Source organism: Corythoichthys intestinalis, chromosome 14, assembly GCF_030265065.1.
Source record: "Corythoichthys intestinalis isolate RoL2023-P3 chromosome 14, ASM3026506v1, whole genome shotgun sequence".
Taxonomy (NCBI): Eukaryota; Metazoa; Chordata; class Actinopteri; order Syngnathiformes; family Syngnathidae; genus Corythoichthys; species Corythoichthys intestinalis.
Window position 1 is genome coordinate 31,879,377 of NC_080408.1, and position 72,089 is coordinate 31,951,465.

Genomic DNA, 72,089 nt, shown 5'->3' on the forward strand with positions numbered 1-72,089 from the left:
CAAGCCACCGGTCGTCGGCCGAGTGGCATTCTCTGTGGACAAGGAGCATTAAAACGTGTGCCATGATCCCGGTATTTGACATAATACAAAACAATGATGTTTACTCACTTCCTCGTAAGTCCAATGGTCCCACAGTTGTCGCACACTTGTTTTGGCTGATCTTAGGGTGAACGGGAACTTTTTTTAAACCAAAAAAGGCTCACACGCCTCTCGCTAGTGCAGCTACAAAACCCTGCAGCTGTTTGGCTGGCGTGATGTGAAAAATAAACAAATTAATCCACAAAATCAGCTGAATCCGCAGTCCATCTGCATGGTATAAAGCAATGCTGTATTTTGAGATGCTGACCCGGGTGACGTCACATTCGCATTCGTCTTAAACCCAAGACTGGAGCTGGAAGTCACTCATTTTCATGGCGTGGAATTCAAAAATTTATCAAATAAAACGATCACTTCCACATACATCCAAGCGGCCCATTTCATTCAGGAGCATAAAATACCGAGTGAAATATGAAATAAACAGGATTTTTTGTGTCATACGCACTTTAAGTGTACTCCTATATTACTGAGTATATTTGTACACAACAATAATTATGGATTTGGGGGGGTCTCAGAGCAGGTAGAAGATGTTAAAGTTTGCCCTGTTTGCCTTGGCCCTGTTTACCAAGTGAAGAGTCAAAGTTCGTAGGTAATCTACTCGGATGCCTTTGCTGTGTTGTCCGCTTCCATTCGGATAAACAAAGATTTCACTACACAACTTTCAACCGAATCCTCTATGTCAGGGGTCCCCAAACTAGGGCCCGCCTCCACATTTGGTCCGGCCCCCTGAACAATACCAGAGAGCTTTTTTTTTTTTTTCCCTCAATAGTGTATTTATTTCCTGGCCTTTTTCTGTGAAGAACTCAGAGAAAGTTATTTGGTTATTATCTATTTAATTAATAGTGTTATTATTATTTATTATTATTATTATTATATTATATTATTATTTTTCTTTAATTTACTTTTGTTCCGTGAAGAATCCAGAAAGGATTATTTGATTGTGGCTTTCTGAAGAACAATAAATGTTTACATTTAGGCACTCCTGCAATCATCACACTTTTTCTGTTACAAACTGAGCCCGGCCCCTCATCAGAGAAGGGAAAAGTTATGTGACCCTCACAGGAAAACGTTTGGGGACCCCTGCTCTATGTCATCCTATTCCTATTAACTCATTGGCTGCCAATGACCACGACAGACAGAAATGATCATGTTTCAGTTCTATTAACGGCGATAGACGTCCAATCATTTTCAACCAGGAAGACCTGGCCTTGAGATGACATTTCGGCTTAAAATCACCAATACTGAGCAACTTGACCTCTTTCCATTCAATGCCATTTCCATTTTCATGAGCAATGGTTACTGTGATCCTTCTCATCATATGATGCGTGCCAAAAAATACGCAAATGCAAATGCGCAATAGTCTCGCCTCAAAATAGCTTAGTTTGAAGTGGGGCGGACAAAATTGACGTCAGTGGCAGCCAATGCAGGAGTGGACAACATCCCTATTTTTCTGCACTTTTGATTTCAATAGAAAATAAATTTAATCTGGTCACATTTTTTATTTTGGGTTCATAAATTGGAATAAAATGGTCTCAAAAAGCTTAGAAAGTCGTTGTCTTCTTTGCTATCAGCTGCTATCAGCATGATCACTTCTTTATCAAAATAACGAGACCAACGCATTCATGCGCCCTTTCCAGGCAGAAAGCATTCGATAGCTGGCAGGCTGTTATTTACATGTACCGAACTCGTCCTTACTGCTCTGTTGGGCCACATTTCAAGTGTTGTGTCCAGAGCAAAGGCCAAAATGCTCTAGGGTAACTGTGAGTCCCACTTATTTACCAAAGGTCTAATTATTTACCCAGCCAGACGCAGATAAGGACACCTCTGCTTGCAACACATGACATAACAGCTGGAAGAAAACATATCAAGAGTGTGTTAAATTGCACCAATAAAATCTTACTTTTCGCAATTAGTTGATTCAAAATACAGCAATGATTTTCAACTTGCCTTTGCTCAGTGAGTTTTCTTTGCCTGACATGAAAAGAGAAGTGAATTTAAACCTAACTAACAGGTTTGAATCTGGATAATATTTATAAAAAGTTTTTATTGTTTGTGTTTTAAGGCGGACGTGGACGTATAACTGAAGAGTTGTTTTGAAAGCGCTGATAATCAGTGTGCACGCATGTAGAAATGTGGGTGTGCGTGTGTTTGTGGGCTTTACATCTGCTGATTGGCTGAGCAGAGAGGAGCCTCCTCTTCACCAAAGCCAATGTCACTCAAGTAAGCGATGGACCAGATCAGATAGAAAAAAAAGTCAACACATGGCTAATCTGAACCAGTTCCAAGCTGTTTGTGAAAAGCCGTGCTTTACATTTCCGAGTGGCTCAAAATCTAAAACCGGCCTGGCTACATTAAAGAATATTAAAGACCTAATTTGAACAAAAACTGGCCTGTGTGTGTTAATGAGTATCACCGTTAAATGAGAAAACCCATTCTACGTAGAACTTATTGACTCTGTTTATAATACTTAACCATTGTTGTGATGGTTTACACATACTTTGGGCTACAAAGGTCTTTGGATACCACTAACTGTAATGTTTTACACTGCTGGCCAAAAGTATTGGCACCCCTGCAATTCTGTCAGATAATGCTCAATTTCGCCCAGAAAATGATTGCAATTACAAATGCTTTGGTAGTAATATCTACATTTATTTTTATTGCAATGAAAAAACACAAAAGAGAATGAAAAAAAAATCATGATCATTATACACAAAACTCCAAAAATGTGCCGGACAAAAGTATTGGCACGCTTTGAAAAATCATGTGATGCTTCTCTAATTTGTGTAATTAACATGACCTGTTACTTACCTGTGGCACACATAACAGGTGGTGACAATAACTAAATCACACTTGCAGCCAGTTAAAATGGATTAAAGTTGAGTCAACCTCTGCCCTGTGTCCTTGTGTGTATCACATTGAGCATGGGGAAAAGAAAGAAGACCAAAGAACTGTCTGAAGACTTGAGAAGCAAAATTGTGAGGAAGCATGGGCAATCTCAAGGCTACAAGTCCATCCCCAAAGACCTGAATGTTCCTGTGTCTACCGTGCGCAGTGTCATCCATAAGTGTAAAGCCAATGGCACTGTGGCTAAACTCCCTAGATGTTGACAAAAAAGAAAAATTGACAAGAGATTTCAAAGATGGTGGATAATTCATTCTTTATGAATATAATTAACATGAATAATACTTTTCAAATTAAATTAATTAACCAAAATAAACCATACCAACATATTCTAATTTATTGAAACACTTGTACTCTTGTACATTTCAATCATTGACATGAACCGAGGTTGCATATATCGCAACAATATTGTTGTTTTGATTATATTTTAGCAGCAGAGCTTTTAAACTAACATAACACACGCACACATACTTTATGTACAGTATATGCTGTATACACATCAAGCGTAAAAATTAGGGTTGTTCCGATCATGTTTTTTTGCTCACGATCCGATCCCGATCGTTTTTGTTTGAATATCTGCCGATCCCGATATTTCCCGATCCGATTGCTTTTTTTTGCTCCCGATTCAATTCCAATCATTCCCGATAATTTTTCCCAATCATATACATTTTGGCAATGCATTAAGAAAAAAATGAATAAAACTCGGACGAATATATACATTCAACATACAGTACATAAGTACTGTATTTGTTTATTATGACAATAAATCCTCAAGATGGCATTTACATTATTAACATTCTTTCTGTGAGAGGGATCCACGGATAGAAAGACTTGTGACTTTGTATATTGTGACTAAATATTGCCATCTAGTGTATTTGTTGAGCTTTCAGTAAATGATACTGTAGTCATGCACAAATGCATGATGGGAAGTGGAACCATGACTGTGTGTATTGCTACCAATTGATATATCTTCTCTGCGTTGGGAAATAACATAGGGTGTTAATAAAAAGATCAATTGCTACCTTGCTTCCCCACATTGCTTCCCATGATATTTCTAATCGTAAGGAGAGGGATTGTAAGGTTTTAGCCAATTAAAAAAAGGCTCCAAAGGCTGCCAAAATTGACTCTACTCATTTTACGCTGCCTTTTATCTCTCTATATAGGGAAAACGGCGCCATTACAGATTGAGCACGACAATGCGTGAGTGGGTCATGCAGCGCATGCATTAATTGCGTTAAATATTTTAACATGATACTTTTTTTTGTTTTTTAAATTACTTACCTCCGTTATTAGGATAAATTTGATAACCCTACCTTAAGCCTAAACTAAAGACTCTGGAAGAGTGAAACATATTATGTCTATAACGTTAAATACAATTAGAAAACGATTTACTTAAATATATTATATACATATATATATTATAAAAAGGCATGTCGATATTTTTTTGCCGATATTTTTTTTTTTTTTTTTTTTTTGCTCTAGTAAAAATGAATTTTACAGTAGGCCTATACATAATTTCACATAAATTAGAGTATAAGATGTTGGTTTTTGTCATGTTTTGTATGTTTGTAAGAAAATACAAGTGATTTTTTTCACAAAATAAGGTTAACTAATGGTGATTTAATATGTTTACACTCTGAGGTGCAATAAATACCGATGTAATACCGGTCTTAGATCCAATGACGCACACTGCCCCGTGCCCAATAGGTCAAAGACCTGTTTTCTTTCATACCTTCGGTCAAAACGCACACGGTTGTCAGTGCTCAGCTTCAGTCTCAGCCTGGTGTTCGAAGGCGGCGCACAAGACAGCTAGTCATGATGCAGCGGACTTTGTTCAGCCGGAGGAGTGGGCTCCTGGCCCGGCAGGCGGCCGCCGTGGCCCTCGAAGGCCCCCCCGCGCAGTGTCTGGACCGCCGCGCCGCGTCGTCCGTCACCATCCCCCCACCAGCATGCATGCTGCGGCCCCTGGAGGCGCCTCTGCGCTACCTGTTCGGACCCGGACCCTCCAACGTCCCCCCGCGCGTGCTCGCTGTCGGGGCCAAGCCAATAATTGGTCACCTGCACCCAGAAATGTATGAGGTAAGTCACTTGTTGTTTGGTACTTTTTTAGTTTAGAAAGAGCAGGTTCTTTTTGCATTTAAATTTGCCTATATATACTAAACTCTCATGCTCTAACAGTACAGTAAACAACAGTACAAGAGGCAAGTTTTCATCAAAAACCTGTAATATGTTTCATTCCCAGAATTAATTTTAAGCCACTTCAATATTATGCACATTTTGAACATTAACTTTGCTTATATATTGGAGGAAAATTGTGAAGAAAATTAAATTAAATTGAATTCTACTACATTAAAGCACAAAAATGCTGACCTAAATGCTGAATGCAACAGAACTGTGTCGAACAAACTTTCCCTACTTTAAAAATGTACAACTTTAACATTGTGTAATTTGAAAACGTTCACATAATTGCAAATTGTATAGTGCATTAAAGAGCAAAAAAGTACTGTATTGGATCGAATAATTCAATTACAATGCATTGCAATGAACCATTAAATGTTGTGTTATAAATTTTAAAGAAACATTACTTAAACATGCAATGAAAATGCATTGTTCTGTACTTAAAAATAAAATACAAAGGAACATTAGTTTTAATAGGGTGCAAAAAAATAAATGTATATATATTGTTCTGTTTTTTTTTTTAGTTTAACAATGTTGGACTATGGCTTGATTCTAGGATATTTAATTATAAATTGTTAAATGAAAGTCAATAGGACAACAACAACAAAAATGTGACTTGACTAATAAAAATAAATATAGGCAAGTAGTTAGAATACGTTGTCTATTGATTTTGTGTGGGTGTTCTATTTTTGCATGAAAAAGTGCCCAATGTCTAATTGGCCCAGGAAAATGATTGCTGAATATCAAAGAACTTTTTCATGTCATTATACTGTTTCTAATTTAGACTTGCAGTTTAAAATTGTAAAAATAAATAAATAAATAAATAAATAAATAAATAAATAAATAAATAAAACATTTGAGATTAATAATATTTTGTGAAATTAAATTATCGTATTTAATCAAAATTTCTGAGAAAGTCTTAAATATGTTTTTCCCCTCTGTTGTTGCTGGTGAAATTGACACTTTACCAAAAAAAAAGCAAAAAATAAAAACAATAGTGGCTTACTGCCTTGGTAAGCATGCTCAATGACTACTGAACTACTTAATGTAATTGTGAGTAAAAAAACAAAAAAAAAAAAAAAAAGATAAGAAAAAAAACAGTAAAAACTGAAATGAAATGAAAATTTGTTTAAAATCAAAGAAAATGTTCAATGTTTTGCATTAATGTTCGAGTGTGCATGTGTTCATTTCACATGTTTATGTTTTTGTCTTAGATTATGAACGATATCAAGAAGGGGATCCAGTACGCCTTTCAGACAGAGAACAACATGACAATATCCATGAGTGGCTCGGGCCACGCTGCGATGGAGTGCGCGGTCTTCAACACGGTGGAGCCTGGGGAGAGTGTCCTGGTAGCCATCAATGGAATCTGGGGGGAACGTGTTGCTGAAATTGCAGAGAGAATGGGTACGTGTTTTGATGCAGACAAATATGGATGTGATGCTCAGTGTTTGGCTTACGCACTCATTTGCGTTTTTACTTCATAGGTGCTAATGTACATAAACTTGTGAAAACACCTGGGAATTACTTCAGCAATCAAGAGATTGAAAAGGTATGAAAAATCCATGCGATGGGGGAAAATTCACATACAGTAGATCATAGGTTTAACTTATGTGGCAGGGGGAGCAAAACATGTTGATGACCCCAAAAGGCAGTGTCAGCAATAATATTAACTTACACGATAAATGCTCACAGCATCAAAACTGTGTGTGGGGGGGGGGTTTGAGCGCGTGCGTTGTTATCTTACCTAGTACCTAGTGGAGAAGAATGTGGTACGGCCCGGTAGTGGCTTTGTTGTACAATTAACGTCTTTAGTGGGGCAAATTGAAAACTCTCCTCACCATTTTCGCGGTGCTCTCCAGCGTTTCATGGTCCACATCTTCAATCCTTGGTTCTTGCTCAGTAGTTATTGTCACTTTTGAAAGCTTAGGTTTGAAAAAATTATGTATATCCATCTTGCGTCTTCTGTTCTCAGGTGGTTTTGGCTCAGCAAAGCAAATGACCGTCTAAGGTGCTAGTCACATGATCTGTTCGAAAAATAATTTTGACCCATTATAAATGTTTTTTGTTGATTTCACAAATTTTTGTTGTTTGTTTTATTGCTTTACAAATTTTATAGACAACATTTTACCGGCAGAGTCTTAATTTTAAACTGAGACGTAGGAAAGTCAAATAAGTGCAATTACACTTTTTGGCCACTGGGGAGTATGCCCCCCCCCGGGCCCCCTTTAATCTCTGCGTATGCAGTAGATAGATGTTATGAAAAAAAGCAGAGAAAAGAGCACACACTAGGAGGTGGCTGCTAACGACTACAACACATACTCCACGAATACTAGAATACTAAACGGAACCATTGCCTGGTTTTACATAAAAGGCCTAAATTTACCCAACAGCGAGCCTGAGCAAATATAAAAAAATGTGAATTACAGAAATAGTGCATTGCTGCCATTTACTGGTGACTTTGTCCCACTAACTTGGCTTCAAATGTGAAACTCGCAGTACGGCAGCATCAGACATTACCGCACCCCTCACCTTAAAACAGCATTCAAGACAGAAAAAAATATTTTTGGACGTGAACTTTCAGATTCTAAAAGACATAAATCGATCTCTGCCACAGAATCTGTTAAGCAGGAAATAAAAACAAAAAAAAACAAAAGATAAACAGCTTTTGCCACATTATAGTCTTTAATTCAATGCACATTGTGCTGCTCCTTCCAGTGTATGGATCGACTAAACACATTTTAAGTCGTTGTATTACCATATACTTCTCTTTAAGTGTGACAGTAACCTTAAGAAATAAACATCTTAAATCCCTTTTTTGGGAAAAAAATGCTCAATATTTCAAGCTTAAATAGAGCTCTTATCTTTAATTTTTGCTCACAAAAAATGACCTGAGAGAAAAAAATTGAAAGTGGAGTCGCTCATATCTCAACCACTATATTGTACAAAAAAATAAATAAATAAAATTATTGAACGAGATGCAACGCATGTTTGCAGGCGGTGGAGAAACACAAGCCGGTTCTGTTCTTTCTCACACATGGAGAGTCATCTGCCGGGCTGTGTCACCCAATCGACGGCATCGGAGACATCTGCAGAAAGTGCGCCTACAAGTGCAGCTGTACATTCAGCAACTCTGCTTCTTACTTTATCCGTGTTATCGTTTTAGACATGGCTGTCTCTTCCTGGTGGATACTGTTGCATCACTGGGGGCTGCACCCATTTTTATGGATCAGCAAAGTAAGATAAATATTAACAAAAGAAGAGAAACAGTGCCAAAATGCGTTCTTGTTTTTCATAAAAATCTCTCTCCTTGTTATGTTGGCAGACATTGACATCCTGTACACGGGTTCTCAGAAGGCGTTGAACGCACCACCTGGCACGGCTCCCATCTCTTTTAATGACAGAGCATGGTAAAAAAAAAAAACATATGCCAAATATACTGTACATTATTTATTATATGAATAAATTTTTGTCTGTTTTCAATGCTGCACAGCCACAAGATGTTTAACAGGAAAACGAAACCAGTCTCGTACCTCTTCGACATGACACACTTGTCCAACTACTGGGGCTGTGACGGCAAACCAGCCAGAATGTAAGACCACCACAGAGTCATACCAGTCTATTCATTGATTTAACAGGCAAATGCAGATCCACTAGCTGAACTGAAATACATTTTCAAATGAAACATAAAGGCATTACTATGTTTTTTTTAAAGGTACCACCATACTGGACCAGTATCGGGTTTCTTCGCCTTGAGAGAGAGTTTGGCCATTCTGGCTGAAAGGGTAAAATATTTTTGTAATTGACGTGTGATATACAGTACGCTCATGTATAATACGTACCCCCAAAATCGCAGTTTTGCAGCCAAATTTCCTCGTATAACACATAACCCAAAATTGTTTCATGCCCAAATATTGAAGTATTTGGTAATGATACATTGATTGTCTTGAAACCCAAACTCAGTTTGAAACCCTAAACCTGGCAAATTTGGGTTATGTCAAAAGAACAGTACAAAGTCATAAACCATCATTGTAATTATAGATGAAAATCATTGCAACCCCCAAATCTGGCTCGAAATATGTTTTTTTTAGCCTATAACTTCTTTTTAAATACTAAATGGATTCCTAAATCTTTGTTTTAACACAAAACTTGACATTAACACAAATGAGAAACCCAACTCTATCCCACAAACACCAAGCCAGTCTTATAATTCAAATTTTAAAAGTGATCACCAGTATTAAAAACTAAACCTGACTACGAACTATAGATTTGAAATCATGACTGTATCAATATTGAATTTTAAATTGAGCTTTAATTAAAGATGCCGATCGATCGGGTCCGATCACGTCATTTTCAAAGTATAGGAATCAGCAAAAAAATATCGGACATGCCTTTTTTTAATATATATATATATATATATAAATATATATATTTTCTAATTAAATCGTTTTCTAATTACATTTAACGTTACAGACAAAATGTCGTACACTAATCCAGAGTCTTTAGTTTTGGCTTAAAGTAGGGCTATCAAATTTATCGCGTTAAAGGCGTTAATTAATTTTTTAAAATTAATCACGTTAAAATATTTAACGCAATTAACGCATGCGCTGCACGACCCATTCACGCATTGTCGCGTTAAATCTATAATGGCGTTGTTTTACCTCTAGATAGAGCTAAAAGGCAGTGTTAAATGAGTAGAGTGAATTTTGGCAGTCTTTGGAGCCAATTTTTAAATGGCTAAAGCCTTACAATCCCTCTCTCAACAATTAGAAATATCGTGGGAAGCAATGTGGGGAAGAACGGTAGTAGTTGATCTTTTTCTTAACACCCTATGTTATTTCCCAACGCAGAGAAGATGTATCAATTGGTGCCATTGCACTTCCCATCATGCATTTGGGCAGAACAGTTAAATGGCTACGGTATCATTTACTGAAAGCTCAACAAATACACTAGATGGCAATATTTAGTCACAATAAACAAAGTCACATTCATCCTTTAAGAATTACAAGTCTTTCTATCCGTGGATCCCTCTCCACGGATTAAAGAATGTTAATAATGTAAATGCCATCTTGAGGATTTATTGTCATAACAAACAAATACAGTACTTATGTACTGTATGTTGAATGTATATATTCGTCCGAGTTTTATTCATTTTTTTCTTAATGCATTGCCAAAATGTATGTGATCGGGAAAAATTATCGGGAATGATTGGAATTAAATCGGGAGCAAAAAAAAAGCAATCGGATCGGGCAATATCAGGATCGGCAGATACGCAAACTAAAACGATCGGGATCGGATCGGGAGCAAAAAAACATGATCGGAACAACCCTAGTTTTAATCTCTAATTAGATACCCAATTAAAGCAACACTAGGTAGCTTTTGAATGAATGAATGAATTTATTGTCATTGTCATCATCACGATGGCAGACAAAGGAAAACGGGAAAAAGCAAATGCTTATCGATACCCGTCCCCCTTTCAACCTTTATTAAATATTTTCATAACATCTGTGATAATCTGTCGACTGACAATTAGTGTAATGAAACCTCACTTTCGCGCGAATTCTGCAAAGGTGGCAGAGCAACAAAAGAGAGAAAACCTTTTGTCTGAGGAGGGTAAAAAAGTGCTTCTGTCACTCGCTGGCACTCACTTACTATTCATCCTTCACCAGAGGTGTGTAGTAACGCGTTACATGAACTCCGTTATATTTAGTTGAGTAACTATTTGAGAAAAAAGTAGTTCTAAGATTAGTTTTACTAAGCTATACTTTTTACTTTTACTTGAGTAGATTTGTGAAGAAAAACGCTACTCTTACTCCCCTAGTTTGGGCTACAAAAGAGTTGTTATATTTTTCCTATTTTTTTTTTATTATTAGATTGTTTTTTTTTGTTTGTTTGTTTGTTTTTTTTGCTAGCGATGCTAATAGTAGAGACATGCCTGATGTATTACCGGGGTAGCTCTACCGATTTCACCAATGAAACGTCGCAACAAAATTCACATGACTCCATTATAACAATCAGACACATGCTTGTCATTCTATCTTCACGGCAGCCTGTTCAATAATGTGGTGTCTTTAAAGCACCGTAAAAAATGAAGTATTTGATATAGAGCGCTGCCCTCATTATGACTCGAAAGTGCAGATTTTAACCTCTCTCCCAGTTTTTATTTGGCACCGACTGACCACCTTTTAATTTCAAAATAGTAATTATGAAGGAACGCTTCACTATTCAAACCAGGAACTATCGCTCCACCAGAGGGCAGTTATGCTCTTTGGACCAATAATGCTTCATTTATTTATTGTATTTCTTTGACTTATTGTGGTTATGTAATGGGTTATTGTATAGTATAACTGTAACAATAGTCCATATACAGTGGGGCAAATAAGTATTTAGTCAACCACCAATTGTGCATGTTCTCCTACTTGAAAAGATTATAGAGGCCTGTAATTGTCAACATGGGTAAACCTCAACCATGAGAGACAGAACGTGGGAATAAAAAAACAGAAAATCACATTGCTTGATTTTTAAAGAATTTATTTCCAAATTAGAGTGGAAAATAAGTATTTGGCCACCTACAAGCAAGCAAGATTTCTGGCTGTCAAAGAGGTCTAACTTCTTCTAATGAGGTCTAATGAGGCTCCACTTGTTACCTGTATTAATGGCACCTGTTTTAACTCATTATCGGTATAAAAGACACCATCCACACCCTCAGTCAGTCACACTCCAAACTCCACTATGGCCAAGACCACAGAGCTGTCGAAGGACACCAGAGACAAAATTGTAGACCCGCACCAGGCTGGGAAGACTGAATCTGCAATAGGTAAAACGCTTGGTGTAAAGAAATTAACTGTTGGAGCAATTATTAGAAAATGGAAGACATACAAGACCACTGATAATATCCCTCGATCTGGGGCTCCATGCAAGATCTCACCCAGTGGTGTCAAAATCATAACAAGAACGGTGAGCAAAAATCCCACAACCACACGGGGGGACCTAGTGAATGACCTACAGAGAGCTGGGACCACAGTAACAAAGGTTACTATCAGTAACACAATGCGCCGCCAGGGACTCAAATCCTGCACTGCCAGACGTGTCCCCCTGCTGAAGAAAGTACACGTCCAGGCCCGTCTGCGGTTTGCTAGAGAGCATTTGGATGATCCAGAAGAGGACTGGGAGAATGTGTTATGGTCAGATGAAACCAAAATAGAACTTTTTGGTAGAAACACAGGTTCTCGTGTTTGGAGGAGAAAGAATACCAAATTGCATCCGAAGAACACCATACCCACTGTGAAGCATGGGGGTGGAAACATCATGCTTTGGGGCTGTTTTTCTGCAAAGGGACCAGGACGACTGGTCTGTGTAAACGAAAGAATGAATGGGGCCATGTATCGAGAGATTTTAAGTGAAAATCTTCTTCCATCAGCAAGGGCATTGAAGATGAGACGAGGCTGGGTCTTTCAGCATGACAATGATCCCAAACACACAGCCAGGGCAACGAAGGATTGGCTTCGTAAGAAGCATTTCAAGGTCCTGGAGTGGCCTAGCCAGTCTCCAGATCTCAACCCCATAGAAAATCTGTAGAGGGAGTTGAAAGCCCGTGTTGCCCAACGACAGCCCCAAAACATCACTGCTCTAGAGGAGATCTGCATGGACGAATGGGCCAAAATACTAGCAACAATGTGTGAAAAGCTTGTGAAGAGTTACAGAAAACGTTTGGCCTCCGTTTTTGCTAACAAAGGGTACATAACAAAGTATTGAGATGAACTTTTGGTATTGACCAAATACTTATTTTTATTGATTGATTATTTTACGACAATTTGTGGGTGTGCGCTGGTCCTCATGGGAAACGCAGTCTTCCTTAAGGCAAAACACTACCGCTTTTGTCCACCGGCGTCGCTAAAATCGGCCAAAACTGAAAAATTACCAAGTGTTTCTTTAAACCAGGCGGATAAATTTTGACCACAAGAAATGGAAATTCATTTGAAATAGTAACTAAATTAAGGTTGACTGGCATCCTGTCATGAATTTTGTTGACCTTCCAGTTATATGGGTATCAACATTTTGTAAAATGCTAAAATGAATAAATATATTGATTGTTCTTTCTCGCACTCTAGGGTCTGGAGGAGTCCTGGAGGAAACACAAAGAGGTTGCAGCCTACCTATATAAAGGACTTGAAGACTTAGGTCTCAAACTCTTCATTTCAGACAAGGGGAGTCAGAGAAAACGAGTTATTGAGATGACAAAGTAGTAGAGTTTTACACTTAATGTGGATTTTATGAAATGCCATGCAGGATTTGCGGCTTCCGTCCGTTACCACCATCGCCATCCCTGAGGGCTACGACTGGAGGGAGTTACTGGTGTATATCATGAAGAATCACCAGATGGAGATGACCGGGGGCCTGGGCCCATCCATAGGCATGGTGAGTAACTCCTGATGGCATGTTGTGAATTTGGTACCTGAACAAAACCAGCAGACAGTGGAAGTTTTAGGGTTGGGGACACAGGAGCACTGGCCCCACCTCTAATGTCAATGGCCCCTGAAGTGCCCCCGTTCCCATTTTAGCAAGAAGCATGGCAATCGGCGAATCCTTCTTTTCTAAATAAAATGTTGTTTCTAGAGTAGTTAAATATTAATGCTGCTTTTCGTGTTTACATTGGCTTCTCAAAAAAGTAATTAAAATTATTGCTCCATGTATTATATCCTTATTTGCACACAGTATGATTATATACGAATTATTACAAACTTTACTAACAAGCAGTGAGTAATCACTCATGGAACTTTTGTATATAAGAAACACTTTAATGTTCCAACATCATTAATAGTACTGATCTTGTTTGTTTCCGTCAGGTGATGCGAATCGGCCTCATGGGCTACAACTGTGAGACGACTAATGCCGACATGGCACTGAGTGCTTTGGCAGACGCGCTGAAAAACTGTAAAAAGAGCAAGGCTTAAAAAGGAGCACGATGACCACGGACGAAAGGAAAAACATGGATCGATAATGTGTAATCTGTTCATTTGATTGCAAAGGGCTCGCAAAAACATTGACTTTTTGTGTTGAGAAGACATTTTGAAATGAAAGCGGAATAGACACCACATGGTCTATGTGAAATGCACTGGTAGCTGTCAATAAATGTGGATTGTTTTATGAATTCACGGTCTGACTGTGTACTTAACTCAAACAAATGGTCATCAGTTTCATCATACTTTTTACTCAAGCTTCCCTTAAACCTCTTATCTCCTGCACTCTTACGTTGTCTTCCGTTATCATAATGGCAAGCGACAGTACCTCAACCAATGAGATGAGTGGGATTTCGTATTCTCATTGTTGCGTCAGCTTATTGGTCAAAAAGCAGGAGAGGCAGGCGAATGACTTTCCCTGCATTTTCTTGTAAAGCACCAGTGGTGGAATGTAACAAAATAAAAGTACTTTGTTATTGTACTTAAGTACATTTTTGTGTATCTGTACTTGAGTACAAATATGTAAGTGGTACATTTTACTTTTACTTCACTACATTTTAAAGCAGGTATTTGTACTTTTTACCCGACTACTTTTGAAATTGTCGCCTGCATTACATGTTACTTTTGTTCGTTTTCTTTTTTTCTCATGGTGAATTGATTGTTTCGTTTTCATGCCCCCGGCGCAATTGGTAAACCCTGTGCAACTATACCGCAACTGAACACTAGAGGCAGCAATTCCAGTACAAGCAAGATTAGGCAGGTGAAGAAGATAGTGACCAATACAAACCACCACACTCTTGTACAGTAGGTGGCGGTAAGCACCTGATAGTTGCTTGAAATCCGCCATTAAACTAAGTTTTGGAGTTTTTGAGCTTGTTAAACTTCGCTTTATAGTTCACTCAATTTTATTGCTTGTTTTTTCCATTCTGCAGTTTCAAATAAAACTGAGCAGTTAATTAATTTTCTGGTTCATTCTTTGAATATTGACTCAAATTTCTGTGTATATGTATGTGTGTGGATACATACGGTGTATATTATCATATAGACATACGTACATTTTTGCATCGGGAGAAAATACATTTACTCTTTACTTGTAAATTTTAAAGCAGGTACTTTTGTACCTTTACGTTAGTATTTTTTTTTCTTATATACATGTACTTTTACTTATGCATTTTTTTGCACCTGTATCTGTACACACACACACACACACACAAAAGGAAAAAAAAAAAAAAGGGTTCTTCATCCACCACTGTAAAGCACCATATCAGTATTCGTTCGTTTTTCAAATAAGACACTACTTTTGAGTTTCATGATCATATGGGACAGCGTGTCCCTTGAAAGCTCAATAGAGGACGCCTACTATTGTTTCTGAATACGGGACAATTCCAATTTTCAAGAGACAGTTGGCAACCCTGGCTGCATGCTTTCAGAAATTGTGTGTCAAATTGTGAACGTAATTTTTGTTGTTGTTCACCCAGGCTTAATATATATTTATGTATTTTAATGTTGCATCTGCCATTGGTTTATGCAGTTACTTACAGTATGTTGCATGATTAGTTCTGTATTGTTCTATAATTGCTACAAAGCCGTGGTATTTTTAAGATCCAACAGTAAATTTCAGGAGAACATGACAATATAAAGTCTTCAAAAAGTTCTGTATGGCAAAAAAACATAAATACTTGGAAATATGTTGAAAAAATATCGTAACATGAGTCTACTACGTTTGAACTACATTTCCCAGAATGCCATTAGACATTAGCTGTGTGACGTCAGAGCTCAGTCGCTCTTAAAATTGCTGTTGGGAATCTTTCACGCTAAACTGAGTCCGATTTATACAGAAAATGGCTTGTCCTGTGCATGAATCAGGTAGGACGTCTTACACAATTCAATGTCTATCAGTTAAGGCCTCTGTCCGCGTTTGCGCCATTTCATACAAGCAAGCATTTCAAGTGGCGGCGGTCCTCATGACGCAATTCAAGTTACTCTCACCCACTTGAGTGATTCGGTAGCAAATTATAAACGTATTCGGGTTCGTCTTTCAGGACGAAATTTGTTTTTTAGACATTAAAATTGGCACCAATGTAGCCGTCACCTCTTCTTTGAGGTCAGTTGCTCAGTGTAACCTGCCTGTCACATGACTTCTTCTTTTCTCCGAAGCAGTAGTCACACGACTTGGCGGCGTCACCTGCTGGAGAACAGGAACATTGCATTCGTTTGCTTTAGCGTTCGTCTTATTCGTATTCATAAATTGAGAAATTTTGTTGATTAAAAATAGAATACTGCACCTATATCTTAAATGTTTAAATGTTTTATGTCTTTGTATTCTATTTTTTACTTATTGTATTTGTCTTATTACCTGACATTATGTGCGCCAACTTATTTAATAAAAGAGGAATAAGGAAAATTTAATAACATCTACATGTAATAATTCATTCCCATTGTCTAACCTGTTGTGAAATGTTTGCTGCATTGATTTTAAACTAGTGCAGATGAACCCCATCATTGCACCCCTTGAGTGGCTTCTGGGTACCTGGCGGTCAGAAGAACCCGGGAATGGCTGCTTTCCCACCATCCAACCTTTCCGCTACTCTGAGACACTTCAGTTCAGTCACGTCGGGCAGCCTGTCGTCAACTTCTCGTCCGTTTTCCCACTCTTACAGATTTAGGAAGGAGAATGGCCCGCCAGTGACCCTGTTCTTCTGTTTGGTCGTTTCTAGGTTCAACGCCTTCCACTTGGACTCCAAAAAGCCTCTGCACAGAGAGTGCGGTTTCATGCGAATGCAGCCGGGGACCAACAAAGTGGCTTTTATTTCGGCCCAGAATACAGGTGTGCCACTTTATTTTGTTTGACAATCAACTTCAACTGAGATTGGCAACAATTTTGTCTGCGATCCGGGGAAGGTCTGGTGGAGATCGAAGAGGGTGAGCTCAGTGGCCAGCAGCTTAACCTGCGTAGTCACACCATCGCCAGAATCTCCTTTGCTAAGGAGCCTCACGTTAAGGAGGTGCTGCACCTGTGCATTTTCATCATTTGTGGTGTTGACACAGCCAACAGAATCGAGATTTTTTTTTTTTTCCCCTTGTAGATTTCACGAACGTTTCAGCTCCATACAGACGGGAGACTGGAGCAGAGGGTTTCCATGGCAACAGACAGCCAGCCGCTCACAGAGCACTTGCGCATAGTTTACGTCCGGTCATCTTGAAGTTAAAAAGGTCAAGATTCACCCAGAAACCTGTTAGTGGTTTATTTTTAGCCCACATGGTTTGTTACATCATAATTGAAGCAATATCTCATCATTTGGGGTCTATAGAGGTTTTTTGTGGCAGTACACAACTTCAGTTGCACTATTGAATGTACAGTCTTTTGCGTATGAATACTACTTCATTTACTCTTTTGCTTGATGTTACTTTTCCACAAAAAGTTTCTCAGTTTTTGTCAGAACAATATGAGATAAACTGCTGATTAGAAGAGAACAGAAAGATCCAAGAAAAAAAAAAAAAGAAAAAAACGTTCGTTGGTCTTCTTCTTCCATTCCGTGCATTTATCGTCACAGAATGCAATATATTGTGTCTTCACAGATCACTCCAGGATTTTAAGTTGCCCAAACAGTAATTTGTACATATGCTCTCAAGATTTTGAGAAACTTGATAAAACAGTCACATTTTCTTTTGATCATTTACATTTTTTCCTCTTGACAATGTATTTGCAAGATTTTGTCCTTTATTGCAGAAGAAAATGCATTCTCACACAAATATTAACATTTCGAAAGAGCAAAAAACCCACGAAGCATGTCACGCAATCACTCTAAAGTGATTCTTTTGCACCTGGTTTTCCTTTATACTGCAATGGCTTTAATCGTTCCAAAAATAAAATCATAAATAATCTATGTACACATTAAAAAATAAAGAAAAACACAGTGAAAATGTTAATGTGTAAAGTCCTCTTTGGCCCTGAATTTGCAACATGACACAAAAAGCTTACATTTGACGGAAGCAGGGAGGCTTCATTTTGCAGTTCTCTCTTCCTGGGGGGGGGGGGGGGGGGGGGGGGGGGGGGGGATTCAACTGCACCACGCGACAAAACGCGCTCATTCCGTTACATTGAGACAAGACTCTGGATGGAGCCCGGTCCCGTGTGACAGAAGACGCTGAGCAAACATTTGTCGATGGCCGCCCAGTTGCAGTCCGTTCTCAGGCCAGTGAGCCAGAGCAATGAGTGGGGCCCTATGGCGGTCTGTTGGGCCACTCACCCTTCCTTCATGATGTACACGTACATAGATATGAGGAAGTAGCGCAGGGAATCCAGGGCAGAAGACAGCCAGGAGTGTTCAGGGCAGATCTCTCTCTTCACTACACAATTGGTCAGTTCCACCTGCGGGATGAGGACCGCAGAGAACTTGAGTAAAACTAATCTTTTCTAAAAATTAAAAACTTATTGCCAGCCATTATGGTGAACTGCCAGTTTAATAAAAAAAAGAAGTGTGCCCTTACCCATCCTCCGCGCCTCTTGAGCCACTGGACGAGGGAGTTGCGCACAAACTGCCCCAGACTGTCCACAATAACATTAACAGTGGCGGCGTGTCCTTGCCTAACACAGTCGACTGCCAGGGCGCCGGCCACCGCATACATGGATACCACCTTACCCCACGTTATGCCTGTGCACACAAAAAAAAAAAAAAAAAAAAGAACTGAATGGTATCGTCGCAAACAATGGCTTAGCTCCATGATGACAATTTTGTGTTACTTTACCCTATTGTATAACCCCTAGCAAAAAGTATGGAATCAACAGTCTCTGACGAGCACTCACTCAGACATTTTATTATGTAGAACAAACTCAGATAAAAAGCTTGAAAAAACAATGAATTAGTTCAAAAGTGCAACTCTTTAGCATTCAGAAACACTAAAAGAAATGAATAAAACATTTTCGTGGTCAGTAAATGTTACTTTTATAGAGCAAGTGCAGGAAAATATAGAATCACTCCATTCTGAGGAAAAATACATGGAATCATGAGAGAAAGAAATAATCAAAACACATCTCTAGTATTTAGTTGCACCACCTCTGGCTTTAATGACAGCTTGCAGTCTCTGAGGCATAGACTTGATGAGTGACAAACCGTATTCTTCATCAATTCGGAGCCAACTCTCTTTGATTGCAGTTGCCAGATCATTCTTGCAGGTTGGAGCCTTGCTGTGGACCATTTTTTTCTATTTCCACCACAGGTTTTCAATAGGGTTGAGATCTGGGCTATTTGCAGGCCATGACATTGACTGGATGAGTCTTTCTCCAAAGAATGCTGTAACAGTTTTAACTCTGTGGCATGATGTATTGTCATCTTGGAAAATTATTTCATTTTCCCCAAACATATTTTCAATTGAAGGGATAACAGAGCTGTCTAAAATTTCAATATAAACTTGTGCATTTATTGAAGATTTAACCACAGCCATCTCCCCAGTGCCTTTGCCTGACCTGCAGCACGATATTATCAAGGACTGAGAGAATTTTGATGTTTTCTTCAGGCAGTCATCTTTGTAAATCTCACTGGAACAGCACCAAACAAAAGTTCCAGCATCATCACCTTGTCCAATGCAGATTCTTGACTCATCACTGAAAATAACCTTCATCCAGTCATTCACAGCCCATGATTGCCTCTCCTTAGCCCATTGCAGTCTTGTTATTTACTGTTTAAGTGTCAGTAGCCACGTTTACATGCTGACTTTTATTCATACCGATTCAAATCATTCCGAATGGAAATTTCACATCAGCTGTTTACATGTCACTTCATCTATTCCGATCCAGCGTTTACATGTGTTTGCCTTTATTCCGAAAGGACGTTTGACAACTGCCGTCTGACATGCGCAGATTAATCAAAACAAAGTGTCACGTTGCAAAACATGGAGATCGATCGTCAGATCAGCTGCTGTTTTAACTTTTCGAGTGGAAACAAAACTTCAGAATGATACGCCGTTCATTTAAAAAGTTGTGTGGGTGCGCTGTGCGTGTGCTTGGAAGCCATGTTGCAAGTGACGTTACTTACGTCACCAAGTCAGTACGGACCATGTGCAGAAAGAACGCAACCAGACACCATTCCGCTTCCCTGTTTACATGATATAATTTTACTTCTAATCGGTTTGGGAAAAGGAATATTCCACCCCTGTGAATCGGAATGAAATTCCATTTGGTTTGGGCCTGTTCATTCCGAATGAGGTGTTTATATGGAACACATTTGTTCGGTTTGAACAAATATTCCGATTGTAATTGGAATATTTGGCTCCATGTAAACGTGGCAAATGAGGGTTTCATTTTACCTTTCCTGTATGAAAATCCCATTTCCTTTAGGCAATTTTGCACATTTCTGTCAGATACCTTGACTCCAGCTTCCTCCTATTCATTTGTCTTGTTGTACATCTTCTGTTTTCAAGACATATGGCCATTAGTTGTTTGTCATGACGTTTGGATGTCTTCCTCAGTCTACCAGTATGCTTAACTTAAACAACCTTGCCATGCTGTTTGTACTTGGTCCAGCTGACTGTGAACAGCCCACATTTTTGGCAACCATATGTGTAGCGTTACCTTCTTCAAGAAGTTTGATAATCTTCTCCTTGGTCTCAAGAGACATCTCTCTTGTTGGAGCCATGATTCTTGTGAATCCACTTGGTCCAGCAGCCCTCTATGGTATGATAACTACACTGATTTTAACTGCTGACTAATGAGCAGATCTAATCTGAGGTAGGGGCCCAATTAAGGAAAGGAAATTGACAGTGTGTGTCTGTATTTTCTACTCAAAATGGAGTGATTTCATATTTTTTCATCAGAATTGAGTTATTCTATATTTCCCTGCACCTGCTCTATAACATTTACTGACAACCACAATGTTTTTATCCATTTCTTTTAGTTTTTCTGAATGCCAAGGAGTTGCACTTTTGAACTAATTATTTTTTTCAAGCTTTTTATCAAAGTTTGTTCTTCATGATAAAATGTCCGAGTGCTCGTCCGAGACTGGTGATTCCATACTTTTTTCTTAGGGGTTGTATTGTATTATTTTAGCTATGTTGATGCAAATGTAAGGATACTTTCAAAAAGCACGGGACTTTCAACTTTACCTCCTCAGACTATGCTCATAAGACAAAACAACTGTATCCATTGAAACACTTTAAACAGTGGGGCTCTGAAATCAGACGAAGTTACTCTGTGACCAGGACTTTAGCTCCAATCAACTTTGTGCTGCTTTGACTTACTAGTAGGCATGTGCCGGTGTGAGATTCTGACGGTATGATGACCTTAAGCCAAAATTTCACAGTATTGCAATTACAGCTCTAAATGTGTTACTTTGAGAAATCTGGTTTAAAACAAATATTTTTTTCTATTGAGCGGGAGCCACGGCCACAGCTCAAAATTATTACCACCAGAACAAAAATAATTGAATTATTTTCCATAAAAACCACGTGTGTATGACTCTTATCATGTTTACATTATACACTGTCTTTATCAACACAGTTTCCAGAGGAAAAAAAAAACATGTTTTACCACCGCTAGACACACTAAACATGCTGGAGTTAACTCTCGTAGCTGGTGGGAAACGTTCAAGACTGTGTTTACTAACCTTTAATTTTGTATAAGTGCGAAATCAAATTGGAGGCATTGCCTCCTCGGCAGCCACCCTCTGCAAACATGTTTTACATATTGTTTGGCCCTCCTCTAGTCCGCTGCCCTCTAACTTTTCAGTAACCTTACCGAAGTATTCCCATACTGGCAATTTATTCCCATACCGGAGATTTAGTTTTCTTCGATGGGGGAAAAAGTTGAGTTTCACTTCCTCCCGCCATCGTGTAGCACAGCTGACACACTGACACTGAGCAACACCCAGTGTGGGAGGGTTGAGCCTTGCAGCTTAAGTGAGGGATTTCTCCCTGCATTTTTGCGACACAAAAAATAGCTAATACCTTAGGGACAGTATGACGTAAAATTTTTCCGGTTTTGACCGTACGTTTTCATACCACGGTATATTTTGAAACCGGTAATTGGCACATGTCTACTTACAAGTTGAATTCCATCTGACAAGTTTGTGGCCCAAAACACTTACCGTATTTTTCGGACTATGAGTCGCAGTTTTTTTTTTTTTTTTTTCCTCTCCATAGTTTGGCAGAGGGTGCATCTTATTCTCTGGAGCGACTTATGTGTGATTATTTACGGTCGGGTCGCGACGACTTCTCTCTCGCCAACTTTTTTAAAATAAATATATATTCATATATTTATGCTAAAACGATGTATGGATGTTAAATAAAATATATAAATTGGATAAAACCGAGAATTCGTTACAAAAGACAGGCTTTAATGTGTTATTATGCATATATGCACCTCATCGTCACAAACGTGATCACACAAAATGCAACCACGCATCGCATCCTCGCATTTCCTCCTTCTCACAAATAAAACATAAAATTTTAGGGTTTTTTTCGGGCTCATGCCTACAAATAAAACATTAAATTTCGGGGGTTTTCGGGCTCAGGCAAGCAAATCAAGTTAATTGATCAGGCTCGGGCAGCGTCGGGCTTTAATAACCGCGGGCTGGTCGGGTAGGGCTGGATTTTTTAAGGCCCGGTCTAACTTCTAGCGTCATGTAATGTCAGCATACCGTACACCTATTCAGCCTGTTGTTCTCGATTGTATTTTAAATTGCCTTTCAAGATGACATGTCTGTTCTTGGTGCTGGATTCTATCAAATAAATTTCCCCCCAAAAATGCGACTTATACTCCAGTGCGACTTGTGTATGCTTTTTTTCCTTTTCATTGCGCATTTTTTGGGCTGGTGCGACTTAAGTGCGACGTATAGTCCGAAAAATACGGTACATCTCAAATAGAATTGTTTCATTAAGGGAAGACTAACAGTTAATGCTTTGAGATATGGTTTTAATGTGCTCTGTTGTTATGCTCATAGTTCAGAACACTATCTTAAATCATCTTTCCCAACTGCATCACACTTTTACCAGTGGCATCTTGAGATACAATTACTTTTTGCATCACGCTCAAAACAATTTAATCTCAAATCATCCATGACACAATTATAAGACAGAAGTGCTTTGATGCTCCTGCACTATGATCAAAGCACAAAACGCTCCCATCTCAAAATATCATTGCCTCGTGAATTATAAATTACAGCCAGTGGCTGTTCTAGGATCTTTCTGAGTTCTAGGATTTTTCTGAAACGGGGGCCAAGAAGAGGCCACATGTAACCCTCAGGGGCCAAGTGTCCCTGCTATCTTTGTTCAGTGTTTTTGTCACTACGGCAATATTCAAATTATCGTGCATGTGGCTGTAAAAACATCTTTGCCTGACACTGTCAAGCAGACATGAAGCGTGTAACAATTTGTATTTAATCATAATGTTTGCAAGTAAGGATACAATACATGGAACAATAATTTTAATCACTTTTTTGAAAATCCATTTTAAACACAAAAAGCAGCATTCATATTTAACATACTCTAGGATAGGCCTGAGCGATATTGGAAAAAAAACTATCATTGTGATTTTTCGGAGGTTTCATGCCCGTCTCTCACATCAGAAAAGAAGGATTCACTGATAGCCATGCTTCGTGCTAAAATGGGAACAGGAGCACTTCAGGCACTATTCAAATTGGAGGTGGGGCCAGTGCCCCCGTGGCCCCACCCCTTAAACCGCCACTGATTTCAGCCTAACCTTAAACTCAGAGTTAAATTTGATCTAAGACCATGTTCATCGACTATCCAAGCTCCCTTTTGTAAAATCGGGGGGGGGGGGGGGGGGGGGGGTGTCACATATTTTACTTCATAAAAACCTATCAAACATAGAAGAATTGCTGCGTCTTAGTTGTCCCTGTCATCTGCAACTTGGCCACTGGAGGGCGGAGGAATACAGTACAGTCAAGTGGAAACAATTGAACAAGAGTTTTACAATTAATGTAAATCCCTCAGTAAACTGCAATAATGTCATTTACTCTAAAATGCTTTAGTAAGCTTTACATATTTATAATTTTAAAGATTTTGTTAATCAAGTATTCAAAGGCTAATGGGTCAAACCCAAAGCATGCCTTTCTTGTTGAATCAAACACTGGCCCACATTGGACTTTGGTTCTTGCAATAATACAGAATGATGTGTCAACACATTGATAAGAGTTTGTTAGCCACCAGAGTCGAGTGTACAACTATAATGACATTAACCTCCTTCTGGGTGTGCTTGCATCATCATCCTTCTCATCTCCTGATGCTGACCCACAACGTCTATCTATAAACGCCACGAGGTCGAGGCGAGCTTAAACCAGATAAGTGTCCGCTCAAAGTGTCAGAGCTCAGAGAAACCGTTCGAGAATACAGAAGAAGATCGGCAGGGATAAAGCGAGTCAGGAAAGGAGAAAAGAGGAGATAGTCGCCACGAGGGGCCAGCGCAGGAAACCGCATGCCCGTCACATTAGGGAGAAGACTGCCATATTTGCTGCTTTATGTTTGGCTGTATCAACATGCATTTGCTCAGGTTGTGTTCATATATATTGTGTCATAATCAAGTCAGAGTATTATCAGTGAATGATCATATTTCAGTGCTGTGATGGCAACAAATGTCCAGTCTTTTTGAACTGAGAGGGCTGGCAGTGACGATTCATACAGCGAATGAGTCAAAAATACTTAAAGTAAAACTTAAAGGAATGAAAATAGTTTGTAACAAATTGAGGACTAAAGGCATCTCCAACTCCAAATGACCTGACCCGTAAAGTGTACTGTATGTCATAATAGTTCCAGCAGCTTATGCATTTGCAGTCAGTGAAACTAATGCATGAACTTTGGTGAACACTCCTATCCTCTATCTAGCTTCAACTCGTGATGACCGAGACCAAATGTTACAAAAGGCAACCTAGAGCAAATCAAGCGCACAAAGTTTTTTTTTCTTTATGCTATTTATAAGCACATCTCAAAGTCTCCTTAAAGGTCAGCGGGTTTGTCAGAGGAATCCCACGCGGTTTCCTGAAACACGTTCGTTCACCAGCGTCCCAAAAAAGGCAAAAGCAGCGCAGATATTCTGGAACTTTCCAGGCAAACGAACGCCAAGATCAACACACGGCGGGAGAAAATACTTTCACTTGATGTGATCACTCAGAACAACAAAACAGAAGGTTGCTATGTACATGTACATGATAGGATAGTCCTCTTGAAATAATAAAGATTGGGGGGGGGGGGGGGGGGGTCAAATATTCATTCTCAAGATGTCTTTTAAAACTAAAAATGTTTTAATCTCAAGTATACTTCATTTTTCAGACAGAAAACTACTTATTTCTCTGGATATTTTAATCTACCGGTAACCTTATTTTGAATACAGAAATTTTCCTAAGAAAAAATAGGCCAAAACTCTTGAAAATTATTCTCAGTGTTAATACTCTTCATAATATTGAAATATACTACATTTATATAAAGAGGCAAGTTACTTCTTGGAAAATTATGGCTTTATTTTAGAAATACTAAAATTTACAAAACATAACATGCATGTATTTATTAAAACCTTTTTTGGGGAGGGTGGAACTGAACTTGTAATACGACTTTTATGAAAAGGATTTGTAAATCATTGGATTCAGTTTCACAAAAGGTCCCAATTTAATTGGATGTGTATGTGTTCCAGGATGCAAATGTTCAAAATGAATTTAAAAAATCCCCCTGAATTAGCACAGGTGACCTAGACTAGTACTAAAATGGGTGTGGCCTTTTCAAATGCATTTTTGAGGTCGATGCAAGAAGACGTTCTCCAAGAAAGACATGGGTTGGGCTCAACACGTTGGGGCAAGGCAAGGCATTTTTTTTTTTTTTTAAAGGCTCAAACACATGTTGATATTTCATTCATTTTCTTTCAGATTTAAGTCATGAATTCCGGACAGTAAAATTAATGTAGGTTTACAAAAAATAATAATAATAAATCCTCAAAAGTTGTTTAAGGATTACTATCCATAGACTTCATAATAATATTCTAAAGTCTATGTACTACCAAAACCTGAAAAAGTTGTACCTTTTCAAGATTAAAGTTGTAATGTTAGAGAACATTTCTTTAGGTGCAAAATCATTTAAAATATTTTAGACATAAAAGTATGACATTAATCTCAGATAAAAATAATGAAATTTCCTGTAAAGCTATTTTCATTATTTGTATCCAAATACTTGAAAAATGTTTGAATATATGTAAGTGCTGAAAACATGTGAAAAGTCTAACAAAAATTTAGTACTGAATTGCTGCGTTATAGCAATAAAACTTTTCATCTGCCCAGCCGGAAGGATTTTTTTGGGATGGGCCTAAACAGAGTATCTACTAACGTCAGTAAATACTGCCCCTCAACTGAAATATAATAACGATTAAGGGCTGTCAGTTACTACGCGACACAATTGCAACTTCCTCCTTCAAAAATACAGGTTTCCATCACCATAGAAATACTTATTGTATCCTAACTCTGGTGTTAATGTGTTTGTTATTTGGGCTTTGGGTAATAACGCACGCCAAAACAGCCAGCCGACCGCAACTCTACACAGCTGGGAAGCCTAATAGACAAGCATTGCAAAGAGCAGCAGTACCCACCACAAGCTGTGTAACAGTTAGCTACAATTTGGCCAATGGTTCGCTGTATTTAAATAGAGGCAGCTTCTTCCTGTCTGTGTTTTATTACAAGCTACATTTACCAACCACAATTAGCAAGAAAACAATGTCCATTACCTAGTTGTTAGAGGTTGTAGCAAGGCGTGCATATATTGTGGTCGAAATAAGTTGTTCTTTTGGAATACACGCTTGCTAAGGCCGGCTAGCATGGATGTGGGAACAAGGCATTCCGAAAATTGGGCCAAGAGAGATGCTTCTGACAGGGCACGTGCTAGCAAACCGCTGTTGGCAAAGAGCTAGGAGCGAGGCGTGCTGAAAATGTGGCCGCGCTTTAGTTGACAGTGTAGATGAGTTGTGTAGACAGAAAAATCAAGCTAGACCAAGTAGCATCCATTTTCAAGGTCATAGAGCAGGGGCTCCCAAACTATTCCACATCAGGCCGCTGTGGGTGCTGGATTTCTTTCCAACAAAACAGGACGGCAAATGTGTACCAATCTGGTGTTTTACAAGTGTAATCAGTTGATTGTAGTCAGATGCTGCTTGTTTTAGCGGAAACCTCGTTGGTTAAACAGTATGTGCTTGATCGGTAGGAACAAAAACCAGGACCCACAGGAGTCCTTGAGGACCGGTTTGGGAACCACTGTCATAGAGGTACAGTGCTGTGGTAAAACTCCAAAACCTTCATTTTTTTTTAGCCATTCAGATGAAGACTTGGTAGTGTGTTTAGCAAAGCAGCCCCAATCCATCAAGCTACTGATGTCTTACTTCACTTTTGGCATAATGTTCTTTTTATCAAATAAGGTGCCATTTTCAGCCAGATGTAATGGGCTGCACACCTTCCAAAAAGTTCATTTTTTGACTCGTCAGTGTGCAGAACGTTTTGGGAAAACGTGAGGCGAGCCTTTATGTTATTTTTTTACAGCAGTGGTTCTGCCCGCAAACCCTGCCATGTATGCCATGCCATTTTTGGCATGTGTCTTTCTGATGGTAGACTCATGAACACCGACCCTCACTGAGCCCAGATACAGTGGTATGCAAAAGTTTAGGTGCCCCAGATAATATTTAAGATTTTCCTTTGTAAATCACCGTTTTAAACAATCAAACAAACAAAAACAAAAAAAAAAACTAATAAATACATCAGATAGCAGAAGTACACAGTAATATTTGAGAAATGAAGTTTATTGGATAAATAAAGTGTGTAATTATTTAAACAAAAATAGTCTGGTGCCTAAATGTAGGTACCACTATAGAAAAACATGACCAATATTCAATAGAGCCTTCTTTTTCTGAAATAATAGCTTCAGAACGCTTCCTATAGCTTCCAATGAGGGTCTGGATTCGGGCTGAAGTTATTTTTGACCGTTTTTTTTACAAAACATCTGCAGCTCAGTCAGGTTTGATGGCTGTCGAGTATGGACAGCCCGCTTCAAAGCAGACCACAGATTTCCAATAAAATTCAAGTCTCGGCACTGAGATGGCCATTCTATAACGTTGCACTTATTCCTTTGCATGAATGCCTCAGTAGATTTGGAGCAGTGTTTAGGGTCATTGTGTTGTTGAAATATCCAGCCCCTGGGCAATTTACACTTTGTCACAGACTCTGGAACATTGTCTGCTGTTTGATTGCCGGTGCCTGCACTGGACACACAGCCCTATAATATAATGGAACCACCACCAAATTTTACTGTGGGTAGAAAGTGTTTGTCTTGGAATGCTGTGTTCTTCATATGCCACGCATACCGCCCCTTGTTATGCCCAAATAACTATTTTTGTTTCATCAGTCCACAGACCTTTTTTCCAAAATTAGGCTGGTTTATTTAACTGTGCTTTGGCATACCTCAACTTCCTCAAGCGACCGTTTGTGGCATGTGGGCAGAAAAGACTTCTTCCACATTAATCTCCAATACAACATCTATTTGTGCAAACAACACTGAATAGTGACTCATCCATAGTGACACCATCTGCAGGTAGGTCTTTGGAGCTGGTCTGTGGGTTCAATTTGACATTCCTCACCATCGTTCGCCTCTGCTTGCCACTCTGTACCTCAAATTGAATTGTGCCTGTGGTCTTCCATTTCCTTACTATGTTCCTAACAGTGGAAACTGACAGCTGAAATTTCTGGGAAAGCTTTTTGTATCCTTCCCTTAAAATATAACGTTGAATAATCTTTTCTTTCAGATCATTTAACAGTTATTTTTTGGCTCCCATGTTTCCACTGTTTAGAGATGATGCAAAGAGGAGAACACTTTACAATTTGCCATTTTAAATACCCTTTCTCATGACTGGCTTGACCTGTCTTTGTAGATCAACGTCAGTCAGCTTATTAGACAAATTTTGAGTTTCAAAAATTAGTACTAAAGATCTTTCTAATCAATAAAAACACAATGGTGCCCAAATTCATTCACTGGCCTATTTTTGTTTAAATAATTATCACACACTTTCCGTTTATCCCATAAACACCTATTTCTCTTCTAAAATATTACGGTGTTCATCTGATCAATTATATATTCAACTTAATTTTTTTGTTCCAAACAATCAATGATTTACAAAGGAAAATCGGGAAATCCTATCAAAGGAAATCAGGGGCACCCAAACTTACTGTATGTTTGTATCCCTTCCCCCTTGGTAAATAAAATTATCATTTAGAAACTGCATTTCACAATTCCTTGGGTTGTCTATGTGTGATTTTAAAATTTGATTAACTGAAACCTTTGTGAGAGAGAAATATGCAAAAAATACAGAAATCAAGAAGGGAGCAAATACTTTTTCACAGCAATGTAGTTGATTGACAGTTGGCAATAATGTGATAAAAAATGTTTTTCTACTATTTGTTTGTGGCGTTGTATACCTGTGGAGAAGATCTCTGTGGCCACGCCAATGAAGGCGTCTGAAACCATGGTCTCCATGGCCACGGATATGTTCAGCTGGCGGGCCACATTCGTGTACAAGCTGGGAAGGATGCGTTCCAGCTCGTCACCTTGGAGATGTGCAAAAACAAAAACAAACAACAAAAAACATCAGCCAGCTGCAAGCAAATGGCTCCCGTATACTGTACATAAATTGAACCTAGAATCACAAAAAAAATACAAAATACGCATTTTGGGGAGTACATTCAGGGTTTTATGGTAATAACATGGTGCCACTACAACAACAAAAATCGCATTTAAAAAAGTCATGTACAGTATTTGGGGAAAAAAAAAGTCAAATGTTGACTCAATGTTTAAAACCAATATTACAAAAAGCAAAGCTATATAATTTTATCAATACAGTAATAGGTGTGAAGTTGTATATATCATATGAAATAAATATCGCCATTAAAGTCAGCATTACAACAACAACAAAATCGGATTTTTCAATTTTATTATCATTACCACCTTACAAATGTTTAGAGACCCCCCCCCCCAATTTTGGGGGGGAAAAAAAGGAAAAAAACTAACACTGGGAGAAAGAAAAAAAAAAGTGACATTTTCTCTACAATTTTTAATACTGAAAATATTTACAATTTTTTTTAGGAATAACTTATGAGGTTCAAGGTTTCCTTTTTTTTTTTTTTACGTAAGTAATTATTTTTTGGGGGGTTGAAGTCATTCGGAGAACACTCCTATATTGTATATATATTTATATATACTTTTTTAAGTTACAAATTTAGAGTCTAGAAGAAAATTGGCTTATGATGAAAAACTGCACTTTTTCATATTAAAGTGGCTATATCGCGGGATTTTATATTTATATATATTGTTTAAGCCTTTCTTGCCAAATGTATCACATTTGATACACTTACAATTTCATGATTTTGAGACTAATTCAGAATTTTGAAATATCTTTCCTCAAAAAAAAAAAAAAAAAAAAAAAAAAAAAAAAAAAAAGGATGCAAGTCAACTCACGCATCTTCAGGTTCCATGAGAAGAAGAAAAAAAACAGGATTTAGCAAGGGTTACCGTATATATGTTAGAGCGCTTATTACACGTATTATTATTTTTTTTCTTTATTATTTTTCAAATTTTGTGATTGTCTGACAACTGCTTCATATTGCAGGCATTAAAGGGTTAACCCTTGTTTTCTGTTTGGGGCAAAACTGGCCAGTTTTCAAGTTTGGGTATGCACAAATTAATGGTACTTTTTACATATCCAAATCTGAAAAGGGTCAGTCTTGACCCAAAAACAATACACTGTGCTGCAATGGTGTAGTATTTTCTGGCCAAGTTAAATCACAGATACAATGTAATCCACAAGCGAAAATGTTGGCAGATTACGATCAGGTTAATGGGGAAGTCACAACATCTAGAGAGAAAAAAAATCTTTTAATTTATTGGAGGATGCAAAGTTATTTTAGGCTTTTTTTTAGGTATATTTTGAAGAAAAATGTTTTGTCCCCCCATAGAGAGAGGAAAAGTTGTACTGTTTATCTTTAAGATTAAAGTCATAATATATCCCGGGAAAAAATTCTAAATGAGATCAAATGTAGTATATTGTATTTCCAAGTAGAAACCTATAAACTATGACAATAAAAATTTGTATTTTCAAGGAAACAGTACATTTCCATTGTTCTTTCCGGAGACTCATCAATGTCATTATCTTTCTATTTCAGATAAGCTCCGAAAAGTACCAGACATCAGTTTGACTGGGCATTCTCACCGAGGCAGAGGAGCACAAAGGAGACATCGGCGAGGGCAGCTCTGGCAGGAGTCAGATTGAGTTCGCTTTTGGACCAGGCCAGCCCATTCTGGTTGAGCCTAGACAGTATGAAGTCACGGCAGAGGGCTTTGGCTTGTGCTACCAGCTCCTTGTCACTCAGGGATCTCTCGAAGACGTCCAGAACTTCGGCGGCAAACGCCGATGACTTGCGCAGAACCTCCATGAAGTCCTCAAGGTGTGCTTTCAAATGGGCTGTAAGCAAATGAAAGAGGAGGAAGGAAAAAAATGGACAATGATCACATTGTCGCGTCTGATCACACCAGAGAACTTCCTGTGACGTGACATCACAACTTTTAATTTTAGTGTCAACATATGAGCAGAAAGTTACATAATAAAAGGCTGGAGGCGGCATTATTGTTTGCCAACACGCAACGCATTGCATTATGCAACTCCAGTAAGCAACCACAAGACAGTGTGATACAGCAGCTATTTTTCCAAGCTCAATGTAAAAGAAATACCGTTTATATATATATATATATATATATTTTTTTATTTTTTTATTTTTTTTTTTTAATGCTAATAATATTTTTTAAAAGGTTTTAATTATAAATACTTTCACACAGTACAATAAAACTTCAATCACATTTAATTTTAAAATTTATTTGATAATATACAGTGCAATGGAAAATAATTGAAGAAAAACGTTAAGAAAATGGTCTGGAAAGTTTGAATTAAAAAAGATAAAATTCATGAACACAAAATGCAAATACATTGAAAATTAAAATCATTAGTAGAAATGACAATGAAATGCAGCTAGGAAAATGGTCACCATCAACCCATTTCATAAAATAAAACTAGGGCTGTCAAACGATTAAAATTTTTAATCGAGTTAATTACAGCTTAAAAATTAATTAATCCTAATTAATCGCAATTAAAACCATCTATAAAATATGCCATAATTTTCTGTAAATTATCGTTGGAATGGAAATTTGTAAAATTTTCAATCAAAAAATAAACTAGTAGCTCGCCATTGTTGATGTCAATACACACCATGCTCACTCATGATGTAAAACATAAAATCAGTTGGACCCAAGCGCCACCACAGGGCGCCAAACACCAAGAAACAAGTAACAAGCTGACGTTACACTGTGCTGTCATTTTAATCTGAGCGGGGCATGTGCGTTAATTGCGTCAAATATTTTAACGTGATTACTTTTAAAAAATTAATTACCGCCCGTTAACGCAAAACAACATACTAAAAAAGTATTTGATGGAAATATATATTTTATATTAGAATTTTATCTTAAATGAGTGAAATACATTCATTTGGGGAAAAAAAAAAAACACCTGTAATTAAAAACATGTATGAAAATGAACAAGTTATTTCACAATTCACATTCTTCATTAATCTTCTGTGCCACTTATTCTCACGAGTGTCGCCGGGGTGCTGGAGCCTATCCCAGCTGACTATTACGCAGGGTAATAATAATATTAAATACATTTTAATTCAAGAGCGCTTTTCAAGCCGCACAAAGAAGCTTAATGGAACTATGGAACCTCAAAAGCGTCCAACTTAAATAAATAAAAACAACATTTTGCATCACTTTTAGAGTTACTCAGAGAAGTTGCGAATCTGTGTAATTTAGTAATGAAAGGCCAGTACCTTAGCCTGATCGAGGATTTCAGCAGCAGTGGGTTTTTGTTTAGATGTTCTCTGGAAGTTTACCTAACAGTTAATCGACACTACCAAATGCTAACGCACCTAAGCAGATTCCGCGATCCAGCCAATTAATTAACTCACACTCCCTTATGAAAACATTACGGTTTCAAAACTGCAAAAATTTTCAGTCATACAGTCCCTAAAGTATGAACTATTTCTTATGTCCCAAAAATGCCGGGAGAAATCCCTCGCTTGCAGATGCTAGATTTACCCTTCTCCCACCGGTTGTTGCTCAGTGTCAGTGTTTCAGCTGTGCTACACGATGGTTGGAGGAAGTGAAACTCCTTAACTTTTTCCCCCATCGAAAAAAACGAAATTGCTGGTATGGGAATACTTTGGCTCCAGAAAAGCTAGAGGGCCGCGGTTTAGAGGAGTAAACACTGACATGAACATTTCCCACCAGCTTCAAGAGTTAACTCCAGCGTGTTTACCGTGTCTAGCGGTGGTAAAACATGGGTTTTTTTCCTCTCTGGCAACTGTTTGTGTTGAGAAAGAGTGTGTATAATGTAAACATGATAAGAGTCAAACACATGTGCTTTTTATGGAAAATAATTCAATTATTTTGTTCTGATGGTAGTAATGTTGAGCTGTTTTGCGCACCTGAGGGACTGCATTTACTTTAATTTTATTTGGAAAATTTCATTTATTTTATTATTATTATTTTTTAAATGTATTTTAACTTAACATTATACTAATGTTCCAATTTGCTAATATGTTTTGAAAATTAAAAAGTTTTTTTAACCCAGATACCTCAAAGTAAGACATTTTAGAGATGTAATTGCAATACCATGATATTTTGGCTGAAGATTATCATACCGTCAGAATCTCATACCGGCGCATGCCTCGTGACAAGACAATTCATTGTGCTGAAAACGACATTATGAAATAAAAAGGCCATTGTGGAAAAAGACATTATGTAAAAAAATCACTTTGTGAAAAATGCTTTTTATCTTGTAAACTCTCATTGTGCTGAAAAACTACGTTATGAATTAAAAACGCTATTGTAGAAAAAGGTATTATGAAATTACAAAAAAATACTTTGTGAAAAACTGTGTTCCTGACACGTCCAGCTAGGAGGAGACCTCGGAACAGGCCCAGGACCAGGTGGAGGGATTATATCTCGACACTGGCTTAGGAACGCCTCAGGATCCCTCAGTCTAGCTAGTTAATGAAAGGGAAGTTTGGAGTTCCCTGCTGGAACTGCTACCCCGTGACCCAACATCAGATAAGTGGTTGAAGATGGCTTTTTATCTTGTAAAATCTTTCATAATAATATTACCTTCTTTTACAATTTAAGGGCCATATTACATACGTATTTATTTCAAAATATTCTTTTTAGTTATTTAATTTTGACCCGTTTAAGGTTCCATACGGTAGCCTATACCCTGAATTGGTTGTCAGCTAATCGCAGGCCACAATGAGACAAAACTCGTAATAAATGAAAAATGCAATTAAAAAATAATAAATATAAAGATTATAAAGAAATGATAAATTAAAAAAAAATAGAAATGTAAACAAATGTAATAATATATACAAAAATGTATATAAAAAAATAAATAAATATATCAAAGAAATATAAAACAAAAACCTGCACAAATTACACGGTACAGAAGAACGAATTTAAACGTTAAACGTTAAGCTATTCCTAAATACACACAAAGTATAAATGACTACATGTAATAAAAACATAATTTACCCCAAAGTAATTTTGACACTTAAGCCTTTAGAGGGCATTCAAATAACTTATTGGCTGCCATTGACAGAGCTAGACGTCAAATCCATTTTGACTGGGATGGCTGCCACTGAATGATCGTTGCTCACCCTCCCAGTCAAAAGGGATTGGACGTATCGTGGTATGAAAAAGTATCTGAACCTTTTGGAATTTCTCACATTTCTGCATAAAATCACCATCAAATGTGATCTGATCTTTGTCAAAATCACACCGATGAAAATACAGTGTCTGCTTGAACTAAAACCACCTAATAATTTATAAGTGTTCATATTTTAATGAGGATAACATGCAAACAATGACAGAAGGGGAGAAAATAAATGAACCCTTTGCCTATGGAGACAAACAGCGATTGAAACCAATTTTTACCAAACATTTTAAGTCAGGTGCGTGCCCAATCACTGATGAGTGGCTTAAAGCTGCCCTGCACACACACACCTGTTAAAAATGTCTTGATGAGAAGCATTGTTTGATATGCATCATGGTTCGGTCAAAAGAGCTGTCTGAAGACTTGCGATCAAGGATTTGTATAAAGCTGGGAAAGGATACAAAATCATTTCCAAAAATCTGGATGTTCATCATCTGAGAGTCAGAGAAGTTGTTTACAAATTGAGAGAGTTTGGCACTGTTGCTTGCCCATGGAGTGGCCGTCCACCAAGGATGATGCCAAGAGTTCAGCGCAGAATACTCAGAGAGGTAAAAAAAAAAAAAAAAAAAAGAACCCTAGAGTGTCTGCTAAAGGCTTACAGAAATCACTGGTACAGTCTAATATCTCTGTGCACACACCAACTATATGTAAAACCTATCTATCTATCTTTAAATGATGAAACAGTTTTAAAACTTCCACACGACAAAAGTAGACAGAAGGGAACTAATGCAATAATGGGAGCAATTTTAACAACTTTTAACGGTAAAGGGTAAAGAATTGGGCTGGGACCAATTGTCCCAAAAACCTTTTACACTTCACATAGTGTGACCTAAGTTTTTATTTTTTTTTCTTTTTGTTTTTGTTTTTTAAGGGGAAAAAAAACAAAACAAAACATGAAAATTATCACCAGTTACTTTCCCAAGTAACTAATTACTCTTACATTCAGGTAACTGAGTTACTAACGCAATTACTTTTTGGGAGAAGTAATTTGTATCTATAATTAATTACTTTTTTAAAGTAAGATTAACAACACTGACCAACATCAACACCGTGAAGCATGATGGAGAGGGCATCATTATTTGGGGCTGTTTTGCTATCTCAGGGCCTGGACAACTTGCAATCATTAATGAAAGAATGAATTCAAATGTTTATCTGGATGTTTTGCAGGAAAACCTGATGCTGTCTGTCAGACAGTTTAAGCTAAAAAGAGGATGGATGTGTCAACAAGACAATGATCCAAAACACAGAAGTAAATCCACTTCAGAATGGTTTCAAAAGAACAAAATACATGTTCTGGAGTGGCCAAGTCAAAGTCCAGACTTGAACCCCATTGCGATGCTGTGGCATAACCTTAAGACAGCGATTCATGTCAGACATTCCAGGAACCTGACTGAACTACAGCAGTTTTGTAGAGAAGACTGGGCCAAGATTAGTCCTGATCGATGTGCCAGACTGATCTGCAGCTAGAGGAAGCGTCTGGTTGAAGTTATTGCTGCCAAATGGGGGCCCACAAAATATTAAATGTGACGCTTCACTTACTTATTTTCCCCCTCTCCTGTCAGTGTTTGCATATTATCCTCATTAAAATATGAAAACCTATAAATGATTGGGTGGCTTTAGTTAAAGCAGGCACCGTTTTTTATCTGTGTGATTTTGACAAAGATCAGATCACATGCGATGGTGATTTTATGCAGAAATGTGAGGAATTCCAAAAGGTTCAGATACTTTTTCATACCACTGTATAGCGACATCACTGGCATTTAAACATATGCATTCACAGCAAGTCCTCCCAGTTAAAATTAACTGGAACTCAATGGTAGTCAATAGCAGGCAATGAGGTAAATACTATGAAATTTGGAAATATGTATAGTTTTATAGGGGGTCATAACCAGAGAGTATTTATATACAAATAATAATCAATAATTTAAGAATTTGGTGAGACATTACATTTTGCGTCACGTATTCAACACTTGTATACCAAATGATAATATGTGGCCTACATGACCCAAAATGTACAGTCCATTTATGTGATCGCCAAGCCTTTACGGAGATTAAGTTTTGTTTAATTTTAAATACCAAAAACAATCACTTGCCCTACAAAAAAGGTTTTAAGTCAATTAAAGTCACAACTAGTGTAGGAATACCCAAATAATTCTTACTAAAGTAAATATTAACAATGGAAACGCTTCAATGAAAAGACATATACAGTACATACAGTACATTCCTCCATGTCCACACACGCATCAAACTATAATTCTGATATTGCAGACTAACTAGGAAGTACAAGAAGCTTTTGTTGCCTGTGAGCACAAATGACTTTCCCAACTATTTTACTGATTGATTTTATTTTACCTTGAACTTCATTTTCTCCGCGACAAGACGTCGTCCTTGGGGGGGCACTCGGAGTGGATTTTGGACTTCCAAAGGTAAGAAACCCCCGTCGTCTCGTCACTCACACGAGTCCAGCTCGCTTTCTCCCTCTGCTGCAGTTGAGCTGCTCATTGTAAGTCCATCGCTGGAGCTTCCGCCTCTAAACAACAACACATAAAAGGAGGAGACGCCTCAAGTGGGCAGATTGTCGTCGTCACTGTTTATTACTCACCTGTTGTTCCACCTGGTGGCTGCACTCCAATCACTGACTGAAAACGAGCGGGTGGACCGGTTGGGCGGCCCATCCCACAGCAAATTTAACACTCCCTCCTGCGGCGAATAATCATATTTTCAAGACTAAGCTTTAAATTATATTCATTTTTTGCTGGAATAAAAAATATATATTAAAATTGAGAGAGAAAAAAAACAGCCGGGCTTACCTCCCCACCTGAATCAATGTTTGCTTTATTTTAAATTTCAGGTTTATGTAACTGCTCGCTGCCACCGGATATTCCAAATATGGTGACGACTAATCCTCCTCCGTCAAGCGGCTAAATTTAGCATGACGATGAACCTGTTCGTAAATCGGAGACGTAAACAGAGTTGGCTAATGTTTCAGAAGAGGAGGAATTCATTCAGGGTTTTCCCCAGAAATCTTGCAAAGCCTGGTGGTAGAAAAGCTCTCCGGTGGCCGACCATGGGACATTTGCCAATGCAGTGGAGAGCTCTCCATAAATTGACCTTTATATGGGGCAATTGACTATTTATGGTCATTAAAAGAACTTTATATATGTGTATGTATGTATGTATGTATGTATGTATGTATGTATGTATGTATGTATGTATCTATTTCTATATCTATCTATCTATATATATATATATATATATATATATATATATATACATACATATATATATAATCGAGTTAATTACAGCTTAAAAATTACTTAATCGTAATTAATCGCAATTAATCGCAATTCAAACCATCTATAAAATATGCCATATTTTTCAGTAGATTATTGTTGGAATGGAAAGATAAGACACAAGATGGATATATACATTCAACATACGGTACATAAGGACTATTTGTTTATTATAACAATAAATCAACAAGATAGCATTAACATTATTAACATTCTGTTAAAGCGATCCATGGATAGAAAGACTTGTAGTTCTTAAAAGAAAAATGTTAGAACAAGTTAGAGAAATTTTATATTAAAACCCCTCTTAAGGTTTTTGTTTTAACAAAATTTGTAAAATTTTCAATCATAAAATAAACTAGTAGTAACTTGATGTCAATAATTTCTTACACAATGCTCATGGATGCTGAAGCCTATAAAATCAGTCGCACCCAAGTGCCAGCAGAGGGCGGCAAAACTCCATAAAACACAACAATTGAGCGTTTCACTGTGTACTGTCATTTAAATCTCTCTGAGCGGGGCATCTGCGTTAATTGCGTCATATATTTTAACGTGGTTAATTAAAAACATTAATTAACGCCCGTTAACGCGATAATTTTGACAGCCCTAATATATATATATATATATATATATATATATATGTAAAATTATGTGCATTGTTCAAAATGTCTGTCAATTTTAGCTTAGAATCATTAATTGATGTCTAATATTTTGTTTAAAAATTTAAATAACGACTTAAAAAAATTATTCACTCGCATGTTTTAAACTTTTAAACAAATTACTTCACAATGAAAGAAATGGTGTCTGTAAAAAGGTAACGGATATCTACCTCATAACTATCGCCCTAATTGTATTTGGTTTTGTTTTTTTCGGTACTGTCGCATTTTCTCCGAAATGTTAGATGATAAATAATCGATCCAAACAAAGAAAAATTGGGGGGGAAAAAGTTTAAAAGGGTAAATATATGAAAAGGAAAATCTCGACCACTCCTTGATGCTTGTGATTTCTGCATGGCGACCCTTGTTATATCACCATGTTTCACCCATAAAATCCCCAAAAAATCTGGCTGTGGCCATTCACATCTGTGTCTTGACACTCAGTGATACATGTTACATGGAGTTTTTGGATCGAAACAAGGTAAGTAGGCGATAATATCTCGTTAAAGTCAGGACGTCTTTATTTCTGCTCTCGCGTGCTCTCACCTCCCGATAGGGTTTTGCTGTTTGAAAAACATTTTCATTCAAAATTTTTTCCCCCAGAAAATTGAGATTTTAAGCTTTCTAATGATGTATCGCACATGCATATCAGACAATTTTTAAAGTTGGCCAAATTGGGGTCTCAGAGCGGAACTTCAAGTCACCTGAGTGTTTTCCACCGTATTAGTATTGGCATAGTACATAGTATTGAGATGAACTTTTGGTATAGACCAAATACTTATTTGCCACCATGATTTGCAAATACATTATTTAAAAATCAAACAATGGGATTTTCTGTTTTTTTTTTTTTTCACATTCTGTCTCTCATTGTTGAGGTTTACCCATGTTGACGATTACAGGCCTCTGGAATATTTTCAAGTGGGAGAACTTGCACAATTAGTGGTTGACTAAATACTTATTTGCCCCATTGTATATACAACCAAGGTGTGTGTGTGTATATACAGTATATATATATATATATATATATATATATATATATATATATATATATATATATATATATATATATATATATATATATATATATATATATATATATATATGTGTGTGTGTGGCAGAAAACACTCAGGTGACTTGAAGTCCCGCTCTGAGACCCCCAATTTGGCCAACTGTCAAAACTGTCCAATATGCATGTGTGATACATCATTGGAAAGCTTAAATTCTCAATTTTCTGGGGGAAGAAAATTTTTGAATGAAAATGTTTTTCAAACAGCAAAACCCTATCTTGAGGGGAGAGCACGCGAGAGCGGAATTACAGACGTCATGACTTTAACAAGAAATTATCGCGTACTTACCTTGTTTCGATCCAAAAACTCCATGTAACATGTATCACTCAGTGTCAAGACACAGAGGTGAATGGCTACAGCCAGATTTTTGGGGGATTTTATGGGTGAAACATGGTAATATAACAAGGGTCGCGATGCAGAAATCACAAGCATCAAGGAGTGGTCGAGATTTTCTTTTAGAAAGATGTAGAAAGAAGTAGATATCTATGACTTTTTTACAGACGCTGTTTTTTTTTCATTGTGACGTAATTTGTTTAAAAGTTTAAAATTTGCGAGTGAATAATTTTTTAAAGTCGTTTTTTTTTAAGTTTTAAGTTTTTTTAAACAAAGTATTAGATCTCAATTGATGATTATAAGCTAAAAATGACAGTAAACGGGGGTTTCCAGGGTAAAACGGACAAATTAAAAATAGTTCGGGGGCTTCATGCGCCATGAATCTGCTATGGCAGCATATAGACATATTGTTCTATCGAACACAACAGTTTTTTTTGGCTTAAAATACAGGGGGTTTTCACATATTTACCCTTTTAAACTTTTTTTTTTCAATTTTTCTTTGTTTGGATCGATTATTTTTCATCTAACATATTGGAGAAAATGCGACAGTGAAAAAAAAAAAAATACAATTAGGCGATAGTTATGAGGTAGATATCCGTGACTTTTTTACAGACACCATTTTTTTCATTGTGACGTAATTTGTTTAAAAGTTTAAAACATGCGAGTGAATAATTTTTTAAAGTCGTTTTTCTATTTTTAAGCAAAATATTAGACATCAATTGATGATTTTAAGTTAAAATTGACAGACATTTTGAACAATAAACATAATTAATTACTTTCGTTTTATGGCTGGGTTGGAACAAAAGCGGCTGCGCGACATCTGTAAACGGGGGTTTCCAGGGAAAAACGGACAAATTAAAAATAGTTCAGGGGCTTAATGTGCCATGAATCTGCTATGGCAAAATATAGGACATATTGTTCTATCAAACGCAACAGTTTCTTTTAAAAAGTGCAAGAGCAGAAACAGCTTTTTCAGTCTTGTTTGTGTTTTCCACCATACAGTATACTGTATATATGAGGGCTGCCAAAGTTATCGCGTTAATGGGCGGTAATTAACTTTTTCAATGAATTATGTTAAAATGTGCTTTAGCATGCAGGGGATGACCATTTTCTTAACACTGTCTATTGAACACAAAGCAGAGAAGATATAGCCTACCATTTGCAGCCACCACTAAAAGTCATGGTTGCACACCTTCCCATCATGCAATTGGGCAGTTAAGCGCAGTTAAGTCGCTATGGTATCATTTTGTGAAAGCACAACAAAAATAATTTTCCTCTCTCTCAAAAAAAAAAAAAATGTTCACAAAAAGAAAAGTGCTCAATGCAAAGAGAACTGGCATTCCCAATCAAAATACCTATGCAAAATAATACTCAGTTTGGTCAAACTCTATTCAAACATTTCGTTTAGCTCAACAAATACACTAGATGGCAATATTTAGTCACAATATGCAAACTATCAGAATTACTACAACTTGTACTCACATTTATCTTTTAAGGATTACAAGTCTTTATATCCGTGGATCCCTTTCACAGAAAGAATGTTTATAACGTTAATGCCATCTTGTGGATTTATTGTTATAATAAACAAATACAGTACTTATGGACAGTATGTTGAATGTATACATCTGTCTTGTCTTATCTTTCCATTCCAACAATAATTTACAGAAAAAATATGGCATATTTTAAAGATGGTTTGAATTGCGATTAATTACGATTAATTAAATTTTAAGCTGCTCATGCCCATTTTGATTGTGAAGTGCGAATGATGTTCATTTGCCACTCCCAGGCAAAATGGATTGGACGTCTAGTTCTGGCAGTGGCAGCCAATAACTTAAATGAGTGTCCTGTAAGAATTAAATAAATAAATAAATAAATGAAAGCCATATTTTCTGTTAGTTTAAGTCTCAAATCATGCTTTAAGCACAAGTTTAATTATATATTGAAAACTAGGTTAGAGTTTTATATCATTAATGAAGGCTCTGATCAAGGTTAAGCTATTGTTCTATTAGTCATTGGTCAAAAGAAGATCATTCTAATTATGTCCACATAGTGTCGCTGTTTCCTATTACATTTTGTCAACAGTACATCAGTACAATGAAGAGGCGAGTGAACGAATGACATTCATTCATTAATTCATTCATTCGTTTATCTTCTGAACCGCTTATCCTCACGAGGGTCGCAGGGGTGCTGGAGCATTTTACAGCTAAAAAGTTGCAGGAGGCAATAAGGTACAACCTGTACAGGTTGCCAGCCAGCCCCAGCAAATAACATAACATTTGATCAAATTGTCATTCATCATTTTGTTGAATAACGAATCAAACACCTGGCCACCGTTTAATCAAAATACTGAAATATTTTCCGGTTCTTGGTCTGTTTCACCTGCTCAATTTCGTATCACTTATTCAATGAAATCACCCATATTTTTTTTGTCCTAAATGTTGAACATGTATTTGCTGATCAACATCAATTTCTGAGTACAGTGATCCCTCGTTTATTTAGGTTAATGGGAACCACATCCCGCTGTGATAAGTGAAAAACCGCGAACCCCCTGCAATTTTTTGTGTGTGTGTTCAATGTTTTCATTCGGATTTAGCATTTGAAAGAGATACATAGAATACATTTTTCCCCCAAAGTATAATCTAAAAAAAAACTTTTATGTATATAAATCAATTCTAACCACTTCAAATGTAATCATTCTGATAAGCTTTAAAAATGTTAGTATCCCACCCACTTGTTTTTAAACAAGAATAAAGCAGAAAAATGCAGCTTTTTTTTTTTTTTTTTTTTTTTATGCTTCATTGAGTAAGTCCATTGAAATCCACTCAGGCTTCTCAATTACACACAATGAGTTGCCACAGCAACTGTTTAACAAGTTAAACGATGATTGACGCATGCAGCGCTTCAAAATTTGCTTCTCTAGCAAGATCAAACATTGAACGTCTGTCAATCCTCGTTGACTTCAATAAGCAACTCCAGTGCACTGCCTGACCAACAAAGAGCAGGGAGAGGGAGGGAGAGACTAAGGGGCAGTTTACATGGCGACTCTGCAACACAAAGACTCAATGACTGAGTAGCGGAATTGCCTCGCGTGCATATGGTGTCGGCGAAGACGGAAGGCGAAAACGAAAAATTCTGAATCCTGCCTCGACAGTGGAAGAATTCGATTGCGGGGGATTGAGGGGGGCTTGCTTCGCATGCATATCAAAGGCTACTGCCGCGCCGGACCCGTGCCGATAACGTCAGCACTCGTACACGTCACATTGGGCGTGCGCAGCGGTGCTATTTAACATTAAAAATTGCAAATGGCGGAACGTCGGCTTTAATTTACTGTTTTAATAATATTTTAAAATTTAAATATGTTGAATGTTTCCATTTTTGTGCCTTTTGGAGCAAAAGAAAAATGCCATTGCTTCGAATGGGTGGGCATGTTTTCTTCCGGGCTGAGGAGCCCCGTGGGGTCAAAGTGCATCATTCGCTGTCGCCTTGTAAATCTGCACTGCCCCCTAGGGCTTGGCTTGAATACTACATCGTTTTCATGCGGAATTGCGACATTGTTCGAATGGAAACGAAACCATGTAAATGCACATTTGAAATTTTTCGTCTTCTCGGAGAGTCACCATGTAAACGGCCCCTAAGGCAATTGGCTTGGGACAGCTCATCTGTTTTTGTTTTTTTTTTATTGAAAAAAAAAATCCATGATGGAGTAGGGGTGGGCAAACCGGTCCTCGAGAGCCATAGTGGGTTCTGGTCTTTGTTCCAACTGATTCAGCACCGACTGTTTAACCGATGAGGTTTGAGCAGAAACAAGAAGCACCTGACTGCAATCAACTGATTGCACTTGTAAGAAACCAGATTGGTGAAATGCTGTCCTCATGATGGGTATGAACAAAAACACGTACCCACTATGGCCCTTTGTGGAATAGTTTGCCCACCCCATGGACTAAGGGCACAATGTTTGAAGCGCGAAGTAGCGAGGGATCACTGTACCCCTAAATATGGAGTGATTATTGGTACGTGTTTACCCTGCTTTATAGTTACAATTGTCAGTCACGATAATTTTCTGACTATATCAAGATGGAAAATCACTCTTAACACACCCTAAACTAATGGATAATCAATGATGATCATCATTTAACTGATTTTAAACTAAAGGGAGCAAAAGGACCCAAATTTGGCAGGGGTATCAGGAGGGGTGTGACAAAATATCGAAATATCGAAAGATATATCGTGATACTTTGTATCCCAAAATGTTATCGAAATGCTCCTGTCAAGAATCGAGATATCCGTTTTAAAAAGGTGTCAATTTATTTAAAAAAAAAAATTTTTTTTTAAGGGCTGCCATTGACGGTGCTCGACGCCCAATCCATTTAGACTGGGAACGTTCGTTCATTCAAAAATAGAGCATTCACAGTCATTCGGTCCAATTTTTGGGGTATTTACAGGTCACTTGCTGTTCATTTTAGGGCATTTACAGCTCATTTCCTGTTGAGTTTCAGTCACTGCCTATTCATTTGGGTGATTCCCAGGTCACATCCTGTTCTGTAACGCAAAATAAACAGCAAGTGACCCATAAAATACCCCAAAATCAACAGGAAGTAACTGAAAATCAACAGGTAAATGACCTAAAATGGCCCAAATTACCTCATTGCCCAGCATTGGCTGCCACTGACCGCCATAGACGTTCAATCCGTTTGAAGTGGGAGGGATGGCAGCAAATGAACATTTGTTCATTCGATGCCACCCTCCCAGTTCAAATGGATTGGACGTCTACTAGTGATAAACTCATTCCAATTCACAGCAGAAGCTTGTTTTTCTTTTTATTAGTTTTTTGTAGAATATCCTAGAATGATTTTCTGACCAATCTATCAATAATCATTGTATTGTTATATCATCAGATCATCGTTATCGTATGCTTTGTATCGCAAATCGTATCGTATCGTGAGGTACCAAGAGGTTCCCATTCTTAGTTATCAGTATGTGTATACCCGCTTGATTTTTTCTTTTTCAACACGCTGTCAACTTGATAGCACTATAGTAACCACGATCATCATCACATATTTTACCGAATATCCTAAGAGGGAATGTGATTTAGTTCCAGATGATAAAACATACTGACAGACTTCCAATGTTCCCCCAAACACCAGGTTCCAAACCCTCCAAAGCAAACAGCAAATCTTTGTTTTCAATTCACCCAATCGAGGATTCCAACCATGTCAGTGTCACACTGACAGGAATTTATTAACTCAACGTGACGCATGTTAGGCGCTCCTGCTTTCACAAACCGGGCCGTGAATTCACGCGTGTTTTAACATGATCGGTTCGTGAGTTTTTGCAACTCAAGCTGCAAAAACAATGTCGTGAATGGTTGATTGAGGACGAATGGTGAGAATTAAGGAACATGCGAATTCTTTGTTGATTCGATTAGTGAGAAAACTATGGCTGACCTTGTTATGTCATGTATACCTTTCTTAGTTTGTGTCACAAGGCCATAAGGAACAAATTGCTTGCTCAGCTAATGATGCCTAAAAACAGCTGACCACTGCAAAAACTAATAAACTTAGCCGCCAGCACTGTTTTTACACATAGACATGATGTTGGGTGTAATATTGTATTGTAACAGGGCATCGCCCAAAAATCTTAATGATTCAAACCTGATATTGGACAGAAAGAAAGCTATTTTTTTAAGTAAATATTCACAATTACCTGAACCCCCTTATAATGAAATAAAAAGCGTGCAAAACCAGGCCAACGGACTGGAAATTTGGTGGACACTTCCATAAGACACACAGAAAGGTCTCAAGAACCCATAATGAGACGTGAGCAGAATGTCAGTTTTTTTGGTTTGTTTTTTTAAAACAGCATTTGTTGTAACATGCCGCATGTAAAAGTCTATAAGATCTAGTACAGGACTTGAATAGAAAATAACATTATAAGTAAAAATGCATAATGGTTATGATGTAGTCCACCAAGGATACAACCTTAATTAAAATGTAGTAGGCTAAGGATCAAACAGTGATTGCCGACTTGTTGAGAGCTCATATCTATTATGACTTTAATGATTTACAGTAATTGCCAATTATTTCCTTCCTGACTCTAGCTGAGTGACAACATATCTTTTTAGGGCCGTGGTTTATGTTTTTTTTTTTGGGTCCGCTGTCATTCAATGAGTCTCAACTGCAGCATGTGTTGTTATTGTGCCAGTGGTATGAAAAAGTATCCGCACCTTTTGGAATTTTCTCACATTTCGGCATAAAATAACTGGGTCATTATCAATATAAAGTGCCTTTTGGTGTCCTCATCAGAAACACCCAGTTATCATGAAAATGTATACAAATAATTAAAATCTTATGTCTTATTATGGGAGAACAAAGATTTTCACACATATCTGGACAACAATATGTCTCTTAAAATCTGTTTCCTTTATTTTATGTGTACGTTTTCCATTTGATGTACTCCATTTTGGCATGTCCCACACACTGCACTGCTAACTTCAGTGTGTGTAATAAATGGTTAAATGATAAAAAATGAAACATTTTTACATATTAACTTATTGCCACAGCAAGTTATTTGATAGAATTGGTCATTTTGACCATGCATATCCTTACTTTCATGAAAATATTTAACATTTTCCCCCAAAAATACAATGTCCCTGAAAAAATTGTCCTCCCTGTCATTTAGGGAAAACTGCCTCTTTAGAAAACCTGCTGATTTTTTCAGTGATGTCACAAGACCAATTTTGTCTTCCTTTATCGGTGACTAAAACAGAGGCTAGTTGCTGAGTATGTATTTACACTTATGTTTCGCAATTTTTGTCATATTAGGTGTGTAGTCAGATGTTGTCAAGCTTAACCTGTCCACTCTGTCATTATAAAATATCAATTATTATAAAAACATTTGATATATTTGAAAGCTGTATGTAAATACGTCCACAGTCTGCTTGCTAATTTAACCATTTTGCGCACTGAAGGTCCACCATGTTTACCACCAATATTAGACAAAAATCTCCACCCTGTCATTGTCCTCCCTGTCAGCAAAGCTTCCATGACAGGGTGCACAGGGTTCTTAAAAGTTTAAGCCACATACTGATAATGTCAATGTGCTAATATGATAAGAGTTATTACATACATTTTATAATGGGCCATGCTAGACATGGTAAAAATGGATCAGAGCAGCACTACAGAAAGCCTAGTTTGATTGGGCAAGGCAGATTTACTCCCCATTAAATTGGTTAAGTTACACTTTTTGTGTTGAAATTTTCAAGGTACGAGATCAAAAGGAGCTAAGACAGTAAGGAGATAATCAGGAAAGTCATTGTGCTGACACTGAAAGAAGAAGAGAATATCTGGAAAAAGAAAGGGCTTCCAAATGACCCTCCGAAAGACATGATCCCTTGTCAGTCTGGGCCCACCTCGATCCAGTTTTGAAGGTAGTGAGAGAACGACACCTACACGTCACAATAATTTTATCAGTTATGGGCCTGCTATGCGGTATCGACAAAGGACATATATCTTCCCTCTCAGCAAAGCCCTACTAGTATGGATTCAACTAAATGACATCGAATTACTTTGCGGCAAGTCATGGCAAAGGGGCACCAGATGCTGTGGATGGGGTCCTCAAGAGCTCATCAGATACAGATATCCCTGATGCTCAGACCTAGTATGACAAGCTGAAAAGCCTTGACACATCTGTCGAGTTGTTCTTCATCTCAGAAAAGGATATTGTATCCAAAAGTGAAGTACCTGCAATAGCTGCCATAAAGGACACCATGAGAATCCACCAAGCATTTAAGAGGTCACTCCTGCTGATTCATCTAACGAGTCCCCATCATGTGGAAAGACATCAGAAAATACTTGGAGACCAAATATGATTGCGGTAAAACACATTGGAAACTGGTGTGTTGTTAATAATGACAATGAAGCATATTCAGATGTCATCAGAGAGGTCTAAGGGCACAGTGTGAAAGTTCAGTGTATGCACCGCCATGGCATAAACCAGTTCTATTGGCCAAGTACCTGGGATGACATTTGTTGGTACCATGACTGGCAGGTACTTTGCCGAATACCAGAACCACAGGGTGTGAACAAGCGCTCTGTACAGATTGAACCATCTTGAGCCATGCCTCTGCAGAAATAAAATTTGTTTATAGATGTGCCTCATTGGTGTTCAGTTATGTTCATTTGTTTCTCTTCAGGTCAATCATTATTCAGCAATTTACCATCTCATTGTACAGTTCAATGTTTGGCTGATTCAGCAGAATCAACCATGGAGTTAAGTTGTAGAATGCCACAATTATGGCTCATTTTGGTGTTTTGGTAGGTTCTGGTAGTTCCATCTAAAGGGGATAGGACCTCTGGTATATATATTTACATTTAAATTATTTGATTCATTCAAAGATATTTCACAATTTGTCCACTCTGTCATGCTAGGTCAACCCTGTCAGTTTACTGTCCACTCTGTTATTTTTTATATTCTAGGAAAATAATGCATTTTTTTTCACAAGTTAGCAAACTTTTTGTGCGATTTCTGCATGAACAAGTAAGGGCCTTATAGTATCAGCTGAAAATTTGACCACATATCTTTGTTGACAGATTTTATTAAGAAAAGAATGTAGAATTTTTGCTGATTTTCAGGAAAATCAAATAATTTCCCCTTATTTCATTATTATCCAAATACTTTTCCAATTAAACAAAACGTAGGCTGTAGATAAGGACAAAAAACCTTCCTGAAAATATACATTTTATAATCACTATGCAATTAGAATATATTTATTCTGCTTTGAATTTGTCCATGACAGAGTTGACATAATTTGCTGTTTACGTGTACTTTGTCTGCTTGTAGTTATTATTAAAAAAGTGTGGGAGCTTGACCGACGTGCATTCCTAACAGTACAACAGGTAATTGATACTATAAATGTGAAGTTGAATGGAAAATCTCAGCTTTTTTTGGGGCAAGTTGGAAGTTCTCAAAGGCACCGTATATTGATAATGACCCAACTATCAAATGTGAGCTGATTTTTTCCAAAATCACACAGATGTAAAAACAGTGTCTGCTTGAACTAAAACCAACCAAACATTTATAGGTTTTCATATTTTAATGAGGATAGCATGCAAACAATGACGGAAAAGGGGGGGGGGGGTAAGTAAGTGAACCCCCTGCCAACGTAAAGAGCAATTGAAATCCTTTTTTACCAAACAATTTAAGTCAGTTGTGTACCCAATCACTGATGATTGGTTTAAAGCTGCCCTGCCCACTATAAAACACACACCTTGCAAGAATTGTCTTGATGAGAAGCATTGTCTGATGTACATCATGGCTCGGTCAAAAGAGCTGTCTGAAGACCTGCAATCAAGGATTTGTATAAGGCTGGGAAAGGATAAAAAACCATCTCTAAAAGTCTGGATGTTCATCAAACGACAGTCAGAGAGAGAAATGGAGGGAATTTGGCACTGTTGATTCTCTCCTAAGGATTGGCTGTCCACCAAAGATGACGCCAAGAGTTCAGCGCAGAATACTCAGAGAGGTAAAAAAGAACCCTAGAGTGTCTACTAAAGACTTACAGAAATCACTGGCACCGACCAATATCTCTGTGCACACATAAACTATATGTAAAACTATGGCCAAGAATGGTGTTCATGGGAGGAGTCCACAGAGGAAGCCACTGCTGTCTAAAAAAACATTGTTGCTCGTTTAATGTTCGCAAAAAGGCACTTGGACACTCCACAGAAGTTTGGGGAAAATATTTTGTGGACTGATTTAACCAATCGTTTGGGAGTAACACACAACATCATGTGTGGAGGAAAAATGGAACCGCTCACCAACATCAATACTTCTGCCCCACCGTGAAGCATGGTGGAGGGAGCATCATGATTTGGGGCTTTTTTTGCTGCCTCGGGGCCTGGACAACTTGCAATCATTAATGGAAGAATAAATTCAAAAGTTTATCGGGATGTTTTGCAGGAAAACCTGAGGCCATCTCTCAGACGGTTGAAGCTAAAAAGAGGAGGATGGATGCTGCAACAAGACAATTATCCAAAACACAGAAGTAAATCAACTTCAGAATGGTTTCAGAAGAACAAAATACACATTCTGGAGTGGCTAAGTCAAAGTCCAGACTTGAAACCCATTGAGATTCTGTGGCATGACCTAAAGACAGCGATTCATGCCAGACATCCTAGGAATCTGACTGAACTACAGCAGTTTTGAGGAGATGAATGGGCCAAGATTAGTCCTGATCGATGTGCCAGACTGATCTGCAGCTGCAGGACACGTCTGGTTGAAGTTATTTCTGCCAAAGGGGGGGCCACAAAATAATAAATGTGATGGTCCACATACTTATTTTTCCTCCTTCTGTCATTGTTTGCATACTTTCCTAATTGAAATATAAAAACCTATAAATGTTTGGTTGGTTTTATTTAAAGCAGACAGTTTTTTTTCATCTGTGTGATTTTGACAAAGATCAGATCACATTTGATGGTGATTTTATGCAAAAATGTGAGAAATTCCAAAATGTTCAGATACTTTTTCATATCACTGTATACTTTTCTGCCCAGTTTCAATTTTGGGGTGTGTGCAAGACAACGTCCCAAATCTGTGCGGGCAGAGTGGCCGCAGAGGAAAATTACCGGAAAATGACATCATAGTGTCTTTGCCTTTCTGGTTTCTCCCTGAATGGTGAAAAAAAATACCATACAAAAATGTGTTCTTAATAAAAAATAAATTAATAAATAAAAAAGTGAAATAATAAATCTTTGTAATTGAATTGAAACACATTCCTTTTTATTGCAATCATCATTTATTTGATCAAAATACAATTTTTTTTTGCTGACCACTTTTATTTTTATTACATTTTGCAAACATTGCATTTTGATGATTTGACCTTTTCTGTCCTTTTGCATCTGTTTTGCTTCCTCTCGAGGATCCATGTGCTCAACTGTCAAAGAATATAAACAGCAAACACTATGTGGCACGCCTCCCACTCTCGTGCTCAGATTCCATTCATGCCTGGTGTCTTTTCTTTTTTTGGAGGACGCCAGTGGAAGCAACGTACAGGGCGGGTGACAGTGGAGGGGGCATCTCATCTCGGAGAACTGGTTAGACCAGAGAGGCGTGGAGGGGAGGGGGGAGCTCGTCACTGGGTTGGACGACGAACAACGACCTCCTTTGCATTTGTAATGCTGCTGCGGCATGTGTGTATGCGGGGCATGACTCAGGCAGCACTTTGCTCTACATTTTGCTATTATGGACCAACCTGAGATAAAACATGTGGTCAAATGAGCTTTAATTGTCACCTTTTAAAAGTCTACATGAAAACCATGCTCCTGAACCTTAACACTGATTTAAACTGTACTCTGTCAGTATGTGTTTTTTTTTTGTTTTTTTTTAATAAAGTGTTTTGAAACATCGGGAAAAGTAAACATAATTTCTAGCCCTAAACTTGGCTTGAAACCTTCATTTGAAATCCTAACCCAGGGGTTGGCAACCCAAAATGTTGAAAGACTGGCCCAAAAAACAAATATGTCTGGAGCCACAAAAATGTAAAGTCTTATACACAGTAAGCCTTATAATGAAGGCAACACATACTGTATGTATCCATATGAGCTATATTAGCCCACTATCAAATTAACTAAGTTGGCTACAAATACATAATGACCCTTCATGATTAAATGTTTATTTTCCCTGATGTGCATCCTATAGAGAATGATGCACCACATGACTACTCTGTTGTATGATGCCACCGTAAGTTCAACTTCATTACAATATTAATGAATTAGAAGAATGTTTGTATCATGTTTTTCCTACAGAAGCCATATTAAAACCAAAAAATATGTTTCCCTCCACCATCTTTTTCCATGTCCAAACATTTTTGAAAAAGCTCCAGGCAGCCACGAGTGCAGTGCGAAAGAGCCGCATGCAGCTCTAAAGTCGTGGGTTGCTGACATCTACCCTAACCATTTTTTAGAAGCCTATAAAATACTAATCCAAGTTGTGAAACCCTAACTGCGTTTTTAGACTCTAATATGAATCCCCAAACCATATTTAAAACTATCATTTGAAACCCTAATCCTATCTAGAAACCCTAATCTGAAACTGGTTAGAAACCCTAATCTGAAACTGTTTCAAAAACATTATGCCATTTTATAACCCTGAAACATTTTTGACCCTGTCAGTATAATATATATATGTCAGACCATGATATTGTCTACAAATACATACTAATGAACTTAACCTAAGTTTGAAACCATAATTATGCGTTTCATTCATTCTATCTTCTGTAGCACTTATCCCCATGTGGGTTGTGAGGGTGCTGGAGCCTGTCCCAAGGGCCCTGGGCAGGAGGCGGGCTAAACCCTGGACTATAGTTTCCAGCCAGTCACAGGGGGACAAGAAACATAACCTTTCACTCTCTTAATCACACTTTTGGACAATTTTAAGTGTTCAAGCAACCTAGGATATGTTATTTTGGATGTGCGAGTTAACCGAAAGAGGTTCCTTTAAATTCTAAATTGTGCAAAATTGCATGAAATTGTGTCTGAAAACTGGTCAAGTACAAAAAACCTATCTCCACCTATCCCAGCCAGATTATTTCATTTTATGTTAGGCGCCATTTAGAGGGGAGGAAATACATGCAGGACTGTCAACAGACTTGCAGGGCCCCCCCCCCACCCCCGCCACCGGATTGTCACGACAACATACGCAGTACTTTTAATGCTTTGTAAGCAATGACAGTGTAAATTTTCAATTTATTTAATTTGAGATGGGCAGTTAAATTTAACAGACCGTAATGAGATGTGACACAATATAAAGACAACGATTTCCACCTACAGTATTGTCCCATGTAGGCTACAATACACTACAACTGAGAGTGCTATGCCTGCCTGCTACGCAACAAAACAGTATAACCTATTGACAATAGGCTACGAGCGGCCGGTAACAAACTCGAATCGGGCTTTGGTCACGGTGATCGCTAATGTAAACGTTCAGTGTTAGCGGCTGTTGTTTACTTACCGACATCACCGTCCACAGCCAACTCTAGCTCTAATTCTCTGGCTTCTTGTGTCTCATTTTTAAAACTTCATCATTTTTTATCGTTTACCTCTATGATCTTCATCTCTTTTTCTTTTTTCTTTTCTTTTCTACTCACCCGATTTATGACAACTCGCCATGTTTAGAGTTTATAACAATGACAGATTTCAATTTCCCGCTTCAGGTCACATAAATAGTGTAGCCTTTAGTGCGCCAGAGCGGGGTCAAACCATTCTCTGATAAGACTGGGATGGGGGGGGGGCAAAAAAAGGAAAAATATATATTTGAAAAGTTTAATATGTTAAAGTTTTAAAGCATATATCAAGTAGAACATAATATTTAATCAGACAATGACTTAAATAAGAAGAAATATGTGAATGTAAAGTAAAATAAATGAAGTGCCATCCAGGGGCCCCTATTGTACTGAGGCCCGGGACAACATACCCAGTTGTCCCCCCGCCTGTCGACGGGCTTGAATGATTATATTGACATGCAGAAAGCAGCCGCCATGAAATTGGCATTAAATTATACACTAAGATGTCTTAAATGTTGCTTGTTGAAACGCCACCATTTCTCAGTTTTTCTCACCCATGCAGGTAGAGGGAGAACTTGTAAACTCCACAGAACTGTAAGACATTGTGCTAAGCTAAGCAGTCATCTACTGTGCCACCTCCTTACACAGATTTCTAACACTAAAACCAAAACAGCTAAGTAGAATCTTTAACCCATGCTTTTAGCATTAAAAAAAAAAAACTGAACAAAAAAAAAACAACAACCTTTAAAGCGCACGCATTTCAGTCATTCACATTTACATAGCATTTACAATGCTAGAAGTCTAATCCACCCCCCAGTCAAAATGGATTGGACGTTTAGCGCCGTTAATGGCTCTGAGACATGAGCATTCACAGCCAATCTTCTCAGTTTAACATCTACTGCCAACAGCATGCAATGAGTAAAACTGCATGAAATAAATTTGAATAAACTTCAATACTTGAATAGAAATTTGGTGCCGAAAATAACTAAAAATTCATTTTCGGTTAAAAGGCTGAAAGTTTACCACTGAATAATGTGAAGAACCGTAGTCCTCTTGTGATGACATAATCAAAACATGGCGACATGCAACACTACTGGCACACAGCCAGGGAGTCCAAGTATTTTGAGTTTTTTTTAGGTCGATTTTGATGAGATACTTTGTTCTTTCCCTAGTTGAATGTGCTCACAACAAAGTCACACAAAAATGATCAATGAAATTCAATGCATGGGCTCTGGCAGTGCTCATCCTGTTCCTCCTTGAAGAAAGGAGCGGATACTGATCCTGCTAGAGGTTTAAGGACCTTCTACAGCCCTGCCCAGCTCTCCTGGAATAACTACTTGTCTCCTGGAATCTCCTACAGGCCTCAAGGTTGCTCCTCAGACTGTCCAGGAGCAGTGATGCCCTGGTCCAGATCTGGGAGATCCCTCTGGACACCATCCATCGTCTCATTAGGAGCCTACCCATGCGTTGTAGGAAGGTCAAACAGGCACGCGGAGGCCACACACATTACTGAGCCTCATTCCGACTTGTTTAAAGAACATTACCGTAATTATAAGCCCCTACTTTTTTCCGTCATTTTGAAGCCTGCGGCTTATAGTCCAGTGCGGCTTGTTTGTTGATTTCTTGGGTTAATAGGTAACACTTTGTTTGAAAGAGGCGTCATAAGGCTGCCATAAGACCGTCATAATTATGACATGACACTGTCATGAAAATTAATGAATGTTTGTGACAGCTGTAATTTATTTTCATCTGGCAAATTATGTCACCAACTCCATTTATGTCCAGCTCGGATCTTTTGCATCCATTCAAACGTGAGATAATTAGCCGGATAACATTAAATGACAACTAATATAAGCATTCATTAACGCTCATGAAAGTGTCATGTCATAATTATTATCGTCTAATGATGGTCTTATGGTGCCCCTGTCAAATAAAGTGTTACCAAATACCATAAATTGCAATTAATTAGAGCTGTCAAACAATTAAAATGTTTAATCCAGTTAATCACAGCCTAAAAATAATTAATCGTAATTAATCGCAATTCAAATGATCTCTAAAATATGCCATATTTTTCTGTAAATTATTGTTGGAATGGAAAGATAAGACACAAGACGGATATATACTGTATGTACATACAACATACTGTACATAAGTACTGTATTGGTTTATTATAACAATAAATCCACAAGATGGCATTAACATTATTAACATTCTTTCTGTTAAAGGGATCCATGGATAGAAAGACATGTAGTTCTTAAAACATAAATGTTATAGTTACAAGTTATAGTATTTTTATATCAAAACCCCTCTTAATGTTTTCGTTTTAATAAAGTTTGTAAAATTTTCAATCAAAAGTAGAGTTAATATAATAAGAATAAGAATCAAAATAACAATAATAAGAATAGAGTGACCAAAGTCAGAGTAAGTTTTATGTGTATTTTGCATGGCTATTTTGATTGGGAATGCCAGTTCTCTTTGCATAGTTGTTTAACTGTGTGAGAATAGAAGCCTGCAGATTGAAGAGCTTTTCTTTTTGTGAACATTATTTTTTTTCGAGAGATAGTAATATTATTTTTGTTGTGCTTTCACTAAATGATACTTATGTTTGTTATAAAGGAGTTGCCGAAGATTATGCCAATAAACGACGCGGTCCAATGAACGCCTGTGTCCACTCGCCTTTATAACATATATATCTCTGTACATATCTTACCCAAAATACAACAAAAGACACATATTTGCCTCTAAAAGTAAACTTACAAAAATATGTGTGGAGCACAAATAGCACAATGCAACAGCATAAACGTCTCACAACAACTACTAATTCTCCCACTATAGGCAGGAATAACATTAGTATGGAACGGCGCTGCCCCCAAGCGGCCAGTGGCATTCTCTTCACTCTCAATGTGCATAAACGTCGTCAGTGTAATCTGTTTTAGGCAATGCGTGAGCGGGTCATTCTGTGCATGCGTTAATTGCGTCAAATATTTTAACGTGATTAATTTTTTAAATTATTTACCGCCCGTTAACGCGATAAATTTGACAGCCCTACAATTAATAAAACAACTGGAACAATAACCGAAGAAATAATTAGCAAAGAACATGAATTTTGATTATTATTTGCGTCTGTAGCGCTGCAATGCATGCTAGGAGGGATGTTGGACAACAACAGTGTTGACAGCAGGTGGCCAAATGAAGCTTCTTGAGGCAATGAAGCTTTGCAGCCAATTGGTTCAAAGCTTGATGGTAGTTCATTTTGGTCTTATGACAGTCGTATGATGCCGCTGTCAAACCAAGTGTTACCGGTAACCCACTCTTTTGGTGTAAATATCCCATAATACAGTGAGGGCAGCTGCGGCTTATAGTCCAGTGCGGCTTATCTATGAACAAATGCCGTTTTTGTGTCGAATTTAGTGGGTGGCGGCTTCTCGTCAGATGCGCCTTATAGTGGGAAAATTACGGTACATAAAAGTTGGATCAGCTTGTAATGTTTTTCCACTTTCCATTTGAGTATAACTCCAAATCCAGACCTCAATGGGTTGATACTACGATTGTTCCGATCATGTTTTTTTGCTCCCGATCCGATCGTTTTAGTTTGAGTATCTGCCGATCCCGATATTTCCCGATCCGATAGCTTTTTTTTTGCTCCCGATTCAATTCCAATCATTCCCGATAATTTTTCCCGATCATATACATTTTGGCAATGCATTAAGAAAAAAATGAATAAAACTCGGACGAATATATACATTCAACATACAGTACATAAGTACTGTATTTGTTTATTATGACAATAAATCCGCATGATGGCATTTACATTGTTAACATTCTTTCTGTGAGAGGGATCCACGGATAGAAAGACTTGTAATTCTTAAAGGATAAATGTGACTTGGTATATTGTGACTAAATATTGCCATCTAGTGTATTTGTTGAGCTTTCAGTAAATGATACTGTAGCCATTTAACTGTTCATCCCAAATGCATGATGGGAAGTGCAACCAGGACTGTGCGTAGTGGCACCAATTGATATATCTTCTCTGAGTTGGGAAATATCATAGGGTGTTAAGAAAAAGATCAACTACTACCTTGCTTCCCCACTTTGCTTCCCACGATATATCTAATTGTTGAGAGAAGGATTGTAAAGCGTTAACCGATTATAAAAAGGCTCCAAAGACTGCCAAGATTCACTCTAGTCATTTTACGCTGCCTTTTAGCTCTATACATAGGTAAAACGGCGCCATTATAGATTGAACGCAACAATGCGTGAGTAGGTCGTGCAGCGCATGCTTTAATTGCGTTAAATATTTTAACGTGATTAATTTTTAAAAAATTAATTACCACCGTTAACGCGATAAATTTTATACTTTAAGCCAAAACTAAAGACTCTGGATGAGTGTAAGACATTTTATCTGTAACGTCAAATACAATTAGAAAACGATTTAATTAAAAAATATATTTATATTAAAAAAAGGTATGTCCGATATATTTTGCCGATTCCGATACTTTGAAAATGACGTGATCGGACCCGATCAATGCCGATCGATCGGGACATCTTTAGTTGATACATTTGATTTTCATAGATAATTTTTGTGATTTTGTCGCCCGCACATTCAACAATAGAAAGAATAAAGTATTTAATAAAGTATTTCATTTATTCAGATTTATGTACAGTTTTGTGTTTTTTTTTTTTTTTTTTTTTTTTTTATGAGCAGTGTATATAAATTATTAGATGGAGAAGGAAAATAAATTTGCTGCCTCGCTGCTACACGCTCTTTCTGAACTTGCTTTCCGTTTATGTCCCGGGTCACATCGAGTTCAGTGCATTTAAGCCCGTGCAAGAGTAGTTTGAAGTTTAATCAAACGAGCAGTATATATATAAAGTAGTATTTAAATGCATACATGTGCATTTGCTGTGGTATAGTACAATAATTTTACGACACGACCACTTCCTCTTTTTGTCACATTTTTTCCCCGACTTCCACACCCCCTCTGCCAGTCGCCGTTTAATCCGGCTAGGAGACACTTCGCTTGACTTCGTCGCCGCTAGGACTCGGCCCAGTTGCCTGGCTCTCAATCGGTTCCACTTCTTGCACAAGAAAACAGCGAATCTTATTTTAAGAAGTACGAGGGATTGTAATAGCCTTGTAAAGAGATTTACTAGTTTCGGCCAGAACAGAATTTTTTGTTATTGTTGTAAACTACAGTTCCACACAAATATCAAGATTTATTTACTCATTTAGTTTCGTAACTGGAGGTGTGAGACCAATTTTTTGAGAGTCCCAAACTTCCAAGAAAGCGCATTTGTCAAAGTTTCATCGGCAGTGACGTGCACCGAACAGAATACTAAGACAATGCCGGCACCTCTGCTATAAGATGCGTTCAGAGTTTGCCACAAAATACTCGCTTCCATCGGGAAAGCACCCTTTGAAGGGGTTTCAGAATCTGCGCCTTTCAAACAAAATTTTTCAAGCCTCGGTGGGTGTAGAACATTTTGGAAGATGTTTGCGTACTTGTGAGAAGGGACCATATTTTATTTCTGCGGGTAAAAAATGGCCAAGGCAATGAGCATTCATTAGTCGGGAAATAATGAAATAATTTTTTTTTATTAATGAAATTTTTAAAAAACTGAATTGTATACATGTGTATTATTCAGCCTTTCGGTTCTCGTTTTTTTGGGCCAAGTGTTTCCAATATTTGGTTTTCGGTTTCAACAAAGAATTTTGCTTTCGGTACATCCCTGATAAAGATATACAGTATATTATGATATAAAATAATATGAAAAATACAATAACGAATAACAATTAAATGTTTTAAGTGTAAAACAGATTTTTTTAATTACTAAAATAGTTAATTTCTCTATAAAAGATTAAAGGTATTAAGTGACATCAAGGGCGTAGGTTTCCATAGGGACCACTACCAACTTTACAGTTTGCTCAAAGTGTCCCCCCCAACTTTAAGCAACCTTATTTGCATTATATAGTGACTTCAGTTATATAGGTAATTTAGATTGTCTTCCCATACTGTATGTTATAAGGATAGAATTGACCCTGCCATTATTAAATTAATTAATTTCATTATGTTCAGACTTACATTGGCCTCTTTTCACTTGTTGAGTGTGGCAGTCCATTTTTTCCCCCTTAAACGCACGTGTGATTGGCTGATGACTTGACCCTCTCCACACACATCTCCACACACACGCGCGCGCCATCACAGCCCCGACACAAATACAGCATGCCGAATCATCCACCCCCTTCAAAGACAAAGAATATTAGAAGTTTTTTTCCCGCCCGTAGCAGCCACTGTAAGTAATATAAAAAGATGTCAGTGTTGTGGAGGTGGGGAACACACCACTAATTTGGCTATGAAAAGTCCGACCGCCCTGCATCAGAGGTAGCACAGCACTAATCTGTGTGAATTTCCTGAACTCAAGTAGGAAGATGCTTTGGGAGAGATATCCTCCTGTATGTGTTTCCTACTGTTAACGTTAATTATAATGTGAGAAATGCAGTGAACCGATGTTTACCCCCTTCTCCCCAATTTCCTTTTTTGTTGTTGTTGTTTTTTTTGTTTGTTTTTTGTGCTCTTAAAGCAGCCCAAAGAAGGTTTTGTGTTTTTGTTTGAGTTTGGATGTGCTTGTGGGCAAAAGCAGTAGTGCTTTGCTTGAAGGAAGGCTCCATTTTCATTTATTTTTTTGTTTTTTTCTGAAGTTTTTTTCTGTTATATTTAATTTCTTTATTTTTGACAGACAATGTTGAGCGGTCTTAAGACAAATGTTTATTTCTTGCTTCCTGGATACTTAAGAAATTATTAATAAGTTTGTCTTTATTGTGTATGTTCATGTAATTTATGTTCAAATATTGCAATTTAAATTTGCTAATAAAATCCACACATTTATTTTGGAATTTTTCAAAATGTTTCTTTAGTAGTTTTTGAAAACAAAGGTTTCACTCAAACGGTGTGTCACCTGAACCAATATAAATGCACTGCAAAAACACACCTACTTAAAACAAGTTAAATTCCCTTTTTTTGTGTGTGTAAATTTACTAAAAAGGAAGTGAAATTATCTGCCAATGCTTAAAGTAAATTTGACTCACTTAGATTCCTTGAAATAAGAAAAATACCTAGCTGAAAATAGGTTTTACAGACTTATTTTAAGTAAAAAGTTAGTATATTTAATTCTAAAAAAAAAAAAAGCTTGTCGTCAGAAATGTTCTTATTTCAATAATTGATATTGTTCAAATAATAGACTTCATAATGATATTGACGGGACACAATCCGCAAACCCTGCGCCACGTCTTTAAGTAGGGGGCCGTCCCACATTCTGCTGCAGTTGGTCGGAGTTGGTCGCAGTTATTCTTAAACACATGCAGCGATCTAACGCCGGATTTAGGTGGAAAAAGTACAAAAGCTGTATTGCCTACAAACAGGAAGGATTGTTTCAGGAGTGATTTGTTCGAGGATTCAAGGTAATTATTATATTTTTGGTACCATGCATGCATTTTGAAACGTTATAAAAAAAAAAAAATCAGTGGGAGAAATTAACCGCTATGGCATTGGTGTCATAATTCACAATATTTACGTAAAGTAAATGCTAATTGCCCGTTTCTTTGCTTTTAACCAAGAATCGAGACTGTTTTACATCTATATCTATAAAGAATTCAGGAATTTAATCATTTATTCACAAGAATTTTTCAACGTAAAAAGTTCTTTGTGGTGATAAGGCGGCGCCACAGTGGCTTAAAGACTAACAGCACATTCAACATATTTACGTAAAATAAATGCTAACTGCCCATTTTTTTTCTGGCTTTTAACCAAGAATCGAGACTGTTTTACATCTATATCTATAAAGAATTCAGGGATTTAAGCATTTATTCACAAGAATTTTCAACGTAAAAAGCTCTTTTTGGTGATAAGGCATTGCCACAGTGGCTTAAAGACTAGCCGCACATTCAACATATTTACGTAAAATAAATGCTAACTGCTTTTTTTTTTTTTTTTTTTTTTTTGCTTTTGTCCAAGAATCTAGGCTGTTTTATGTGCATATCTACAAAGAATTCGGGGATTCAAGCATTTATTCATAAGAATTTTCAACGTAAAAAGCTCTTTGTGGTGATAAGGCGGCGCCACAGTGGCTTAAAGACTAGCAGCACATTTGACATATTCTTGTAAATAAATGCTAAATGCTCAGGTTTTTTTTTTTTTTTTTTTTTTTTTTTGTGCTTTTGTCCAAGAATCGAGACTGTTTTATGTCCATATCTGTAAAGAATTCAGAGATTTAAGCATTTATTCACAAGAACTTTCAACGTAAAAAGCTCTTTGTGGTGATCAGGCGACGACACAGTGGCTTACTGACTAGGAGCACATTCGACATATTTATGTAAAATAAATGCTAACAGCCCGGTTTTGTTACATTTAACCAAGAATCAAGACTGTTTTAGGTCGATATCTATAAAGAATTCAGGGATTTAACCATTTATTTACAAGAATTTTCGTCGTAAAAAGCTCTTTGTCCGTTTTTCCACTCGGTCAACTTTGACGGAGATAGGCCCCCTATTAATTGGCCCCGTGCCCCGGGTACCGTCAATATATTATGAAGTCTATGGTTCAAATATGATTTGAAAGCAATTTTTAATGGATTTACCTGAAAAATTACCAAATTTTAGATGTATAGGCTTAATAAGAACAAATAGTTAAAAATATTTACTTAATTTAGGTGGAATAACGTAATTGACATATTAATCTGTTAAATAATCTTCAACACTCAAAACAAGATGGAGAAGATTATTCGACTAGATTTAAGAAAAATTATCGCATTAGGACGTTATAAATTTGCAATGTGAAAATTAGTATAAATCAATACAGATTTATTTTGCATTGATCATTTATCCTATAGCGGAAAACACAGACAAGACTGAAAAAGCAGTTTCTGCTCTTGCAGCCCTCTTCAAAATAAACTGCTGTATTTTAAGCCAAAAGAATTATTATGTTTGAAAGAACAATATGTTTATATGCTGCCATAGCAGATTCATGGCACATTAAGCCCCCGAATTATTTTTAATTTGTCCGTTTTACACTCAAAACCCCGTTTACAGACGTCATTCAGCCACTTTTGTTTCAACCCATCCATAAAGCGTGGGTAATTAATTATATTTATTATTCAAAATGTATGTCATTTTTAACTTAGAACCATTAATTGATGTCTAATATTTCGTTCAAAAAAAAAAAAAAAGACTTAAAAAAATTATTCACTTGCATATTTTAAACTTTTAAACAAATTACGTCACAATGAAAAAAATTGTGTCTGTAAAAAAGTCACGGATATTTATCTCATAACTATTGCTTAAAGGGTATGAAAACACTTAGGGGCTGTGAGATATCGATAGAACCGTTATGTGGCAAGATAACAAATATTAATAAAGTTAACAAAAAAATAAATCGCATTCATGAGCAATTATCGAAAATAGATTGAAAATTACGAACATTTCCGAAAGTATTCCGGAAACAGCCGAATGGGCGGAGACGTCATAACTAAAGATGCACCGATACCGATACTAGTATCAGCAGGGGGCGCCGATCCGGCCCGAAATGGTGGTATCGGTATCGGCGAGTACCAACAAAGACGGCGCCGATACTATTTACCGGTCCATTATTATAACATTTGACCACAGCCTTTTTCTCCTCCTGGCGCTCACTACACTCTGTCTCTGTGTTGTGTGATGACACGTGAACACCAAGCAGCTATCGCTATTGGCCTGCTCCAGACCAATGAGAGCGGGCCAATAGCCACTCCTGACCAATCAAAAGGGGGCTTTTTTTATATGGACGAAAAACAAACCAGGAAATATGGAGGCAGTCGGGAAATATTTCCAAATAGAAATCCCGTCGATTAAAATCAATGGCTGCATGCAAGATTTGCGGCCTGAAAGTTTGGAGATGTGGAGTTAAATCGGCCAGTTTCAATACCTCGAACTTGATAAAACAATTGAAGACGAAACGTGAACGAACACAACGAGTTTGAGCCTGCAAGAGCGGGACTGCTATCCAGAGGAAGAAGGCCGCTGGACCGGAGCAACAATATCTGGTCAGTTCACTTCGTCTACTTTACTTTTATTGTCTTTTACTGAAAGAAATGCCGCAGTAATTTGGGAAGTGTTTGCAAAGTATTGTTGCCACCTTTCAGAAATAGAAATAAGGGACTCCCACCTCCCGAAAAAAAGGAGAGACGGGATGCTGTGGTCAATTATTATTACTTATAATTGTTAGCGTCCGCAAATGCGGAAACAAGGTTGAACCTCGAAGCAGACAACAAGCGGGGGATACATAAAAGGGTTTAATGATTGCAAACAAAAAATAACACGCGATCGCGGGATAGTAGAAATAACAAAAGGAGTCCGTGACAGCAGGTCGACGGACAAATAAGACGATAGGCAGCGGTTACAAACGAGAGCAGCACACTAACAGAAAAACCCAATGCAGGGGCATAAAAAGCAAATGTAGCGAGATTATTGTGCCAGATGTCAAATAGCGATCAGCAAGGCAAATATCTCGGCAGCCTTCTCTGAGATCACCCGTGCTTAAATGCTTCATTGATGAGCCTGCATTGGATTCAAGTGCCACGCCCCCACGCCCAGCAACAAAACACAATCTAACCAGCAGCAGAATGTGACAATAATTTCATGAAAGTTGCACTGTTTGGACTTTGAGAGGTTTAAAAAAGTTTATTCAGTTCATTCAGAGTTTATTATTATGAATTTATTTTTACTTTCTTACTGTTGGGATAGTATTATACATGTTTTATTAATTTCACAAATTTAGCACTATTTTGGCCTTTGAGAGCCAAAGGTTTATTAAACTATTGTCTACTAGGGTTTAGTGTACTTTTTCCTATTTTGCAAAGGTAAGCAACAGCCTGACAAAGCCTTGATAGCAATGATTTCACATCCAATTATGTAGTTCTTTGGAAAAAAAAAAAAATTAAGAAAAAAAATATATATATATATAAATATAAACGGGGTGGTATCGGTATGGCATCGGTATCGGCCGATACTGCACAGCCAGGTATCGGTATCGGGGCCAAAAAATGGTATCGGTGCAACACTAGTCATAACAAGAAAACAAAAGGTCGAGGCAGGTGCCATCGTTGTTTAGTTGCGTTCGTGTTTTATCAAAAAATCGCTAAAATGGTTCAAACCTGTCATGCTATGTGGTTTACAAATAGGCATTTGTCGCAATGTAGTACCCATGAGTTCCCGAACGCGAGAAAAAGAGCTGGACTACGCAGACAATGAGTAAAGTTCGTCAGTGCTAAGAGGGCTAATTTTGCGGACACAGCCTCCGGCACGGTTTTGTGTGGTGCGCATTTTACACCTGAAAGCTATACGAACTATGGACAAATGAAATCAGGTTTTGCTTAGAAATTGCTGCTGAAAGCAGATCCGGTGCCCACCTACACGCGTAGCCACCTAAATGTCCCGAGATAACAAGAAAGAGGACGATGACTGTCTCTGATGAGACCACCCCACCACCCCAGGCAAAGCAAAGGAGGGAAATGGCCAGGGTGAGTAATCTTTTATAATAAAAAACATATCACGCATTGGATATAGGACTGGACACATGTATAAATTATCGCTCGTAAAATATATAGAACAAATCCTCTAATCCCATTCATATTTGTGTCGGTTGGCAGAGCGAAAACCGATGATCGCAGATTAAATGATAATTATTCTATACATTACTTTATTTTGCGGTCACGGTGTATCAGCTTCACAAAAAGAAATGCAAAACAAACCATTCGGTGTTTCTGTTGCTGCCGATGTTTCATCAGTGTGATTGCTCCCCTCAATGATCCTTTCATTAGGCTGCATTGGCTTTCGTTTGGGCTCAAATTGATAACCCAAAACACCAAAGAAAGGTTCATAACTCTCCTTGTCACCATTAGAAGAATGTTCGTTACGTCGGATTTGTCGCTGCAACTAGAAACAAAATTGTCCGCCATCATCGCCGCCATTCAGTACTAAGCACTAAGCCGGTTGTTTCCTTGTAGTTACGTCACGCACACAAGATGCTAGATTTCCGGCATCTCTGGGGCAGGTCGTTTTAGCTTGACAATCGACCTAATTTCTATCATTTTCTTGGTGTTGCGATGTGTGTAATTATACGAAGTGGCATGATATGAATTCAAAAGGCATGCGTTGATGGATAAATGATGGAATATTAGCATTTCCCCAGGTGTTGTCATACCCTTTAATTGTATTTTTTTGTTTTTTGTTTTTTGTTACTATCGCATTTTCTCTGATGTTAGATGATAAATAATCAATCCAAACAAAGAAACATTGTAAAACAACATTTAAAAGGGTAAAAATATTAGGACTGTCAAACGATTAAAATTTTTAATCGAGTTAATCACAGCTTAAAAATTAAATCGTAATTAATCGCAATTCAAACCATCTATGAAGTATGCCATATTTTTCTGTAACTTATTGTTGGAATGGAAAGATAAGACAGACACAAGACGGATATATACATTCAAAATACTGTACATAAGTACTGTATTTGTTTATTATAACAATAAATCAACAAGATGGCATTAACATTAACATTCTGGTAAAGCGATCCATGGATAAAAAGACTTGAAGTTCTTAAAAGATAAATGTTTGTACAAGTTGTAGAAATTTTATATTAAAACCCCTCTAAATGTTTTCGTTTTAATAAAATTTGTAAAAATTTCAATCAAAAAATAAACTAATAGCTCGCCATTGTTGATGTCAATAATTACACAATTCTCATGGTGCTGAAACCCATAAAATCAGTCGCACCCAAGCGCCAGCAGAGGGCGACAAAACTACAAAAAAAACACAAGTAACAAGTGCACATGACACTGTGCTGTCCTTTTAATCTGTTTGAGCGAGGCATGTGCGTTAATTGCGTCAAATACTTTAACGTGATTAGTTAAAAAAGATAATTACCGCCCGTTGACACAATAATTTTGACAGCCCTAAAAAACATGAAAAAGAACATCTCGACGACTCCTTGATATCTGCGATTTCTGCATCCTGACCCTTGTTATATTAACATGTTTCACCCATAAAATCCCCCCAAAATCCAGCTGTGGCTATTCACACCTGTGTCTTGACACTCAGTGATACATGCTACATGGAGTTTTTGGATCAAAACAAGGTAAGTAGGCGATAATATCTCGTTAAAGTCAGGACGTCTTTATTTCTGCTCTCGCGTGCTCTCACCTCCAGATAAGGTTTTGCTGTTTAAATTTTTTTGCTTTTTTTAGAAATGCCCTCCTGTTCAAAATTTTTCTTCCCCCAGAAAATTGACATTTTAAGCTTTCCAATGATGTATCACACATGCATATCGGACAATTCTGAAAGTTGGTCAAATTGGGGGGGGGCACCTGAGTGTTTTCCGCCATATCTATTAATAGATTCATATTTGTGAGAAATGTAGTCCTGACCCCCGTTCACCTAATCTGTTTGGTCTTATTAATGTCCCATCCCCAGCAAAAAGTGTACATGCAGGTTATGCTGTTATATCGTCCCTACCCATTGAGACCAAACCTACGCCCTTGAGTGGCATCCACTGTAGTGACCATTGTCCTTGAAAAGGTTAAAGCCAGAGAGCCCTTCCCACAGCATCACTGATGCGGCCGGCCAATTGCAAACAGGCTGAGGTACAACCGGAAGGTGGAGCTTCCCATTGAAACAGGGTGTGGTTCTGAAACTTGTCTGTCACTTGTAGTGGGGCTTTAAATGGCGCACAGCGATCGGGCTCCCGCGTATATCCCGGCCTGACGCCAGCTCGTACGCGTCCGGAATTACACACCGGCACGATCCCGACATCCCTGACTTTTCTTTGGGAGTACTTGTGGCCGGGAAACAGTGGGACACGGATCCGCAGCCGGGAAGCGGTGCTGCGGTTTGCCCGGCTTCCCTTCACTGCTCTTATCTGACCGGTTCTGGGGGTTTGATTGTATGAGCGCCCGCCCTGGCTGTTACGGGAGAAAGAGCTGAGGACTCAGCAGGTGAGTCACCAGCTGGATGCGATAAAGCTTGCACCACCTTTGCACACACTTCAGTGCTCCCATAACAACTTTGAATAGAGTGGCAGCTCGGGGGCTACCTGTTGTATTAATAGTCACACATTCAAAATTTAAATTGTTTGATGAAAACTTGACTGAATTGTTGTTTCTAATTAGTGGTCAAAGATGTGTTTTTAAAATTCGTTAAAACATGACCTGGTAGTGAGAGCAAGTTGAAATGGTGAGTTCACACTTATAAAAATAAAAAAGTTTGAATGAAGTGATATCAAAATTTGGTTGCTGTTGGTTTTTTTTAGTTTTTTTTTTTTTTTTTTCTATAATATTTTTTTTCTAACATATGATGTTGTCTTTAACATTATTAAAGAGGCTGATTTTTTTTTTTTTTTTTTTTTTTTTTTTTTTTTTGGGGGGGGGGCATAGTTATTCGAATTGATTTGCAGTTTTAACTTCAAATAATTTTACAATTGGTTTCATAAATTAATTTTAAAAAATGTCTCTAAAAGGTTCACATGGTTTTATTTGATGGAATATTACTATACTGTATAACCTTTTCATTATATTTTTAAAAGTTGGAATTATTCATCCTTTTTTTGTTAAAATTAGGGCTGCAGCTATCAATTATTTTAGTAGTCGATTAATCGATGAACTAGTTCGAATAATCGAGTAATCGGATAAGGAAATAAATAAATACGGATCTACAGTATGTACAACAAAAGAACAATTGGCTAACTTACATAGCAAAAGTTCGCTAGCTTAAATGCTATAAAATGCTAACTTGTTTTTTTTTTTTTTTTTTACAATGCTCCTAACAAACTGTTCAGACACATATTCCTACAAAAAGCGGCTAAATATACCTATAAACTAAATTACAAATGCATTAAAAAACATGAGCTCAAACAAAAACTTAGCTTACGTTGGTCTGAACAGGGAGTAGTTGGATTCAGCCATGTGAAATGAGGCGGACCAGAGGGTAGTGTATCCACTCAATAAAACGAAATGCAAACACTTTCAAAATAAACCATTACAACGCCACTTTAATTAAATGAATACTCGAAGCAACAAAATTTAATTCAAATATTTTTTTTCTAATCGAATACTCAAGTTAATCGATTAATTGTTGCAGCACCAGTTAAAATTGCGGGAAAAGCACTCCAAAGAATCTTTTTCATATATATATATATTTTAAAAATGTTTAATATTACAAGACATGGTGGTTCAATTCTCGGCTCTGACTGTCCACTGTCGAAGTGCCCTTGGGCAAGGCACTGAACCCTAATTTGTCTCTAATGGGATGGCAGCAGCACCATTGGTGTATGAATGTGTGCGTGAAAGGGTAAATACGTGCTATTGTAAAGCGCTTTGGGCATTGTAACAATGTAGATAACCGCGCTATATATACGTATTTTTTGGACTATAAGTTGCAGGTTTTTTTTCATAGTTTGGCTGGGGGTGCGACTTATGCTCTGGAGCGACTTATGTGTGAAAATTTTAACACATTATGATATCATTTCACATGTTATTTGGTGTTTTGGAGTGACACTGATGGTTTGGTAAACTTGTGAGCATGTTCTTTATGTTATAGTTATCTGAATAACTCATAATAGCTACGTAACGTTAACATACCAGCCACGTTCGCATTTTGTTGATCATGCATCATGTAACATTATCATACTGTACACTTATTCAGCATGTTGTTCTCTATTGTATTTTTATTTTTAAATTGCCTTTTAAGATGACATATCTGTTCTATGTGTTGGATGTTATCAAGTAAATTTCCCCCCAAAATGCTTATTCTCCGGTGCGCCCAATATGTTTTTAGTCCTTTTCATTGCGCATTTTTGGACTGGTGCGACTTATACTCAGGTGCGACTTATAGTCTGAAAAATACGGTAAGTACTCTCCATTTACCATTTACATGGCTATTTTTGAAAAATGCGAGAAAGTTTTGTTTTATTAATATAAAAATACAAATGTAAATGCATTTTAAATGTTACACATATCCCACTAATACTAAGAACATCGATGTTTTGTCACCAGTACCACCAATCTAGAATTCAAACTGATATGCTCTGTGCTTGTATTGAACCACTAACTAAGCACATGCTAATCTTCAATTTATTGAACTGCTCAGGTGATACCCTCGTCCTCCTCAAATATTTAGCTTTGTGCGTCTGCGGGGGAATTGTACATCCCTGGTGAATGACATTATGTTGCAATACTGTAAAATTCCGTTCCTCCTGAAATTAAAAAAAATGGTCAACAGAGATTGTGTCATTTTGTATAAAAGGAGATATATGCGAGCATTTCAAACATGCTCCTAGTGTTTATTCGTACTCGCGCGGCCTGATAAACCACCGTGACTGGGCTCGCCGTGGGCCAAGGGGTTGGCCTCACCCGTTTGACTTGATCTGTTAGTCAGCCAGAGAGCATTTCATTGTTCTCCACTGACGACGCACTTCAACGGGAACTGACAGCATTTGGCAAAAAAAACAGAAAAGGAAAAATTGACTTGTACACTTTTGTGATGACATAGGCACATAAGAGTTGCCGTTCCCAACTGACCCAGTTTGACTTAATAAAAAATAACACACTCCAAATAATGTTGCTTTGTCAATCTATCCATACCAGTGACTTATTGTGACAGGCAGAACGATGAAAAGCGCATTCACTTGATGGTAGAAGCTACAATTCCAACTTCAATTAACCTATGTAAACTATTGCCCTTAAATCAACAGAATCATCAACTTCAGAGGCCTACGTGTCATTTTGTCAGTAGATTAGTGGATTATTAGCAGATTAATCTAATTATTGATAATATTGACATCTACAGTATTTTTGGTCTTGTTCTAAATCGATGTCAGTGATGCTTGAGCATGTATTAATAACTCATGGGCTGTCATTGACAACTAGGCATGTGCCGGTTGCGGGGTTCAAGGTTTACAATGGTATGAATATGTCACGGTTTCAAAACCACTAAAATTTTCCGTCATACCATAGAACGGTATGTTAGTTTTTATGTCTCAAAAAAAAAATGCAGCGAGAAATGGCAACACTTCCAACATGATTTCACATTTACGCGACCTCATTCGTCACTTTTACACAAAATTTAAGGTAAGTAAACGCTGTCATTAAGGTTTCCCACCAGCTATGAGAGTTCACTCCAGCCTGGTTCGTGTCTCTAGCAATGGTAAAACAAATATTAAATTCAAACTTGTTAACGGGGCTATTAACGTGGCTTGTTAGCATGCCAAGATGGCTAACTTGTTTCCCCACTATTAGCGTACTTTTGTAAAGTCTTCTGCCATTGTAAACATCTGTTTAAAATAACATTTTCATAATACAGCCTGTGGTGCTTTTTTTTTCACTCTGGTGACTTTCTGTGTTAAGAGAGGCTGGGTGTGTGTGTATAATGTGTTAATAATGATACGAGTCATACACACGCTCTCAGTCTCCGTTAATATTCAACTGATTAATATTAATAATAGTAGTGGTATACTAACCCACAAAAGGTGAAGATACTCACATTCCTGCATCATAATTTGGACTGAGTGTGAAATACGTAAAAAATGAGTCTCGAAAAATGTTGAAATGGAACTTTATCGTAAGTGAAGTACCTGCAATATATATATTTGTTTTATTTCATTTACAAATGTTTTTACTTTTTTTTTTTTTTTTAATAGAAACTAATTATTTTTCATGTTTAGCAACTTGCGCTGTGGCTGTGGGTTTAGTCTATAAGTTCTATTTATTTCAATTTTATTTAAACTATTTCATTTTCTTTTGTGTGTGTTTTATTTATTAATACATTATATTCATGTTGTTGTTCCAGTTTGCAAATACAGTGGGGCAAATTAGTTTTTAGTCAACCACCAATTGTGCAAGTTCTCCTTCTATAAAAGATCAGAGAGGCCTGTAATTGTCAACATGGGTAAACCTCAACCATGAGAGACAGAATGTGGGGGGAAAAAATCACATTGTTTGATTTTTAAAGAATTTATTTCCAAATTGGAGTGGAAAATAAGTATTTGGTCACCTACAAAAAGGCAAGATTTCTGGCTGTCAAAGAGGTCTAACTTCTTCTAGTGAGGTCTAACGGTCTAACGAGGCTCCACTCGTTACCTGTATTAATGGCACCTTTTAACTCATTATCGGTATAAAAGACACCTGTCCACAACTCAGTCAGTCACACTCCAAACTCCACTATGGCCAAGACCAAAGAGCTGTCGCAGGACACCAGAGACAAAATTGTAGACCTGCACCAGGCTGGGAAGACTGAATCTGCAATAGTAATCGCTTGGTGTAAAGAAATCAACTGTGGGAGCAATTATTAGAAAATGGAAGACATACAAGACCACTGATAATCTCCCTTGATCTGGGGCTCCATGCAAGATCTCACCCTGTGGTGTCAAAATGATAACAAGAACGGTGGGCAAAAATCCCAGAACCACACGGGGGGACCTAGTGAATGACCTATAGAGAGCTGGGACCACAGTAACAAATTGTGTTACTATCAGTAACACAATGCACCGCCAGGGACTCAAATCCTGCACTGCCAGACGTGTCCCCCTGCTGAAGAAAGTACACGTCCAGGCCCGTCTGCAGTTCGCTAGAGAGCATTTGGATGATCCAGACGAGGAATGGGATAATGTGTTATAATCAGATGGAACAAAAATAGAAC

The 72,089-nt window shown here is 37.6% G+C and overlaps 4 protein-coding genes across 6 annotated transcripts in view; 3 read left to right on the forward strand and 1 right to left on the reverse strand.

Annotated features, from left to right (window-relative positions):
* Nucleotides 1–4,730: 4,730 nt before the first annotated feature.
* On the forward strand, nt 4,731–14,326 carry agxtb (alanine--glyoxylate and serine--pyruvate aminotransferase b). The gene is made up of 11 exons (XM_057858058.1): nt 4,731–5,076; nt 6,390–6,582; nt 6,663–6,727; nt 8,173–8,273; nt 8,342–8,412; nt 8,501–8,585; nt 8,669–8,767; nt 8,891–8,960; nt 13,287–13,380; nt 13,463–13,593; nt 14,022–14,326. The coding sequence occupies exons 1-11, from the start codon at nt 4,813–4,815 to the stop codon at nt 14,127–14,129; spliced, it is 1,281 nt and encodes a 426-aa protein (XP_057714041.1). The 5' UTR covers nt 4,731–4,812; the 3' UTR covers nt 14,130–14,326.
* Nucleotides 14,327–15,863: 1,537 nt separating this feature from the next.
* thap4 (THAP domain containing 4) lies at nt 15,864–18,169 on the forward strand. 2 transcript variants are annotated; one of them, XM_057858061.1, is made up of 5 exons: nt 15,864–16,001; nt 16,620–16,773; nt 16,853–16,962; nt 17,037–17,140; nt 17,222–18,169. In XM_057858061.1, the coding sequence occupies exons 1-5, from the start codon at nt 15,977–15,979 to the stop codon at nt 17,336–17,338; spliced, it is 510 nt and encodes a 169-aa protein (XP_057714044.1). In that variant the 5' UTR covers nt 15,864–15,976; the 3' UTR covers nt 17,339–18,169. The 2 variants fall into 2 exon arrangements, with proteins under 2 accessions (XP_057714044.1, XP_057714045.1); XM_057858062.1 differs by having other exon boundaries at nt 15,885–16,001; nt 16,625–16,773.
* Nucleotides 18,170–18,183: 14 nt separating this feature from the next.
* bokb (BCL2 family apoptosis regulator BOK b) lies at nt 18,184–37,673 on the reverse strand. 2 transcript variants are annotated; one of them, XM_057858060.1, is made up of 6 exons: nt 37,568–37,673; nt 37,318–37,495; nt 31,369–31,620; nt 29,582–29,710; nt 18,627–18,790; nt 18,184–18,507 (listed from the first exon to the last, which is right to left on the reverse strand). In XM_057858060.1, exons 3-6 carry the CDS (start codon nt 31,589–31,591, stop codon nt 18,382–18,384), a joined length of 642 nt encoding a protein of 213 aa, XP_057714043.1. In that variant the 5' UTR covers nt 31,592–31,620; nt 37,318–37,495; nt 37,568–37,673; the 3' UTR covers nt 18,184–18,381. The 2 variants fall into 2 exon arrangements, with proteins under 2 accessions (XP_057714043.1, XP_057714042.1); XM_057858059.1 differs by lacking the exon at nt 37,568–37,673 and having other exon boundaries at nt 37,318–37,528.
* A 29,389-nt stretch (nt 37,674–67,062) lies between these two features.
* The window catches only part of elovl1a (ELOVL fatty acid elongase 1a), a 21,330-nt gene continuing 16,303 nt past the window's right edge, over nt 67,063–72,089 (forward strand). The window contains exon 1 of the mRNA XM_057857478.1: nt 67,063–67,393. The gene's annotated coding sequence lies outside the window, so the exon portion shown is untranslated. The remainder of the gene's footprint in view (nt 67,394–72,089) is intronic.

What these genes read in the sequence shown, in the direction of transcription:
- thap4 (XM_057858061.1), top strand. Translation starts at nt 15,977, where the DNA reads ATGGCTTGTCCTGTGCATGAATCAG. An exon ending in TTGTCCTGTGCATGAATCAG is followed by an intron (nt 16,002 to 16,619) that starts GTAGGACGTCTT and finishes ATTTTAAACTAG; the next exon opens with TGCAGATGAACCCCATCATT. An exon ending in CAGCCTGTCGTCAACTTCTC is followed by an intron (nt 16,774 to 16,852) that starts GTCCGTTTTCCC and finishes GGTCGTTTCTAG; the next exon opens with GTTCAACGCCTTCCACTTGG.
- agxtb (XM_057858058.1), top strand. Translation starts at nt 4,813, where the DNA reads ATGATGCAGCGGACTTTGTTCAGCCGGAGGAGTGGGCTCCTGGCCCGG. An exon ending in CATTTTTATGGATCAGCAAA is followed by an intron (nt 8,413 to 8,500) that starts GTAAGATAAATA and finishes TTATGTTGGCAG; the next exon opens with ACATTGACATCCTGTACACG. An exon ending in GACGGCAAACCAGCCAGAAT is followed by an intron (nt 8,768 to 8,890) that starts GTAAGACCACCA and finishes TTTTTTTTAAAG; the next exon opens with GTACCACCATACTGGACCAG.
- bokb (XM_057858060.1), bottom strand. Translation starts at nt 31,591, where the DNA reads ATGGAGGTTCTGCGCAAGTCATCGGCGTTTGCCGCCGAAGTTCTGGAC. An exon ending in CTTTGTGCTCCTCTGCCTCG is followed by an intron (nt 29,711 to 31,368) that starts GTGAGAATGCCC and finishes CACATCTCCAAG; the next exon opens with GTGACGAGCTGGAACGCATC. An exon ending in TCAAGAGGCGCGGAGGATGG is followed by an intron (nt 18,508 to 18,626) that starts GTAAGGGCACAC and finishes CTCATCCCGCAG; the next exon opens with GTGGAACTGACCAATTGTGT.